At 36.6% G+C, this 72,089-nt stretch overlaps 2 protein-coding genes across 7 annotated transcripts; both read right to left on the bottom strand.

Moving 5' to 3' along the window:
* Nucleotides 1-30,893: 30,893 nt before the first annotated feature.
* On the bottom strand, nt 30,894-51,346 carry LOC114321831 (RINT1-like protein MAG2). 6 transcript variants are annotated; one of them, XR_003650435.2, is made up of 5 exons: nt 50,804-51,288; nt 50,604-50,696; nt 33,999-34,102; nt 31,688-33,934; nt 30,894-31,207 (listed from the first exon to the last, which is right to left on the bottom strand). XR_003650435.2 is itself a non-coding variant. In XM_028269062.2 (4 exons), the coding sequence occupies exons 1-4, from the start codon at nt 51,087-51,089 to the stop codon at nt 32,021-32,023; spliced, it is 2,388 nt and encodes a 795-aa protein (XP_028124863.2). In that variant the 5' UTR covers nt 51,090-51,346; the 3' UTR covers nt 31,532-32,020. The 6 variants fall into 6 exon arrangements, 2 of the variants coding, with proteins under 2 accessions (XP_028124863.2, XP_028124862.2); XR_003650432.2 differs by having other exon boundaries at nt 30,894-31,185; XR_014356737.1 differs by having other exon boundaries at nt 31,688-33,925.
* LOC114321832 (uncharacterized) lies at nt 38,245-41,864 on the bottom strand. Its single transcript, XM_082909174.1, has 4 exons — nt 39,788-41,864; nt 39,415-39,692; nt 38,901-39,303; nt 38,245-38,808 (listed from the first exon to the last, which is right to left on the bottom strand). Exons 1-3 carry the CDS (start codon nt 40,984-40,986, stop codon nt 39,212-39,214), a joined length of 1,569 nt encoding a protein of 522 aa, XP_082765300.1. The 5' UTR covers nt 40,987-41,864; the 3' UTR covers nt 38,245-38,808; nt 38,901-39,211.
* Nucleotides 51,347-72,089: the final 20,743 nt, after the last annotated feature.

Here is a 72,089-nt window from a genome sequence, read left to right as displayed (position 1 = left end):
ACATGCAACCTAGCATACACAATGCTCTGTACTAAAATGGCATACACAATGCGCGTGATGTAACATGGCATACACAATGCTCTAAGATGCAACCTAGCATACGCAATGCTATAGATTGAAATGGCATACACAATGCACGATGAACTTACACCAACATGAGTGGACCTCAGCCACACTCACATCAGTGGCCATATGATGGAAAAGAGACAACCGAAATGCATGCACACGTGCACGTATACCGAGAACCGAACCTAAGACATAAAATGCCACTCTACCAAAGCATGGCAAGGGATGAAAGATGGCATACAAACATGTAATTTCCAGCACTGAAACATGATGCTAGATGATCCCGAAACATGGAAATAAGGCACCCGATGCATGAAATAAGCCCCGAAATGCAAAGCTAGGCACATGTATCGAATTGTAACTATGCAAAGCAAGCATTATTTGGCCATGAAGTATAAAGACAGAGCCAAGGCAGTCCCAAAACATGTACACTTCTAGTTTAGAGCATGGCCAAAAAGTGCTAACATGATGGACTAAAATAGCATGCAAATTCGGCTAGCAAGCATGGTTTACATGGCATGTATATGAAACGTATGAGAACTCATCAAACCAGCCAAAAACAGTGAATAAAATATGTCAAAATATGCCCAAATAACCACTGAAATGCAACCAATGCATGCAAAAATGATGAGTTCCTTTAGAGGGCCATACAAGGGGTTATTAAGCGCATACAACAAGAACACTTAGCATGGAAAAACCAACTTTGGAAATGGATTATGAAAGCCCTAAAACCCATCAAATAGGCCCTGAAATTAGTCTGGGAGACATGCAAATAAAGGCCCCTTTGAAAGGCCTTGAATGGGGTTGCTCTATACATGTATCATAGACATAAAATATGGCAAAATGGGCTCTTGACAAAGCTTAGGTAGACCTTAAAACCCTCAGAATAAGGCCTGAAACATGACTTAAATGCATGAAGAATAGGGCCCCTTTGGAAGGCAACAATGCTAGTAAAGAGAATGAGGGGTGAGAGGGTCACCCCTCTATGATTTTGGAGCTCAAAGACACATCAAGGCCACTAAAAATCCTCTGGATTTCAGTCGCTAAAAGGCCAAATCAATGTCAATGCAAGTGCTCACATGCATAGCTCAAAACATGAGGAAATAAGACAAGAAAGGGGGTAGATGACCCCAAACAGAAAAAGTATCTTAAACAAACATGTTTATAAACTCAAAACGAAACTTTTTCTAGTTTATGACAAATCTCGAAAATTCTCACAAGTAAGGCCAAGATATGATGCAAAATAAGCCTACAAAGAGGGATAAAGCATGAAAGGGTGTCGGAGGCCTCAAAAAGAGAAGTGTCCTTAATCAATATTCAAGAGGAGCTCAAAATATGACACTTTCTAGTTTATGACAAAGTCCATAAATACTTGCAAGTAAGGCTAATCAATGGAGCAAAAAAATACAAATTTAAGGGAAATAGGCACTTACCCTTGAAGAGCAGTAAAGCTGGAGCTTGTGGACCAAGTTGGTGAACCTTCAACCCTTGAAAATCAGTCCCAAAGTTCTAGAATGGATGATGGAGGTGTGGTGCTAGGGGTTGTAGTGCAAAAAGGCCAAGAAAACTAGGGTTTTGGAGCTTGGAATAGTGACTATGGAGGATGGAGGATATATGCCTTCACCAAAATTGCTCAACCCTCAGATATGAAGCCAAAGGAGAGGCTTCAAAATATCCCAAAGGGACCCCAAGTATCCTTCATACATGTGTATGGAGGATGCACCAAATGGACTCCGGCTGGCATAGTTGGATTACACTCAGAGAGAGCAAAAGCAAGAAGTAGGCTAGCCAGTTCAAGTAGCCGGCCGGCCACTCCCCCTAGTCGGCCGACCAGGGGTCAAACAGGTCAAGAAAAATTTCTGGCCGGCCACCCCAAAAAGGTGGCCTCCCAGATGAGTGCAACACAGCTGTGTAGTAAAAAACCAGAAAAAGTGACTCAAGAGAGAGAAAAGCTAGCTTTTAAGCAAGGTTCAAAAGGGTCAAGATGAATTTCTGGCCGGCCTACCCATATTGGTGGCCTCCCAGATGAGCACAACACAATGATGGTATGAAAAGCCAGAAAATGTGGCTCAAAAATGGGAAAAACCAGCTTTCGGTCAGAAAAATCGGCTTTTGGAGAGAGAAAATGAGAAAACTGGTTTTTCAGGAGAAAACGTGGCCTTCCACCATCCTACCACCTTCTTAACAATGAAAATAGGGTCTCTACCAAAAAATAGACCAAAACGGATGCAAAACGAAGGTTCAGGGGCCAAAACGCGCGGTTAGGAGCCCCGAAAACAGGCTGTTAGGCACCGGAAGTGGCGTATGACCACGAAGGTGGTCTCTCGGGCCAAAACCCGGAGCCATCGGAGGTAGTTAAGCGGTTCCGAACCGAGACACACGGCCGACGGCTTCGAAAACCGAAAACCGGGCTCCAAATGGAAAAAATGGCCTACGACCACGAAACGTAGCCTACGGCCACTGAGATATGATCTACGAGACCTCTCCCTCTCTTCGGGAAGAGAAAACAGAGAAAACAGGACCTGGTTCGCAAACCGAGGCAAAGCACAAAAGAGTCCCGAAGTCCGGAGGCAAGGCTCGCAGCCGAGACTTTGAAATCTCAGAATGAGCACAATATGCAACATCACCGAGGGCTCAACTGGTGACGTCTGAGTCTTAAGGTCGGTCAAAAATGGGGTGTCTACAATATGCAGCATCTTCAAATCTTCCTTATTTGTTTTTTTTCTTTTTTTTTTTTTTTTTTTTTGCTTTTTTCTATCTTCTTCTTCGTTTCTTCTTCTTTGTCGATGCTGGTCTTTTTCTTCGCTGCTCTTCCTTTCCTTTTTCTTCGCTGCTCTTCTTCGAATCTTCCTTGTATGTGTTCGATTCTTCAAATCTTCCTCGTATGTAGTTCGAATCACCATTTTTTCTTCTCCCGACTTCTTTTTTCCTCCTCTACTATCATCTCTGTAGTTGAACTGTCTGTTTCTGAATATTTTAGATATATATATATATATATATTTGCATGAATTATTGTGTTGTCCTAATCAAAGCAAGAGACTGAAAACCAGAACTTGAGTTTAAAATATTTAAAAAATAAAATATTTAAAATAAAAGTAATAAAATTTTCTTAAACATTTTTAAATATTAAAAAAAATTTAAAATTCATAACCAAACAAATTTTCTTTTTTCAAAACTCAAGTCACAACTCTACACTCAAATCATGATTTTAATACTAAACTAAACGGAGTCTTATTTTCTTCTGTTTCTTCATTTTTATTACTTTCTTTTTCTTCTTCATTTTTCTTGGTTTTTCTTTGCTGTTGTTGTTGTTCTTCTTTGGTTTTTTTTCCCTGAACTTTGTTGAAAAAATTTCTTTTAATTTTCACAGTTTGCAGCACGCAACTAGCATAGTAGCATCACAACACAATGTCAACCTCTGGTTCAGGAAAAGGGAGGTAGAGGAAAAATGTTGCTGGAGAAAAATTTTCTTTTATTATGTTTTTGACTTCTTTTTTTGAGGAAAAAAAATGCTTGAATACTACCTTGAATTACTAAAGTTCTTTTTTTTGGGGGGGGGGTCATCCTATATACATTTTGATAGTAATTATTGCGTTTTTTTTTTTTTATCATTTTGGTAGGATCTTACAATCCTCGATCCCATCCTACGATCCGATCCGACAGCCTCCCAAAACAATCTCGTGTAGGATCCCGATCTTAACAACCTCAGTTTGGATCATCCATTTAGGTAGGGATTTGGAAAGAAAAGGGAAAAAAGAAAAACGTAAGGGCAATGTGAATGAAATATAAGTTTAATTTTTTCTCCATTTTCCTTTCCTTTCCTTTTCCAAATACATATCCAAGTCCATGATCCACAGCGTAAACCAAGATCACACAATAATGGAGTGGTACCATTACCGCATTCTAAAACAAAATAAAGGTGTTTGCCAATCGCTACATATATTGTAGCAATAAAGGCTACGTTTGAAGGGGAACTGGGAAGAATGGAGAGGCAAAATGAAAATTTTATTCCAATTTTGCTTCATTCTATTGGGTACATCTAGGACACAAAATGTTATTCCAAGTTACATTTCCAAGATAGAATGAGATTAACACAAGAAGTGGGAAATCGGGAATCTTATTCCCACATCCTCCGTGGGAATATAACATTCCTAGAGCACTCAAGTTATTAAAAAAAAAAAAAAAAGGTGGAACCCTCATATCTAAAGGAAGATTTGGCTAGAGGTCCACAAGAATAGATTATACTAGTACAAGGTCAAATTCCTAACTTCAGTCCACTAATATTTTGGACAATTCTTTTAAAAAATAAAATTTATCAAACAAGATTCATGATGAATAAAAAAAAAAAAGTGAAATTTCACTGTCTTCACATTGTGAAATTTTATTATCTTCAGTGAAAATTCAGGTTCAAAACAATAATATTTTACTGTTTTCAAAATAGTGAAATTTTCAATTAATGGTTAAAAGTTGCAAAATTAAAGGCCAATTAAAAAAATTAGGTACCTTTTTTGAAATTTATAGGTAAAAATTTCAAGAAAGAGAAACTTAAAAATGGTGAAGCTTGATCCAAATGGAGGCTGGCTTGCAGGTGGTGCCCATTTTATCAACAGCCCCCAGGGCAAAGACCTTTCATTGGAAACTCTAAACAAGGTCTTTGACATTTATAGAAGGAACGGCTATTTCAAAAAAAAAAATGAAAAATCCTAATAGAGACCGCCTTTGATCTAAGTGGGATGAGGGCTCCAAAATGATATAATTGAAAATTTCTCTATTTTAAAACAGGATTCTTTCTTTGCTTCAAAACAAAAAAAAATCTTTTTGTTAAAAAAAATTTATGTTGAAATATATATATGAAATAGTAGTAGTGTTTGATTTGTGTGGTGCTACTGGATCTATTAGTTACAAGTAGATTACTAATATAGCTGTAGCATTATAGTTTTTACAGAAAGGAGAACTACATTAATAATAGACAAATGTAGATATATATACATACTTGGGTTGTTGGGGGGGGGGGGGGAAAGGAAAGCAGACATCAGGTTCCAATAAAAAGCCTAAAGGCCAGACCCAAGGGCCACAACTTCCTCTAAAAAGCTTCAACAGAATAAAAGGTATAGAGTAAGAGATCTATATGGGAACTATAACAAAGCAAAAAGTGTTCCATGGAGAGAAGATCCAAGAACCTGCTACAAACACAGCAAGAGAATAAGCCCCGTGCAAATATTTTCGTTGAACTTTTGATATTCTCAAGAATGAAAGAAATGAGCTACAAAAAAAAATAAATAAAATCGAAGTAAACTAGAGCTACTATAGTGCGTAGGGGTGTTCAATAAAACCGGTTGAACTAGTAAACTGATCCAATATAGGTGAAACAGCAGGTTTGATCCGATTTTTATTAGTTTCAGTTATCATTGCAGTTTCGAAAATGGTTGAACTGTTCAAATGGGTCCGGTTCTCAATTCCAAGGCTTTAGTTACAGTTTTGAACAATATTAGTTTATTATTTTTAATATTTTAGTATGTAAATATACGAATATAAAAGTTATTAGTAAAATCTATGTTACTAGAAAACGCTAATACCTTAGCGAATTATATATTGGTATACATGTTTCAAAACATGGTATACTTCCGTTCCAAAATGGTAAATTTAGTGATTCAAAACGATCCCAAAAGTGCTTCCAATATATTTCCTTAATTATTTCCTTAGGTAGAAAAAAGTCAAACATAATAAACTAAAATCTAAGGTGAGTTAAGGTGTTTTTTTTTTAATTATTATTGGCATTGGGGTATCCAGATCACAGCCCGACCAATCCTAAGGTGAGTTAAGTTTTGACAAGACAAAACATCAAAAATGCATTATAATGCCATAGAAATGTTTTGCTATATAAAATAAAAAATTTAAAAATATATTTTTTTGAATGTCTAATAGTTAAAAAAAAAAATTACTTTAGAAGTATTGTCAATTCTCATATGTAATATATACAATTATACTCCTATCCTATCGTACCACATTCCCGTTCCCATTCCACATTCTAGGTATCATAGATTTGAACACTAGTCTTGATTGTGAAATTGACAAACTCTAACCAACATAACTAATCTAATTGTTCTTAATTGTTTAATATTATAAAATATATATCATCTTTCTTGTAATATAAAAGTTTTAGATCCGTAAAGCCGAACCAAACCAAACCAAACCAAATCAGTTTCTATGGTTTGATTATGGTCCAATTATATAGGTTTAACAGTTCGGTTATAGTTTTAAATTTTCTAAAATCGTAAGGACTAGTTTAGTTTTTGGTTTACTCTAAAATCAAACCAATCCGATCCGCGAACAACCCTAACAATGCAAAGGCTTTATTCCTTGCTATTGTTGAGTGTGTTTGATGATGAGCCCAATCAAGAATGAGAGAGAATTTAGAGAGAGAGAGAGAGAGAGAGAGAGAATTAAGAGAGAAATATCTCAATCAATGAATGTCCTATATCTAAAAGTTGGTTACAAAGTGGTTATCTACTTCCAGATATAGGCTACAATTTTCCCTCCACTAACTATCACATGCTATCCTATATCATACTCTCTCACTCAAAACAACTTGTCATCAAGTGAAGACAACAAAACACAATTAACGCACTAGAAATAAAACCAAAACTAGAAGATACAATACAATCAAATCCCACAACAAAGAACTAATCTACAATGATGTTGGCACGAAAGTCATCCGGCAAATAAGGCACAAGGTGTTGCACATTAAAAGTGTTGGAGATGCCCAAATAAGGGGACAATTTGACTTGATAAGCATTGTCGTTGACTTTGTGCAACACTTCACAAGGACCCACCTTCCTATCACTTAACTTGGTGTAAGCACTATGAGGATACCTTTCTTTGCTTAACACAACCCACACAAGATCTCCCACTTCAAACAACATTTTCCGTTTATGTACATCGACGGTTGACTTGTATTTGGCATTGGACTTGTCAATTTGGGCCCTAACTTGAGCATGAACATTCTTCATGAATGTGGCCATGACTTCTTCTTTAACATCTCCCTTCCTTGAGATAGGCAAAGGAGCCAAGTCCATAACACTTGAAAGTTTCATTCCATAAACTGCTTCAAAGGGAGAAGTATTTATCGTGTGGTTGATCGATGAATTGTAAGCAAACTCGGCCAAAGGAATAATACCATCCCAACTGTTGGGATGATCTCCCGCAAGACACCTCAACAAGTTACCAAGACTTTGATTCACTACCTCCGTTTGGCCATCGGTTTGAGGATGAAATGTAGTGCAGAAGTTCAAGTTGGTGCCAATTTTCTTCCACAAAGTTCTTCAAAAGTGAGCAAGGAACTTAGTATCTGTATCGAACACAATAGAGGTAGGCACCCCATGCAACTTATAGACTTCCTTGAAGAAGGGGTTAGCAATATTTGTAGCATCCATAGTCTTATTGTGAAGTACACCATCTTAGGGAAACAGCCCACCACTACTATAATAGAATCACTACTCCTTTGTGTAAGAGGTAAACCCAACACAAAATCCATACTGATGCATTGCCAAGGAGCATCTAGCATCGGTAAAGGCATATATAATCCCACATTAGTTGCAGTCTCTTTGCTTTTTTGACAAATTTGACATCACTTCACATAGTTGCCTACATCCTTTGTGGTCATGCCCAGAAATAGTAAGCATGTTAAAGTAACCCAAGGGTCTTGTCTTTGCCAAAATGTCTCAATTTGTGATGCTCAACCAACAAATGTGTCATCAAAGAATAACTAGGCACACACAACTTAAGGTCATGGAAAAGGAAGACATCACTAATCATGTAGCTTGGATAAATAGCCCTATCCCCCCTCTACAAAGCATCAAAAACCTTGGAAAAATACGGATCACTTGCATAGAAGGTGTGAAACTCATCAAAACTCACACCTTTATTCATCTTAATCAAAAGAGTCATTCACCTACTTAAACCGTCAGATGGTGCTGGTGTTGCAGATGAGGTACATTAGTCCAATGTTAGAGAGACAATAAAAGATTGGGAGCTTTAAAAAGAGAGTTTTAGAGGAGTTTTAAATAGGTGAGGCCTACTTGTAATGTGTGTGTGTTTTTTTGTATTGCTACATGTGTAAAGCTCTCTGTAGAGTTTAAATATTAGAGTTCTCTATCATTATTGTTTCTGATAATAGTAGCATAGATAAGAAAATAAAAGAAAAAAATGAAGGGTAATATTGACTTTTTGCCAATATCACTAACAGAATTAAACTTTGCACTTCATCCCAAAATATAAGGAGATTATGTATGTATTTCTAAACCTAAAGGGGATAATGTGTTTTTCAATAAAATGACAAGGGGGTATAATTTTTTTTTTTTGTACATATATATTTTTAATTAAAAAAATAAGATTAAAATTGATAAACTTAGGGGTCGTTGGGGGTTTACTTAGTTAATGTATTTTATGAAAAGATGTATGAAAAAGTAGAAAGGTGATGTAATTAAAATAAATGTACTTATCAAATAAGTATACTTATTTAGATTATTCCCAAACAACCCTTAAGTTTTTAGGTTGGACTTTGAATAGATAAATACAATTTTATATATTTATCTTTATGTGAAATATATATAAAATTGTATAAAATTGCATTAAAACCCATATTTAACGAGATTAAAGATAAATACAATCCAATAATATAATCATAAGGAATGTAATTATATATTTCAATAAATAAATTTAAGGTTTTTTATCTTTCATGATTCAATATTCAATTCTAATTACCGAAATGCACTTCAAAATTTTGTATCATAATTTTTTATATATATTTTTTAATTTAATAAAAATTAAAATCAAAATCTATATTAAACCCATATGGGCCAGACATGGCCCGAAGTTCACAAGCCCATGGGTAAAGTTTGGGTTTTAGACATATCAATGGACAAGGTTGAGGCTGACTAGTTGATCCGTCAAAGCCCATGGACCTGGCCAACCTGGTCCATTGTCGAGGCTTAGGTTTTTTTTTTGGTAAATTACTTGAAAATCTTATTTAAAAGAGGATAAGTTTATTTAGTCCCACAACCTTTTGAATACTCTCAAAAGTCCTCTACCTATTTTGCTTTTTCATTCTTCCTGTGCATTCGTTCTTCTCTCCCTCTTTCTCTTCCTGATTTCCAATGACCGGCAACCATTCTTTGTTTATTTTCTCTCTCTTTCTAATATACAGTCACTGACAACTACCATTGCTTGGGATTCATCGGCAACTACCGATCATTTACTCCTAACTTCACCCTCACTGACGGCGAAAGAGACGAGTTTTCGACGAAGAAGATGAGCAGACCTACTCAGATCTGATGTCAATCTACTCAAATCTACACCAGATCTAAGCAAATCTACATGAGGTCCGACTAGATCTAAACTAAAAATAGTTACCGGAGTACAATATTCTCTCAATATCTGTTTTTTTCCTTTGACTTCTCAATTTTTCTACATTTTCTCTACTACACACTTCTATTTTCCTGTTTTAATGGAGAAAATTTTCAAGTTCTGAACAAATTATTTTTAAGTTTTAGTTACAGGCGATAAAAATTGTAAAATTTTACAGTTTTAGTTTTTTTGGTGTTGAAATAAATCATACTTTAAAACTGTAAAATTTTACAGTTTTAAACTTTGTTTTGGGATTAGATGGATTTTAAACTTTGTATATAGAACTTACTAATAAGTGGTCCATTTTTTTTTAAAAAAAAAAAGAGAAAAAAATTAAACTAAATTAAATTTCTCTTATTGAACTCGCAATCTCAAATCATAAAATGGTATTACATGACTATTATGCCAAAACCTTAGTTGCATTGCAAGAATTTACGGACTATCTTTTACATTAAAGATGAAACAATTAATTATTTTTGCAAGTGATAGTTTGTTTGGTATGTCTTCATATTCAATGTTACCATTTTCATGTTTGTTTATTATTAATATATCTAATGTTATAATAAAGTTCAACCAATTGTATTTATGACGAAAATAATGTATATATAACATATAATTAATGAGTAGTGCTATTCAAATCAAAAGCAATAATGATTTAGACTACTAAAAAATACACCACTAATAGCACTAATGCATTGGAAATGATAAAAAAAAAAGAACAAAAAAGAAACAAGGCATAGAAAGTGGGCGGGGCCTACTGCCACATCATTAGTGCTCATTCTAGTGCTCCATTTCTAGTGCTCTTAAGCATTTTTCAATCAAAAAATAAGATCTATTTTTGAAGCCTAATGATTAATCAATCACTCTCATATGTTATTTTTCTTTTGTATATATTCTTTAATTATCAATCAATCAACTTATATACACACATCATTGAATTTAAAAAGTGAACTTGTATACTATTTTTCATAATTAATACAAAAAAATTCTTGAAGTAAGAAAAAAAATCCTAAACCTAGGGTTGTTTTTGGTTCAAAGAGATTGGAAAAGGGAAAGAGAAAATAACGATGAAAAGTGAATAAAATATATTTATATTTCACCTAATTTCATACATTTTCCTTTTTCCTTTTTAAATATATTCTCAAATCTTTCAATCAAACACACGTCGATGGAAAAATTAAAAATAATGATCTATTAGTGAAGTGCAGGGATTATGACCAATAAGTTAGCTTTTGCCCGTTACATTTTGCATGTTTTTAGAAATAAAAGGAATGAAAAAGTTTGCAAAATCTGTCTTCATTAATGAATATTTCTTTTTGGTATAAAAGTAGTTATCAAAAGTTTGAAAAACAACTTGAAGAATGTATTAAAAAATAGGCATAAATGTCGGGATTCATTAAATCAATGCAATCGTGAATACAAGTACACGCAGTTTTGTTTTGTTTTGTTTTTTTTTTTTTGGGTGTGTGTGTAAAAGACACATTTGAGATGCATATATTGCTTATAACTTCAACTCACATTGAAAGATACCACGTTAAATCAATCGCAAAAGTTAGCTATTGAAATGATGGTGCTCTCATGCTTATCTATTATATATTTTTTTAATATTTAGGTGATGTGAGATTTCGCTTCACACAATATGCATGCATATTGCCACAATGCATATTGTGACGGTATAGACAACTTCAATGCATGGTCCATCGACTATTTTATTGAGTATTGGTAGTCTTGGAGTATTACTGTACACCATTTATCACTTGACACTTGTCAAATTATTCTCAAAAATCACAACAAAAAGTACTGAGTCCCACGGTTTGAATCAATAAATATCAAATTAGAATACCACGTGACATTACCCCAGAGTAAAAAATATTTTCTCCAATTTTATCACTGTCTTCTAGATGGGTAAAGCAAGTTATAAGAGGATGGGTTTGAGAGACTCTAAAGAGAGATGGTTGTTGTTTCTAAAGGCTTTACTTTGTTGTGAAAAAAGAAAAAAGAAAAAAGAAAGGTGTTTTTGAAAGCATTTGTAGCACAATTCAAGGGCTAGATAATGAGATGTGGTGTCAAAACTAATGAAGGTTAACATAATATTTGATTTTGTTAACCATTAATATATTAGTAATTGATTGAGGAAGTTTCTATTTGTACTACACCAAGAGAGTTCTACTTGATGCAATATGTGAAAGGAGCATTTATCCGGATTTGCATTTATCTCAACGTGCTAGAGTTTCTGACTAGTGTTTTTCATTTTTAGTACTGGTAATAATACCACTGTCTTGATTTCTATAATTTTTTATTTTGACTTACATAAATTCGTGGGTTTTTCTGCTACATTGAAAAATAGATGGTGTATGAATGAAAAGCATGTAGTCCACTTTGAAATTCTTGAATATGCAGATCACAAGAATGTGTTCTCGTGCCATGTCATAGCAGTACTGGCGAAAAAAAGAAAGTTGAATGATCATAATTATCTGCAAGTGGCCAAGAGGAAAAAAAAATCAAGTTTAATGGTATAGGAAGTTTTAGAATTTGCAAACTGGACAGTTGATTGAAATTAGTTGTAGATTCATCGCATACAATTCTTGAAATTAGTCGCCATCTTATTTTGAATCAGGAAGAGACCTAGAAACGTGCTCGATTAATAAAATATAAATAGAATAGAAAGGCTATTAAGTTCACAGAAGTCTCTATTGTGATGGGTCAATCAAGAAAATAATGGAGGTGTACTAGTCTCCATTGCATTATTGATGATTTTTTTATTGATAAAACTCGTGACTCCATTGTCAAGCAAGGGGTGTCATTCTCAGTGACCAACTTTCGTCTTTCAGAAAGCTTTGTCTCAGTGACCAACATACATCTTGTCCTCTTCAGAAATCTGTTTTAGCGATAGCCTTGTACACTGGATTACCCCTTTGAAAATTATGTATACAAAAGAGCAAACAAGGCTGCCTAAGAGATCTTTGGCATATCTACAATGGGTTCCACTAGAAATATCAGATCAAGATTTGATGGAGAGGAGGTTTCTTGGGCTGTATATTTGGTGGATGTTGAAAGATTCCTTTTGTTAGAATAATAATGGTGGTTATGATCAATTCCTTTACATGTTTCTGTGTTTTCTACTTTTACTTTTATTTTAATTTTTAATCATTTCTTTTAGATGTTTCTCTGTTATCAACTCTTACTCTTATTTTAATAGTTAAGTTTCCTTAGACGAGGAAATCCAAGAAAATGCTTTGGTCAGCTCTACATATTTCAGGTTCTTGTAGGACCCTAAAACAAAGAAAAAGAATGATACTCATATCTATCAGAGCACAAAGGACAAAATAATAATAATAATAATAATAAATATATCATATTGATTGTTAAATAATTAATAACATTACTCTTTAGGTGAAAGTCCCAACCAAACCAGAGAAAACATAAGGTGACATAGCAGTGGAGTAGAGGAAGAAACGACATATATTTGTTTGGTTTGGTGACTTCTAACCAGCACATTGAGAGAGAGAGAGAGAGAGAGAGAGAGAGAGAAGACTATTGTTGTAGGAGACTTCTAAGAATGTCAGAATCAACACCGGTGGTGTCCATATTCGCCAATATTTGAGAGAGTTTGTTGCTCAGATCATCCACCTCTCTGTGCAGCCTCTGGATGTAACTACATGTTTCTTTCAGAATCTTTGATGCCGGTACCTACACAAAATCACAAATATTATGAGTTTATGTTCTTATCTCGGGCTATTTATGATTGTATCCCATTTGATCACATTCTCTCTACAAAAAAAAAAAATCTTTGAACTTATGCAAAGTGTTTTCCACTAGACTATAGCCTCTGCTTTTCTCGAGATCATTTTGAATTTTCAAGTTATTTTTCTATCAATGCTTCCAACTTAATTCCTTAAACTCATTATTATTGTCAAATCATTTTGTTCTCTCTATCTCCATCACCGTCCATTCTCAATGACATCCTAAAGCATCAAGGTTGAGCTAAGATAATGTCGCTCTGAAAATTTCTTCTTTTTTTTTTTGGCTTTCCATGTGACATGTTACACATTTAGCACAAGTAAAAAAGAGAGTGAAAAAAGAGATCATATAGTATACCCTTGTTCGGCTTCTTGAACTAGAATTTGGTAGTAATGCTTGTAGTTTAGTGACAAGATCATTGATCTCATCTTCACTAATACTTCTTCTTGGGCAAGACATGAGTTTTGCGCCGTGTCTTTCTCTCTCTTGTTTCGCTCTTTTTTTGTGAAGGTGAGGGGGGGAGATTGAAGAGGGACGAAATGTCGGCTTAAAAAGAGGGCGAAGATGAGGTTTAGACACAAGTTAGTTAGAAAAGGACACAAAACACACAGTAATTAGTGACTAAATTAGGGGCCATACATGTCCCTTTACTGCACTACATGGTCACATAATCAAGTGGGCCTTTGCTAATTAAGCCTTTGACAAAAAGCACTTTCGGGTCATCAGTTTAGCTTGAACAACTTCAAGATACATTTCCCCTAATCAGCCACGTGTCAGGGTTTAGATTATGTTTTTTAATGTGTCTAATATCGATGTTTACTTACAACCAGAAAGATACCTTGTTTGGCCCCTGTTTTGTCCATTTTATTGCCTCCCTTGTTTGTTTAGGAAAATAATTTAAGTTCACAATTTCCGTCAGTATTTTAAGAAATTGATGTTTTTAGGCTGCAGTTTGTCTACCAAAGTGTTATTTGAAATATGGTTCATGCATGCATGTCTTGCCCTTATATATTGATTTTGGACTACTTCCATATTGAAAATCAAAAAATAAGTCATTGCTCACTAGTTGAACCTATTCATCTTCATAATTCCTATAGACGTAACTATCTCTACTTATTATTATTATTTTTGGGGATAAAAATTGTAGAAGGGGTACTAAACTAGGGGTGTAAAAATGGCCCGAGACCCATGAATGGTCCGAAATCCACCTGAGGCCTGAGATGGGTCTGCCCGGTTAGGCCCGGGCCCGAGCCCAACCTAGGACCTTGGGCCTGGGCCTTCTATTTGAAACTCGGCCAAGCCCGTTGACCCATTGGTCAGGCCCGGCCCAAAAATTTCGAGCCCTGTGGGCAACTCAGCCCACCTAACCTTCTCTCTACCAACGGTCAAATTTCAAAATAAAATAAAATAAAATAAAAAATAAAAGGTAAGTTGCAAAGGTTAAATAATTAAAAATAAATAAATAAATGCTTGATCTTGCAACAAAGGTAAAATAATTATAAAAAAAAAGGGTCATTTTCTTGCAAGGAGACAGAGCTGATCCCTTGTCATGCATCACTATTCACTCACATTATCATTGCAAGTTGCAATGAATGAGAAAAAAAAAACATTTATGCACCTCTGCTGCTGCCCCCTGCTAGTGTCGCCTACCCCCTCCCTTGTCATGCATCACTCTTCACTCACATCATCATTGCAAGTTGCAATGTATAAACAAAACAAAACAAAAAAAATTCCACATCTATTGCTGCCCAGTGCCGCCTATCTACCCCTACCCCCTTGTCAATGTCATGCATCACTCACATCAGGTTGCAATGAATGAAAATAATAATAATAATAATATGTCTGCACCTCTGCAGACTTTAAAAAAAAAATTAATAATAATAAAAATAATATAACGATTATATTACCGTTTAACATAACGATATTTTTTTTTATTTATAAATTTACTTCAATCTTTCAAACTTCTATAAATATCCCCCCTTTTCCAAAGTAAATCCACGAACAATTCTCTCTTAAACTCTTAATCTCTCTCAACTCTCAATTAATTTTGAAGTGTCATCTCTAAGTGACAATTGCAATTGTGTAACAAAAAAATTTTATCAGAAGAAGCTAATTTCTGTATCGCATTCGCTAGTCGATAATATTAATTAGTTTAATTAAATTTATTAGCTACTCATTTTCTCATTAATTATTTATAAACATATATTAATTATTATTTTACTTACATTACTATGGATTTTAATATTCCTAATGTTTATGTCGGTGTTGATACATATACTACACAACATGAATTCGTTGATTCTACTTCTAATATCCCTCTTCCAATAGTTGGATCATCATCTAGGAGCACAACTAGTAGTGTTTGGGAACATTTTAAAAAAATATCTATAAATAATCTTGATAGTACAATTACATTTAAAGAAAAATGTAAATATTGTGCACATTTACTTAGTGTTGCATCTGTTGGGGTACTAGTCATCTAAAAAGGCATGCTAACAAATATATACAAAGTCAACAATCTGATATTAGAAATCAAATGCAATTAGGGGCTTCATCAACTGGTAATTTGTAAAAAATTTCGTATAATCCTATACGTATACAAAATTCTGTAGTTCATTATAGTATTAAAAAAGAACAACCTTTTACTAATAGTGAATGTCCCGATTTTACCTAAACGATTCACGAAAGTTTTACACCGCAATATCAAAAAATTTCAAGAAATACTACTAGAAATAGGATTTTAAAGAAATTTGAGGATGTTAAAAATGAATTGTTTGACATCTTTAAAAAATTGAATAGAAGAGTTTGTTTAACATCTGATCTGTGGTCAAATAATGGTTTAGAATATCAATGTATCTACACATTTTATTGATAATGATTGAAAATTAAATAAAAAATTTATTTCATTTAAATTAGTTGAATTTCCATACATTGGTCATTCACTTGGTGTAAAAATAAGAAATATATTATATGAGTGGGTTTTACAAAATAAAATATTTACAATTAGTTTAGATAATGTAACATATTATAATCAAACTGTAGTACATTTGAAATCAACTTTACAATTACTTGTTGATGGTGATTTATTTTATGTTTGTTGTTGTGCTCATATTTTAAACTTAATTGTTAAAGAAACTATGCATGTATACAAGACTTCTATACTTGTAATAAAAAATGCAATTGTTACTATTATATCTTCTGCTAATCGAATTTCGGAATATAGAAAAATTTGTCAACGAGAAAGTATATCATTTAAAAAATTAATTTTAAATATAGATAGTAGGTGAAATTCAACGTATAATATGTTAAAAAGAGCTTGTAAACAAAGAAGATAGATTTATTTTTTGCAACAACATCAATAGGAGGAGTACTGACTCCTACAGAACTTAATTGGCGCCAAATAGCATTGTATAAAGATTTTTTAAAAGTTTTTGATACTTCAACAAAATTATGTTCATATATATATATATATATTCCTACTTCACCATTTCCTTTACATATGCTAGCAGAAATAATTAAGGTTTTCGTAAAATATATGGGTAATGAATATTATCTAACCATTATTATTTCAATGAAAACAAAAATTTGATAAATATTTTAATCATATGCCTTATCTTTTAGGTTTAGTCATAATAATTGATCTTATGTGTAAAGAAATTGGTTTACGAGAATTTTTAAAATATATTTTCGTTAATTAAATACAATGTTTACCTCTATTATGCAAACATGTAACAGATTATTTGAAGAATACAGGGTAGTTGCATCTGTGAATACACCTACACACACTACACTGGCAATCTCATCTCGAGACAGAAGATTAAGTGTTTTTTCAACAATAAAAAGTAGAAGAATATCTCAACATACAAGCGTAAGTAGTTCTGAATTACAACGTTATTTTGAAAGCCCATCAATGGATGATTTCGATGATTTTGACATTTTGGAATGGTGGAAACGAAATGAAACTATGTGGCATGTGGTTTCACAAATAGCCCATGATATACTAACCATTCATATTTCTACAGTTGCTTCAGAAATAGCTTTTAGTGCAAGCGGACGGGTGTTGAGCGATTACTGCAGTAGGCTTTCACCCTAAATGATTAAGGCAGTGATGATATCCAGAGATCATATGCATGTGCTTACAAGAAGACAAAATAATAGTGAAAATGAGCGAATTCAAAATGATTTGGATGACATATCCTCGAGCAACGCAATTGAAATGTCTGTCTCCTCTAGTGATTGATCAACAATTTGTTTTTTACTATTTCATTTCATTTTTTTTTTTTTTTTTTTTTGAGGTGGAGTATAATGCAAATGATTGGTAAGCTAGTACGTGCCAACCTAGCTAGGATGTACTTGACCTATAGTGATGCAATTGATCTACTATCATCAATAATCTACACCTATTTTATTAAATGATATAAATTTTTGTAATATTTTATTTGATTTTGAAATAAAAATTATTCATTCAATAAATGTTATATAATTAATTTAATATTGTAATATTGAAAGTTTCATTTTCATATATATATATATATATATATATATGTATAATTATTCATTTCAAAAGAAAAAAAATTACATAATTGTATACTTTTTAAATTATAAGTTCATAATTAAAAAAATATAAGTTATACATAATTAAATTTAAATACCACCATAAAACATAACTAAACAAAAATCTCATTAATCTTAACTAAATTACTCTAGTATAATTTTTCTTTTATTTTTTATCCCTAATAAATAATCTATATAGATAAATGTATTTATCATTCATTGTTCTAAAAAAGAAAGGCCCATCTAGGCTCGGCCCACGGCCCGAGCCCAAGCCCTATTCTGAGTGGGCTGGGCTTGGACTTGTGCCCCATTTTTCAGCCCATGGGCCGACATGTTAAAAAATGAGAGCCAACGAGGCCTGCTTGAACTAGCTCGAGCTCAGGCCCGAATAAGCCGGGCAGGCCATTATTACATCCCTATACTAAACCGTGATAATTTTCTTTGGGCGCAATCATAAGCGTCCCTATTTGCTAAGAAGCCAATAAAAGAGATGTAGAGGAACTCACAAACCCGAGAGATTAGCAAGCACTCTCTCAAAATTGACTAAGACATAGTTTGACTAGTCCAACCCTACTTCCCAACTTGATAGAGAACTAAAGAAGTCTAGCTACATTTTTTTTTAGGGATGCTTGCGATTTGGTTTGCGGTTTGGACCTGTCCGTATATATATGATTTGGAAAAAGGTGAACCCGTAACCGCCCATAGTGTGGGTTGTAATTTATGAGGATAGGGTTCGTGGATGTACGGACGGTTTGCAGAGTAGACTTTTTTCTTTAAAAATTTATTTTTGGGCTTTTTTTTCCGTTTTGTTAATATTTATTTTAAAACCTTTCTCTCTCATTTTCTAAAATGCTCGACATTAATAATTAATGAGTTAAAATTTACAAAATTAAAAACACAACAAAATCAATTACTAACACAAGCAAATCATTCAAAATTCTAAATTTTTAAATAAAATCATAAACTAAAAACCAGCACATCTTTCAAAATCTTAAACTTACCTAAAAGTAATTCTTTATTAACTTTTACATTTATCCAAAATGCAATAATAAAATAATAATAAATTGTTGTCAAACATCCTCCAATTCAAACCCATTAAATTAGGATTTTGATGTTAAGAGATTAGGGTTTAGTTTGTTGGGCAAAAATATCTAAGATAAGATGAATGAAATCAACGGTTCGGATTTGAAAAAAAAAAATCTAAGTACGGGCGGATTTTTGTGGATGCGGGTAAAACCTACAACCTGTCCGCAACCTGCAATAATGCCATATTCCAAACCGTATCCACCCGTATTGTGTCTGCGAAATTGTCCATTTGTATGCGGATCGGTTCAGATTGGACGAATTGAACAGTTCAAATAACCCTATGCCCAACTCTAATATTTTTACGTCTTGCACTAATGTGTTTCTTGTTAAATTTTGTTTATTACACAATTGGCAAGCTGAACAAGAATTCACAAACACGAGAGATCAACAAGCACTCACTCAAAATTGGTCGTGACCAGATTGACCCTACTTCTCAACCTGATAGAGAACAAAAGAAGTCCAGCTATGTTTTTACATTGTGCACCAATGTGTTTCTTGTTAAATTTTGTTTATTACCTAATTCTCTTAACAAAATTGCTAAAACGAATGTTAGGGGAAAAAAAAAAAAAACTGGGTTTGATCCTTACAATATAATAAAATCTAATTTTTTAATTTTATCAATTTAAAATTTTGTTTTAATCTAAACTACTAGTGTATTTCCGTCAAGTAAAATGAACTAAAAAATATATTCTAGACATTAAACTCAATAAGAAAAAGAATTTTAGATATTTTATATATATATATATATACAACGAGAAAAAGTATTTTAGTCATTTTATATATATTTACATTGAGTTTATTGATTAAAATATTTTCTTTATGTTAGTTTTACTCAACTCAAATAGACTCGTGGTTTATATTTAAAAACAAATCAAAAAATTAGGGTATAAATTAATAAAATTAAAAAATTATTTTATTATAAGAATCAAAGTTTAAGATTTTTTTTTTTTTTGGTAATTTTTAAAAAAATTATGAGTGATTAAAAGATTTGAGGGTTCAATTATGGATGACTCTATTTACACACCTCAATTACTCTTAGTTCACACCATTATTCATAATTTTTTTATTACAATTTTATCCTTCAATTAAATATCCAAATTGCCCTCATCTCTATTCCATCTCCTTCATCCACAAACCCTAACCTAACTTATTGACAATCACTACAGGTTGCTGCCACCGCCGTCGCCACCGCAGCCCCTTGCCTCCGGTCGCTATCACCATCAACCCTCGCCATCGCAACTACCACCAACCTCTCTCCCTAGGCCTGTTGCGCCTTCCCCAGCTCCATGGTCCACCCCTCCGCCGTTGTACGCCCTTATCTCACCATCGTAAACAACCCCACTCCCCCATTTTCCATCGTGAACAACTCTATCACCTACCTCTGCCATCGCGATCCATCTCCCTTACCTCTCTATCGCGACTCAGCCCTCTTGCATCTTGGTTCCTCCACCGCAGGGAGAGAGAGAGAGCCCTAGGGTTTCCAGATCTAGACAATGAAAAAGAAGATAAAGATAGCAGATGGGCCAGATAGGGGTGACAGAGGGGCAGGGGTGGAGGTCAATGGCTAATGGCTAGCGATGGGTAAGGGTTTGGATTTGGGTTAGGGTTAGAGTTAATTGGAGAAGAACAGGGTAATTTAGTATTATTTAAAAATTAGTGGTGTGTATTGAGATAAAATTAAAAATTTTAATTTGTGTATGGTGTGAACTGAGCAAGCGGTGTGTATTGAAAGGATTTGTGGTGTGTAAATAGAGGTACCCTTCAATTATTCATCTATCCAATTCAATCCTCTCCAAGTTTGAAAAGGACAATAACTCAGATCATAATAATTGCAAAAGGGAGGCATCTAGAGTACTTTGGCTGTCGTTACCCCTTTTTATTTTTCTTTTTTGTTTTTATAAAAAATTTACATTGTTGCATATTGCTTTTGTTTTATTTATTTATTGTTAATATTGGTTTTGATTGATTTTTTGAACATTAAACTTTTTTTTTTGTGTGTGTTTTTTTTTTTTTTACTTTCTAGATGCAGCTAACATAAATAGACAAAAATAAAAAGGGGAAAAAAAATATTTTAAAAATTGATTAAATAGACAAGAATACGAAAATGTAATAAATTTATATATATATATATATATATATTGTATTTGATGAACTTTTTTTTTAAAAAAAATCATAAATATTACACTTTATAAGTATATGTAGGTTAGGTTCATATAAAAAAAAAAATCTTCAAATATTTAAAAACAAAAAAACACAGAAAATAAAAAAACTCAATTTTCTAAAAACTAGGGATAACCAAACTAGGTGATTAAGACTCACAATTTAAATCCTACAATTATACCTATAATGAAATAACATGTTACGTGTCAATTTTTAATTTATCACGAATTTAATCACTTAATACCTAACTCCTTTGTCACATCATTGTGGGTAAATTGTGAGACTTAAATTGTAAATTTCTAGCTGCATTTTTTTCCCCTTAAACTTTAGAAAACAAACTAATGGAAAGTCCAAAAACACATCATTTCTCCGCCCCTCATTTTTTTTTCTTTTTTCTTTTTTTTTTTTTTTTGACGAAAGTCAGTTATTTGTTGTTAAATTAACACCTATGAAAGCTAGCCTCCCTTCCATTGCAAAGCACCAAGTACTTGCCTTCTAATTCAACTCCCTTAGAGAGAGTTGAACACATAACCTATTCACTGAGACTAAACTCTTAGAAGAGTCATGGTGGTCACAGGCCCTCCCTTCCTTGGCACCACCATCTCCTCCCCTTCTTTCTTCTTCTTCTCTTGCAAACCTTGCCACCCTTTCCATGAAACCCTAGATTTGAGAAAGGGGATGGGTCGCACATAGCAGAGAGGGGTTAGTGGAGGTGCATTTAGAAAACCTTCCAATTTTGGTCGTATTCCATTTTTGGCTTGCAAACATAGTTGAAGTGATAGTTCAACTTATAATGGATCAAAGATTGTGCAAAAAAATGCAATAATTACAGAGTAGAGATAATGCCTACCCTTTTAAAGCCTTGGATAGTACTGAGTACTAAAAAATGAAAAACCATATCATTGCTAAAATGACTAGTGATGGAGTTCTTGGGTATTATTATCATACCAAAAAATTAAGGAGGTTTTGGCTCTTAAAACAAATTATTAGAACAACATACAAACTTGTAGAATGGGTTAGTTATGAAACCACAAAAAACAAATTGAAATTGTAATTAAGAACTACTTCATAAACTTTTGTCCTTCAAGATAGTACTTGAACTTATACGCACATTAGCATTAATGCTACAAACACATAAAATTTTCACAAAAAAAAATTACAGCAATGCTAGGTATCATGAAAAGTCTTTCATGAAAATAGTCATGAAAGATTTGTGACCTTTGGATTACACTTACAATAAAGCACCACACACTAATCAAGGTAATCTAAAGGTCACAAATTTTTCATGATCATTTTCATGATAAAATTTTCATGATCTCTAACATTTCTCAAAAAATTATTATAGTCCGTATCACAAATCATGACCTGCCTTCACGTTCTCAAGTAGTGCATTATTGTTTTCTTCTCCTTTTCTTGGACTGGGCCTCTCAGTCTTATTGAGCTTTCGTCTCTCATATGTGATAGGCTTATCTTATTCTACTAGCACGCCGCATATAAAGTGTTGGAAAAAGTATTCAGTCATGTCAATATTGCATTCTGTATACTTTTTCTGAAGAAAATTTATCTGTTTGTATGATAGGACGAGGCGTACACTAGATGATGAACGACTAAACTAGACAGAGATGGTTATGAATGGGCCACTTGCGGTTGGGATGCTCTAAGCACTGCTAATTTATTGACTCTTTGGCATTATTTACCAACCTCTAAAGTTTGGTACCTAAATTTTCGGTGTCCATAGTATATATAACGCAGTACGTATATGCCATGCGGTAAGCTAGGATTGGTACAAGAGCATCGACACGTCATGGTACTGTCTTGCGATGTGGACAGCCCTACAAAAATCTAAAAGGACGGTCTCTGTCTTTGGCCTCCAAGGAGGTCCACCATCTGCAAATGAAAATCATGGATTTTAAACATTTGAGGACGCTTTCCTCCTCTGCTACTCTTCAGAGAGCAATAAAAAAACAATTTTGTATAAGTTTGACATAAAATAATTATAAAAAAAATTAGATCAGTGATAAGCTTTTTCATGATTTTGTAATTATTTTTGAAAGATATCACTGAATTATAATTTTCCTATAAATAAATAAAAAATGCCATATTGATGTTAGGAGGAGGTACAAATTATACTTGCAGCTTGGTTTAAGTAAACAAAAGATATAAATACATATATTTCTTTAGATATGATTAATATATAATAATGTTGTTTGATTTGCAAATTGCATAGTGGATGCATAAGTTGATATTATTTTGAATTACTTATAAATATGTACACAACATTTTATGGAGTTGCATGCATGAAATTGTATGTGAAATTGTAAATGAGGGAGGGAGAGAGAGAGAGAGAGAGGGTCTGAATGAAGCTAAGTTCAAAAAAAGAAAACTTGTAGGATGACCTTTGTGAGCTTGTGCCAAGAGTATCAAAGTTAATCTTTTCATCGTCTTCCAAAACAACAAACATATTTTGATGTACGGAAGCTTCTAAATGCACCTCAAAAAGTTCTTTGGACCTCCAGCATTTATACCCCAAAGTAAAATTATCAACAAAAAAAAAAATTCTAAATCCATTCTACCGACAACAATCTTCCTTGCACCGTCGCCCCTCTTCCACCCACCCCACCAACCCTCTAGACCACCACTCCGTCACCATAGATGGATCTAGGAGGTCGCACCCTCAAAATTTTTAAAAACTACGTATATTATACTATTAATTAGTAAGATAATTTCAAATTAAAATACTTCACACCTAAAATTTCAATAGTTTGCACCTTCAGAATTATAAATTTCTGCACTCCTAATTTATTTACATTACAAAATTTTGAAAATAATTTTTAAATCAAGTTTTATCAATATTGATCTATTCTATTTATTATTTGTATTATTTATTATATTTATTATATTTTTATATTATTTATAATTAATTATATTCTTCTATTTGTTCTTATTCTTGATTTCTATTCATGTAATTTGTGTTTATTTTGTGTTCTTTCTATAAATCCACACTTTAATATGCTTAAATACTTTATTTTGCAGTCATTCTTATTTGTTCATTCTCTAGAAATAAAATATTGTCTGGAAAGAAAAATATTATCTACGTTCAACATGATACTTGAAAATGACTTCATAAAATTTAATATCGCTTATTGAAACGAATTATCATTTTATTCATAAAAACATACATTTTCAATTATGATTTTTTAAAAAATTAAACTGTGTAACAGGATGAAGTATAATTTTATAACAAGTTACTTGACCACATTATTTTTATTTTTATTTTTTTGATAAATAAGTTACTTGACCACATTATTGAGAGAGATATTACTTAAGATTTTTTATGTCAACTTTGTCATAAATGTATTATATGTAATACAAAAAGTGATGATTTTATCATTTTCAAATCGTTATTTTACATAGATATTTTTATATATAATATAAAAAGGTTGGCGATTTTAACATTTTCAAATAGTTTACTTTAATAGATAGAGAGGAGACATAATAATCAGGAGCGAAGGGAAGGAAGGACGAGGGGGGTCACATGCCCCCCCTCTCAGTTTTGAGAATTTTTTTTTTTTTTTTTTATCTTGCTGTCATATATAAAATGTATATTTTTTTTTGTTAACATGTTTTTTGGTTAAGGATTTATTGTATTGTTCACAGCAAGTAGTTATTTGATACATTGAGAGCACTATTTGGTATTATTTATGTAATAGTTTAAACCAATAGTATAGCGAAAAGTCTTATAGATTGGATATAATGAACTCATTATTTTCAAGCAATTGACAGACTGCTTAGCGTGATTTGTGATTTTTCATACTTTGAGCATCACGTAAGCAATGTTATATGGTATTCTAAGACTGTTTAATAATTTTCATTCGAAACACATCATTTATAAGCAATATCATCTCTTTAATATTTTTCTATCAAATAAAAATTAAATAGATTTTATAATAATTTGTGCTATAAACGATGTGTTTTTATTTTCTAAAATTAAGAATTTTGATTCATAATTTTGTATTAAAATTACAAACTTATATCACTTTCCCGCACCGAACTATTCTACACTATTATAGAATTTAAATTTGTTCCTATTAATAATAAATATGTAATTTTTTATGCTTAAATTTACCTCATAAAATTATTATTATCTTAATATTCATCAAGATTTTTTTTAAATAAAAAATTATAATTAATAGTGCCCCCTCTAACTCAATTTCCTGGCTCCGCCACTGATAATAATAGTTACTATTCTTGTTAAGTTAATACAGAAAAAAAATATGTCCAATTATATTGACAAAGAATGTATAATAATAATAATAATAATAATAATCACTTTTTTTGTGCTGATATAAATTAAAATTTGAAATTTTGCACACAAAAAATTCGATGAAGTTAAATGTGTTTTTGCCCTCCAAAGTTTGAATCTTGGATCTATCCGTGTCTGTCACCATCCCACACACTGCCACGACCACCCTATTCCCCCTCCGTTTTGGTTGTGAACAAAGAGAGAATGGTTAGAGTTCTGTTTGGCAAAAAAGAGTAGGATATTTGCCATTGGTTCAACGAAAAAAAACCAAACACAAGTCACTAGTTCTACATTGATTGTCTAAACGATAAGAATGGGAAAAAGGTAGTGGTGGTAGTAGTCAGAAGTGGAGAAGTTGGTGGCTATGATAGATGTATTTAGGGTGGTTGGTAACGGACGAGTGTTGTGGGGAAGGAAAGGGTAGCAAGAAAAGAGAGGAGAGAAAATGGGAGATAGGAGACTTGCCTATGAAATATGGATATTTCGAAAAACATATTGTATCCGTATTGAGTACTTACCAGCGTATGATATCTCGTATAGTATTTCTGCATACGTACCGGATACATGAATACGTACTCAAATTTTTTCTTTTTAATTTTTGACGTCCTCAGACGTACCTAGTATATACTCAAACCGTATTCTATCTCAGTTAAAACAATATTTTCTTTTACTACAGAAATAAAACTCATTTCACTAGATTTCTTTTTTATTTTTAGTTTTATACCTAGCATGATTTTAGAATTAAACTATAGTTCGTAAGTTATTTAATATATTGACATTTAATTTTGATTTATATCTTTACTTTTGACATTAAATGTTAATTATAGGTTGGATCTTAACAAATTAAACCATTTAATTAATTTTTTCATTACTCTAAATTAAAAATAAATATTTTTTTACAAGCGTACCAAGCCGTACCCATACCCTACTTTTTTTGGATTTTATTATATCGACAGATTGTATTGTACCAATATTAGTACCAGTACTCGTATCTGTACCCGTATTTCATAAAAACTTGCAAAGGGATAAAGGATTGGAGGGAAGGAAGCAGAGAATAGAGAAGAAAGGGCGACAAGTGGTGGTGTGATGGTGGCAATAAGCAATGTGTGGGGAGTGAAGAAAGTAGAAGAAGTGATATGTGGATTGGGTATGGGATTAGAGTTTGAAATATTAGAAATTAGATAATTTTCTTATTAGGTGGGGTTGGGTGTTCAAATTTTTTTTACGAATTTCAAATTTTGTTGATAGAAATTTAAAGAAAGTAGGGCACCAAAGATATTATATGGGAGCATTTAGAACCTCCATTGATGGATGCACCATGTCATAATGTCATAAGTTTACATAAGTTTTGTAATGACCCTCATCCTCGTCTTAGTCATGTTCATGTTCATGTGCATCTGCATGATTTTGTTTTGTTAAGCTTGCATTTGTAGATTTTGACTTGTTTTGCCTAAAGTAAAGGTCCCTGTCTGATTTTGTGCTTATGTGATTTGCTTGAGTATTGCTTGTATACTTTGTTCCTTGCTCGGTGTGTGTAGCCTAGGTCACACCTTGAACCTCTTACACCTAGGACCATCTTGGAACCACTTCGGTTGACCTCCACTTTCACCCTGGCATATTGGCCGAGATGTCATCATCTAGGCCGAGGTGTGTATCATCTAGGCCGAGATGTTACCATCTAGGCATCCTTGATCCTTGCACCTAGTGATCTTGTTCCTAGACTGGTATGACTTAAACCGAGGTGTGGCACATCTAGACCGAGGTATGGCACAGCTACACCAAGTGTTATCCTTCCTAGCCGAGATCATTGAGACCTTACTTGCCGAAACCTATGTCTTGATTTGAGATCCTTGCCTTGTCAGAGTGACCTTGTCACCTTACTTGTCATACACACTTTGTCATATCCCTGTCTTTTCACTCAAACACCTTTTTGAGGAAATCCAATCCGGTAGTGCCACATGTCCCAGTAGAGGGTTAAGTCAGCCGGCAGTAGAGAAAACATATCATTCGTTATATTTTTGTCCTAGAAGAGAGAGAAACTTTAGGAAGAGAGGAAGGAGTTCTTGAGAGAGAAGTAGATTTCCAAGCTTGATCCTTAGAGTTTAAACCGTTTGATCCATGTTTTGAGGTTAGAGTCTTGATCTACTCTTGTTATTCTTTATATTGATCTGATCACATTGCATGATCTAGCATGATTCACGAGCCATGCATTGATTTGAAGTTTGGTTTTAGAAAGAGAAAATGATGTTCTTGTGTTCTTTAAGAAAAACCCACGTTTTGATCCGAAAGTTTGTATCAAGATCCATGTTTTTGTGTTTGTTTTCATGGAATCTTCAAGTATGGGTACCCAGGTCCATGCTTTTGAACTCATATCATGAAATCTCAGATTTTGAATAAAGAAGTTATGATTTTAGCATTCATGTTCTTCATGTTCATATTCTTCATGTTCTTCAAAAGGAAACCCAGATTTTCCAGACTTCATTTCCCTGAATGTGGTCACCGGGACCACACCTCGGCCAAGAGGTGTGGCACCTCGGCCAAGACCTGGTTGGTACCCGGCATGTTTTCCCGAGATGAAAAACAGTGTTTTAACTCCCAACACATGTTTTGCTTTGTCAATACCTAGTTTTGAAATAAATGCCGGGATCATTTACGCTCATGTAGAGCTTGTTTTAAGGATGCATTGCACAACCATCTTTGAGCATTACTCCTTGTCTTCTTGAAATACATTCAGTGGACCTTGCCATGTATTTGTAGGTCTTCGATTCTTGCCTTAAGCCCTACACCCGAAGAGCTATGCGAATGGTATTTTTAATAAAGCTATGTTATAATGTTTTGATAAAAGCTTTGCTTTGTTTCGTTTTGGAAAAGTATTTGTTCAAGTATAAATGATTATCCCTAGTTTTTGTATCAAGTATTATGTTTGTTTTGATGACATTTTTGAAAAGTCCTTAGTGCTAGGGGACTATAATGTAACTAGTACCTTAGTTTGAGATATCTCCCTTGCCATTGACAGTTTTGTACGGGTGGGTTTGTCTAATCGATTCTGGGTCGATTATTCCCTTATTTTGTCAGGAATGTCATCCCTTGTATTATATTGATGCTAGTAAGCATCCCTTAAAGTTTTGAAAGACTTGATAGATAAACTTGGTTCATCCCTTGATTTTGTACAAGCTATGATATGTATTGTTTTGATAAAGATCTCGGATAACATTCATTCAAATCTTTATTACTAATATTATTCATTGAGTATCCAAGCTCACCCTCTCCTTATATATATGTAAGTGACGAGTAAGAAAGCGGTGACGCCTAGATGTATTTTGCAAGTTGTGTTCAGATTCATAATTTGCTAGCATCTTGAAGATTATGCTTCTTTACTTTGTATTTCATATCTTTTGTATATGTCGGCTTGAGAAGCCTTTTGATCAAGATGTAACATGCACTTTGTTTTATTTGTATTCAAGTTGTAAAACCATGTTAAAATGTATGCCATTTCATTTGATCTATCCACCGCTCTTATGGACTAATCAGATTTATATTTATTCCTTCCGCACATGTAAGCCCCATATGTATACTCTAATTGTGTGAATTTGATAAGTTGGCCTTTGGTAATCTCGGATTACTGGCCATCATGACACCATTCTACTAGGGGCGGAATGGGGTCAGGACAAGTTTTTTTTCACCATAGTAAGGGTTAATTACATTTTCCATTCTTATATTGTGATCTACATATTACTTTAATTCCTATAATTTCAAATTGAACAATTTAATCCTTTTACTTTAAGTCTAATTTCAATTTATTCCTTCTATCTAAATTTCGCTAATTTTTTATACGCGTCACCTTAACAAATTGATAAGTCTCTCAAAATTATTAGTTTTAATCTCAAATTTAAACAAAAAAACTAAATTGAAACTAGACTTAAAATATAATAACCAAATTGTTCGATTTAAAATTATAAGAAATAAAGTAAGATTTAAATCAAACTATATAGGTGAAAAGTGCTATTAACCCCCTTATTAATTTTTGCTCCTATGTAGTTGGGGCAGCATTTATGTTCCCGTGTTAATTAGTGAATTTTATAAACAAATTTATTTCAACACTTTGTGATCAATAATGCTACACTTACAATATTTTTATATCATATTATACTTATTAACTTATCTGTTAACACAACATTAGGGTAATGGTCTTACTACTCAAATATTTATTCAATACAATGCTGATAACTAGATTGATACATTGAATGATAAGATACGATGGTAAAAATAAATAATTATTTTAGCATTACTCTTTTGTGACTAATAAGCCAACAACATCATAGAGAAATAAATGATTTATCTTTTGTGACTACTCAAATAAATGATTTATCATAGAGGAAAGATTGGAGACACTGGCTGGAGAGGATCCATACTCGATGACGTTGTAGTACGGATATGATGGCAGTAGTTGGTGTCAGTGTCGATGTGGGTCACACTTGGTGTTTGCATCGAAGGAATTGAAAGAGATGAGATAAAGAAGGGGAGAATTACTATGTGGTGTTTTAGAAAGTTGGTAAAAAGTTGAACTGTTTTGGGTAAAAAAGCTGACTTTTTTGGTTAAAAAAGCTAAAAAGCCAAAAAACTAGCTTTTTATTGTTCCCAAAAGACCCCATGTGACAAGGAATAGCTTAATTATAGAAAGCCAAGCCTTACATAGTACTGAAGGGTAGATATGTCAACAGATGTAGTCCATTAAAAGTGATTAGTGTACTGTGTTAGAATTGTAAGTAGGGATGTAAGGAAAATTTTAAAAAACAAAATGATCAAATGATTTAACTGAACCGAAACGATTATATTTGGTTTGTATTTTTAACAAGAAACAATTTGTGCGATTTTTCAATTTGATTTTTTTCAATTTTCGGTCCGGTATTAAATAAAGCAGCTTATGCACCAAACTAAATTCAAACCGACCGTTTCAACATATATTATATTTATAATATATATAATCTAATAATATAATGATATTAATAAATATAATAATTTATTAACCTCAATTAATTAACCTTATCATCTCTATAATCTAAGTTAGTAAACTCTTATTATATAATCTTAACTAACTCAATATTCTTAAAGCCTTGGTATTTATTATTATTATTATTTTGTTTGTATTTTTATTAATCTAAGAATTTGAAAGTATTTATTGAATGGATGGATTAGATATGTTTGAAGTGGTGGACAAATAACTAATTCAATATTTTTACATAGATTAGTGACTATATTAAAAAGTGACTCAAGTTTGAAAAGTCCTAAACCAATTAAACCGCACCGAATCGAACCATTTTAATCAATTCGGTATGGTGTGGTTTGATAGGAAAAACAATCTATATCGATATTTAAAATAATAAAACCAACATTATCTAGTCGGTGAAAATTTTTACCTAAATATCGATCGTACCAAACTAATTACATCCGTAATTATAAGGTAAGAGTATATTTTTATTAGGATTGTGTTTCTCTTATGTTCACATCTCACTATGGGAAAACTTGAGAGGTCCATAGAACCCACCACGGCCCCATTTTGATGATTTGAACCGCCTCATTTCATTAAACCTTGAGAGAATTCAATATAATTTATCCAGTGTAAATATCCAAATAGATATGATCACTTTACAAATGTTCTCTGATATTAATTTCAAGCTCAAAATGCAAAGAAAGTGATGAATCAAACCGAAGTTCACGTCGGCATATACCATATATTGCTCAAAGAAGACCCAAAATGAACGGGAAAAAAATAAAGTTAGCATCATTTTATCCTCACCTTGTCCCATCTTCTGGCTTATGCCTCCCTTCCCGATCCAATGCTAGAAAGAACCATGTGGTGATGTTTTTGCCTGTACTTGTTCAAGTACACTACTATTAAGAGGATGTTTGGAATGATCAAAATAAATATATTTTTTGATTTTTTATAAGATATGCAAAAATATAGAGAATTGATGTAACCAAAAAAAGATTAAAAATAAATAAAACAAAACACTTTTGTAAGAGATGTCAAATAGTGCCCTAATTGTTCAGTGTTAATGTCCAGCTATATTCTGTAATTTCTATGTGCACATAAATATACAAAAACTTGAGGAAGAGAGTGGCAGACATGGTAGCAGGTACTAGAAACCCAAAATAGATGAACAATTTTTCAAATTGGTCATTGAAATGAAATCATGAACAAAATCAGCAAAATAATTTATGTAAAGATCAGATCATTTATTTAAATGCAGCAGTGACCAGATAGAATTTCAAGAAAAGCAAAATCCAATCTAAATGCTGTGCAAAACCAAACAGATCCACTAGTGATGCCTACAATGTGATGGAAAAAAGTTTTCCTCCAACCATGTTTACCTCAGATAGGATATAGCCCTAATTGGTTCCCAATTGCGGTGTGTCATCATGGCTCTCCAAATCGACTCGGAAGGAAAATCTAACTTCAAACTGTTCTGTTCTCAGAATCTATATTCTCAAAATTTATTTGTTAATGTGGTTGGAGCGATCAATTAATTCTTCCAAATGAAACCTAGAGGCAGCGTAAAAAATTGAGTCAGTCGTTTTGGGACTCCAGAGCAATGCACAGCACCCCTCCAGCTGCAACATATCTGAACTAAACTCACTAATTTCTAATAAGCTTGTTTTCCCTTTGCAGAGAGTAATGTAAATGAAGTGCTATCCTTGAATTTCTCACTTTATGTATACCCTATTCTTTACGATCTTTTCTTCCTCGTTGACAGTCAAATGCCGTATCCCATTTTCCTTCAACCATCTCTCCCCACCTTCCAAACTATCTTTAAGTTGATTTTCCCTCATTTTCAACAACTTCAAGCCCTCACTCACTTTGGGGAAGAACCCTTCAGGCCTCAAACACCAAGCCTCAAATACTCCAAACAAAACAGCCAAATCACTACCAAGTCTCTCAACACCCCCATCATGAAACTTCCCATTGCTCATAAGAATACCATTAAAAAGCAAACGATCCACGCTGGTTGCCAACCTTCTCCAAACCCCAACGAAGTCCACCCCATTCAAACCCTCTTCTAAAACCGACATTTTTCCTTGCAGATAATCAAGCGCTGCAATGAACTGTTTAGATACTGCCCAGCCTTCTTCACCCTTTTCTTGCCATTGCTTCTTGTTCTTAATATAATCTCGACAGCGAGCATCAAATCCTCTCAAAACAACAGTAGATAACTTCTCAACCCATTCTGTTCTGAACTCTCCCAGCTTCTCAATTTCCGCATCAAAAATACCAGTCCCAGGTTCATTTGCCTCTCCTATTAAACCACCCTCACTGACTGGTATGGCCAATTGATCGCTATGGTTCAATCCCATCTCCAGAAAGAAGACATCTTCACACCATTCCTTCAAAACGGACTCAAAATAGCGACCAGCATTAATGGATTTTGTAACTTTGATTAGAGCATCATCATCAGTCAGGGCTGTCAGGCCCTCGGCTTCTTGGCATCTGAGAAATAAACAATCCAAAAATTTGCGTACAAGAGGTACACCAGCCAATCGGATAAACCTTGACCTTAAATAAATGGTTGGCACTGATCGAGAACGATCAACCACAGATGATAAGCGCCGAAGAAAAGCGCTGGAAATTGCAGGAGATTTATAATCTTCTGAACCAGAGACAACTCCTCCCTCAATTTTGGTTGACCAATTTCTCTCATTCTCCATCTCAGGCTTTAACTTATCAAACATGTCAGTAATCTCTATCTCTGCCCACAAATCAAGCCAATCAGGTCGATCACAAAATACAGATAGAGAAGAAATTTTCTTTCCATCTTCTTGGAAGGAAGGCAAGATTCCCATCTGTGCTACCAGAGATTGTACTCTTTTATCAAAGCTAATCATCAAGTCAACAAGATGAAGCCAGGCTATTCTACCCTGGGAGCGACCACTGGTGACACTCTCTTCTTCAAGCTGACCAACATATATGGGAAATATTTCCTTTGCTAAGTATGTTGATAGGGAGGACACCATTGCTGAAATCCATTCTTCTCTGCAACTGTAACCTGATAGCATCGCTTCATCAACTAGGGGTTGCAACAACTCATCCATGGAGTCTACATAATCCCGAGTAATCTTATATACAAGAGCAAACATGAATTCTGGCTTATCAACCCACTTTGAGAAATGGCGTTGGGATGCAATTGCTAAAGGGTTCACCAGCTCCTCAATAGACCAAAGTGGCTGGTGCAGGGCAACTTCCCTATTATGCCCCGCTAGTTGCCGAGATTTTCTTCGTCTCTGCAATTCCTGCAGGCAGCATAATGCAATAAATTTTTCACAGTACTGATGCTTGAGGTCCCCTTGCATTGTAAAAAGAGGATTTTGCACTTCAGCTGGTTTCCTTGCATCTGAATCTGAGGAATTCGACATGGACAAAGGTGGTGGCCATCCAAGTGAAGTAAGAAGGGCCCTGTGATCTGCAATTGCCTGGGGCCTTAAAATGGCTAATGCTCGATCTACTCTGTGATCAACAGCTGAAACTAGATGTGCCCACTGAGAACGTGTTTTTGTAACTGAAGCTAGAACATCTTCAGTTAGTTTGAGTGATTTAATAGCAAGCAAACGCACATCCTGCAGAGACTACGAAATTAGAAAGTAAAAAAAGAGACCATTGTTTATTCCAATCAGTCTAATGGGCACTCACTTCTGAATTCTGTGTGGAAGAATGCTTCCTTAGGTTTCTGTTTATTGTGGAAGATACTGCATCTTCAATATCACCAACCAAAGTATCAAGCTTTAATGCTGTCTCTGAAAGATCCAAGAAGCGTATTGAAAGAAGTAAAAATCCGATTAGAATTAAAACAAATAAAATTAGGCATAGGAATAAGGTTACCACAAGGTATTTGATAGAAAACTTGATATATAAATTGTTAGGCCCATTTCCTAATAGCTTAAGCTTTTGGGAAAATTGGTGGTTTAATTAGAGCTCAAGCTGAAAAAGGTCTTCAGTTCTAGTCTCTCCATTGGCATTTGGTATTCGGTTCCCATTTGGTTTCTTTTTCTATGCTTGGTTTTTTGCTTTTTTTGTTTGGTTCTCTGTTTCTCTCCACATATGAGATATGGTTGTGTAAGATAATTTGATATACATTGTTAGGCCCAATTCCTAACAGCTTAAGCTTTTGGAAAAATTGGTGACTTACCAAAATCATGAAGGGAAAACAAAGATATTAGAAGTGAAGTGGTTACACATGCAAGAAAATGGGATGAATAATTTCCAAGAAAAGTCCATGCTATGAAAGCCAGATACTTTCTCCACAGTAAAGAAAAATTCATTTCTGGTTTAGGGCTAAGGACCAAGTCTTTTGACAATGTAAGTTTGCTGAAATCTAAAAAGCATAAATACAGATATGGAACATGGATACAATATGATACGAACACAGTAACACTGTAACTAAAGAACAAGTCACTGAAGCAGTAACACAACCATAAATAAATACATACGGAACTATACGAAATTAGTCATCTTTTTACATAATATATACATTTTTATTTATAATATCAAAACGATGGCAAATGATTAATTTTTAACAGTGACATGTAAAATAATAAGCAGAAATAGGAAGTCCAGAAGTTTTACTTTTAAAAGTTTAAGGTATTTTTATACAACTAGAAATTGTAACAGTTTACTGTTTCAAATACTGCAAAACCTAAAGGAATGATTAATATGCATAAATCCCTACTCTTGTTTATTTTAATTTTGATCTCCATTTTATTTACTTCAAATACTGCAAAACCTTAAGCTTTATTTTAAGTTTGCTTGAATGCTACGTTGAATTGCTATATTTCTTTTTTTTATACATTTTGATAGTATCACTTATACAAAAATTATTGCGTTTTTTTAATCATTTTGCTAGGATCTTACGATCCTCGATCCCATCCTACAATCTGATCCGACAGACCCCCAAAACGATCCCGTGTAGGATCCCAATCTTAACAATCTTGATTTGGATCATCCATTTAGGTAGGGGATTTGGAAAGGAAAGGGAAAAAGAGAAAAGGTGAGGACAATGTGAATGAAATATAAGTTCAATTTTTTCTCCATTTCCCTTTCCTTTTCCAAATACCTATCCAAGTCCATGATCCCAACACAGCGTAAACCAAGATCACACAATAATGGAGTGGTACCACTACCACATTCTAAAACAAAATAAAGGTGTTTGCCAATCGCCACATATATTGTAGCAATATAGGCTACGTTTGAAGGGGAACTGGGAAGAATGGAGAGGCGAAATGAAAATTTTATTCCAATTTTGCTTCATTCTATTGGGTACATCTAGGACAAAAAATGTGATTCCAAGTTACATTTCCAAGATAGAATGAGATTAACACAAGAAGTGGGAAATCGGGAATCTTATTCCCACATCCTACATGGGAATATCACATTCCTAGAGCAATCAAGTTATAAAAAATAAAAATAAATAAAAAAATAAGAAAACATGGAACCCACATATCTAAAGGAAGATTTGGCTAGAGGTCCACAAGAATAGATTATACTAGTACAAGGTCAAATTCCTAACTTCAGTCCACTAATATTTTGGACAATTCTTTTAAAAAATAAAATTTATCAAACAAGATTCATGATGAATAAAAAAAAATTAAAACTAGTAAAATTTCACTGTCTTCACATAGTGAAATTTTATTATCTTTGGTGAAAATTCAGGGTTCAAAACAGTAATATTTTACTGTTTTCAAAATAGTGAAATATATATATATATATATATATGAAATAGTAGTAGTGTTTGATTTGTGTGGTGCTACTGGATCTATTAGTTACAAGTAGATTACTAATAGCTGTAGCATTATAGTTTTTACAGAAAGGAGAACTTCATTAATAATAGACAAATGTAGATATATATACACTGGGGGGGGGGGAGGGGAACAGACATCAGGTTCCAATAAAAAGCCTAAAGGCCAGACCCAAGGGCCACAACTTCCTCTAAAAAGCTTCAACAGAATAAAAGGTATAGAGTCAGAGGTCTATAGGGGAATTATATTTACAAAGCAAAAAGTGTTCCATGAGGAGAAGATCCAAGAACCTGCTACAAACATAGCAAGAGAATAAGCCCCATGCAAATATTTTCATTGAACCTTTGATATTCACAAGAATGAAAGAAATGAGCTACCAAAAAAAAAAAAATCGAAGTAAACTAGAGCTACTATAGTGCGTAGGGGTGTTCAACAAAACCGGTTGAACTGGTAAACTGATCCAATATAGTTGAAACAGCAGGTTTGATCCGATTTTTATTGGTTTCGGTTATCGTTGCAGTTTCAAAAATGGTTGAACTGTTCAAATGGGTTCGATTCTTGATTCTAAGGCTTTAGTTACAGTTTTGAACCAAACCGTGATATATTAGTTTATTATTTTTAATATTTTTGTATGTAAATATAAGAATATAGAAGTTATTAGTAAGATTTGAACCTGTGTTACTAGAAAACGCTAATACCCTAGCGAATTATATATTGGTATGCACGTTCCAAAACATGGTACACTTCCGTTCCAAAATGGTAAATTTAGTGATTCGAAACGATCCCAAAAGTGCTTCCGATATATTTCCTTAGGTAGAAAAAAGTCAAACATAATAAACTAAAATCTAAGATGAGTTAAGGTCTTTTTTTAATTATTATTGGCATTGGGGTATCCAGATCAAAGCCCGACTAATCCTAAGATGAGTTAAGTTTTGACAAGACGAAACATCAAAAATGCATTATAATGCCATAGAAATGCTTTGCTATATAAAATAAAAAATTTTAAAAATACATTTTATTGGATGTCTAATAATTAAAAGAAAATTACTTTAGAAGTACTGTGAATTCTCATATGTAATATATACAATTATACTCCTATCCTATCATACCACATTCCCGTTCCCATTCCACATTCCAAGTATCATAGATTTGAACACTAGTCTTGATTGTGAAATTGACAAACTCTAACCAACTTAACTAATCCAATTGTTGTTAATTGTTTAATATTAAAATATATATCATATTTCTTGTAATATAAAATTTTTAGAACCGTAAAGCTGAACCAAACCAAATCAATTTCTATGGTTTGATTATGGTCCAATTATATAGGTTTAACGGTTCAGTTACGGTTTAAATTTTTTTAAAATCGTAAGGACTAGTTTAGTTTCTGGTTTACTCTAAAATCAGACCAATCCGATCCACGAACAACCCTAACAATGCAAAGGTTTTATTCCCTGCTATCGTTGAGTGTGTTTGATAATGAGCCCAATCAAGAATGAGGGAGAATTTAGAGAGAGAGAGAGAGAGAGAGAGAGAATTAAGAGAGAGAAATATCTCAATCAATGAATGTTCTATATCTAAAAGTTGGTGACAATTTTCCCTCCACTAACTATCACATGCTATCCTATATCATACTCTCCCACTCAAAACAACTTGTCATCAAGTGAAGACAACAAAACACAATTAACGCACTAGAAATAAAACCAAAACTAGAAGATACAATACAATCAAATCCCACAACGAAGAACTAATCTACAATGATGTTGGCACGAAAATCATCCGGCAAATATGGCACAAGGTGTTGCACACTAAAAGTGTTGGAGATGCCCAAATGAGAGGGCAATTTGACTTGATAAACATTGTCGTTGACTTTGTGCAACACTTCACAAGGACTCACCTTCCTATCACTTGGCTTGGTGTAAGCACCATGAGGATACCTTTCTTTGCTTAACACAACCCACACCAAGGTTGTTAAGATCGGGATCCTACATAGGATCGTTTTGGGGGTCTGGAGGATCGGATCGTAGAATCGGATTGGGGATCGTAAGATCCTACTAAAACGATGAAAAAATGAAATAATTCTTATATGTCTAACTAATACTATCAAAATACATATAAAATGACCCAAAAAAACTTGAGAATGTAGCTCAAATGGTAGAACTCTTATACTTATGCGCAAATCGAGGTTCAAATCCTCGCATTCTCACTTGTGTGCCTTGCTCACTAACAATAATCAATTCAAATATACATTTTGCACATTTTTTTAAACAAAGAAAATATAATAAAAGAATGTGGCAATTCAATTCAAGTTGTCATTCAAACATTTTCCTCAAATCTTAACAAAAGAACATACTAAAAGAAAATAGCAATTCAACTTCAAGTCTTCAAGTTAACACTTGCACAACATTGATATCCTTAAGAAAACAAACTAAAATAAGAGAAGGATAAATAAATAAGAGACTAAAATAAGTCATCATCTTCATCGCCGAAATCATCATTGCCACAATCAACGACATTGTTGATCTCATTGTCTCCCTCATCTTCATCAACACCCACAGTGTCACCCAACTCCTCAATGTCATCATCACCAATAGTAGCATCATCAAAGTCATGATCAAAATCCCTTGGAGCATTCATGTTGTCATCCATATCATCATCATCACTTACTTCATGAATTTCATCGACATTTTCTCCAATATGGTCACGGCCTAAGTTAGAGTAAAAAAAAAAAAAATCCAAATTAAATCCAAATTGCAACTTCTAATTAAAACTAAAAGATGTATCATGTACCTCGACTTACATGCTTGTTCCAAATCCCTTGCAAGAGCATCTACCTCCTCATCTTCTGAATAACATCCATGTCGAGCATTCCTATCAAGCACACTCAACCAATTTCCTTCTCTTGGAATAGTCGGCTTCTCTCTCTCTGTTATCCACTCATCATCTGATGGAACATCATCCAAACATAATGGATTCATGATTGCTTGTCTATTCTTGTGCCTTTGTCTCAGTTTCAAATTGTACATGACAAAGACCAAGTCATTCATTCTCTTTTGGTATAAACGATTCCTCCTCTTTGAGTGTACCATCTCAAAAGCACTCCAATTGCGCTCACACCCCGATGAACTGCATGTTACTTAATACCCTAATTGCAAACCTCTTCAACTCAGGACATTCATCACCAAAAGAGTCCCACCAATCCCCTACATCGAAATTTTAATTAAGTAGTTCAAAATTTAAAGTTCTTCAAAACAAATAATCATAACATAAGATTGATACAACTTACAAATCAACTTAGGGTAAAAATAAATAACCTTGAGATTTCTTTTTTCTAGTCAAGATTGCATTTTGTATACCAAAGAGTCCTCTTGCATTCTTGAATGCATCAATTTGCAAATCTATCTTCACCCTCTCATTAATGTCAGGGACCATTTTTTCAAGACATTTGTACAACCCAATTTTAATGTCTACATCAGCTTGAAAATTGGGACTATAATGAAACTGAAGGTTCAAGAAGTATGCTGCAGCATGCAATGGGTGATGGAGTTGGGTTTCCCATCTTCTATCAATGATGGCCCATATAGGATCATAGCTGACACAATTTAATAAATATTATTAATGAATAAATAAAAAGTTTTGGGCAATAGTATTAAAGAGTAAATAGCCAACACTAAATAAAAAGTTTACCATGTTAGGACATTATTGAAATTCTTTTGAATTTCCTCTTTCGCACGATCCATTGCTTCATAAATGAATCCCATTGTCGGATGCTCATCCGAATCCACCAACCTAAGTACCTTAATGAGAGGTACTGCAGCCTTCAAGCAGGTAGAAACGCCCTTCCAAAAATGTCGATTGTCCAAAACAATATTTTCAATTTTTTTCCCCTTTTCAGACTTCGCAAATTTACTATTCCTCCACTTCTTTGATGTAAATAGAGAGAACAATGCACCTTTTTGCTCATGAAAACGTCTCAATGTCAAGTAAAAGGTAGCAAACCGAGTTACCGCAGGCCTTATAAGTTCAATGTCTTTTGTAAACTCCTTCATCCAATGAATAAGATTGGTTCTTGAATAAATGTATGCCACAATCTTTTTTCCTTTACCAATTGTAACACGATGAACTTGTATTTCCTTCTGAAAATCTTCTAACATCAAATCTATGCAATAGGCGGCACAAGGAGTCCAAAACAAGCCCTTTCTCTTATCCATTAACATTTGTCCCGCCAATTTATAATTAGAAGCATTGTCAGTTACAACTTGCACAACATTTTCTTCTCCAACCTTCTCAACAACCTCATCTAACATCTCAAAAACCTTTTCACCCGTTTTTGAAATGTCGGATGTATCTAGTGGTGACAAAAAAATAGTTCCATTAGGGCTATTCACAAGAAAATTACACATGGATCTTCTCTTTCTATCTGACCATCCATCCAACATAATTGTACATCCAGTCTTCTTCCATTGTTCCTTAAACTCATCAAGCAATTGTAGTGTCTCATGCACTTCTTTTTTTAAAAATGTCACCCTAATTTCATGGTAAGATGGTGGCACAAGTCCTTTTCCATAATCCCCAATCTTCTTAACCATGAGTGGAAATATAGGGTTGTTGACACAATTAAAAGGAATTGCAGTAGTGTAAAAAAAACGAGCTATAGTTTGACAAACATCATCTCTCTCTTCTTTCTTAAACATTTGATTGAGAGTTTTTTGATTTTGACGTCCAGATTTCTTCATCACAAATTTATCCATGGCACCCACCCGTTTTTGTTTGTTTTGATGATGACATGATAATAGTTCCACCTCCTCTTCAGAATCATCACCAACATCAAACATCTTTCTCTTTATATTTTGAGACTCTAATGTTTGAGTTCTTAAAAGACTCATGAACTTTTCTCTAACATCTTCTGAGACTTGAGGACATGGCTAAACATTTTGATGAGTACAAGCTAAATGATGCTTTAATCTAAATATACCTCCCAATCAAGTAACGTTACAATACTTGCATTGTACCTTTTTGGTTGCAGCATCTATTTCAATTCCATGTTCCCAACCAGGATGCGTTTGGTTACCCGCAACATTTTTCCACTTCCTCCCTCTTCCAGAACCAGAGGCAGTCATTGTTAACTCAATTCACAAACCTACAATCATTTATTGAATATCACTGAATCAATTGATTACAGTTTACAATTTCATAGAAGAAGGGGAAAAGGGGGAAAAACAAAAGGGGAATGAAAAACAGAAAAATGGAAGAAGAGGGAAAAAAAGCAGTAGCAGAAAAGGGGAAAAAAATGGAAGACAAGAAGAAGAAGAAGAAGAAGAGCAGAAAAATAACGCAACAAAAAAAAAACAGCACAGTTGAAGAAAGAAGAACACGACGAACAGAGAAGAAGAAAAAGAAAAAGAAGTCGAACAGAGGAGAAGAGAAGGAGTCGAAGCACAGAGAAGAAGAGAAGAATGAGTCGAACAGAGAAGAAGAAGAAGCATACCTGGATGGAGGCTGGATGGATTCTTCTCATTGCTGCTTTCGTCGTCTGCTGTCAGCTCTTATGACCAACTTTCCCCAATCTTTTGCCCTAATCTTATGTCGTGGGTCTTTAGAAAAGAGAGAACGCATCAAACCTGTATTAAAAATATGAGAAAAAAAGGCCAAAAGTAGGATCGTATAGGATCGCGATCCAAATACGATCCTACGATCCCATATACGATCCCACCGATCCTGTTACGATCCTGAACAAAATGCGATTCATCATACGATCCAGATCGATTCTCCAAAAATGGATCGTACGATCCTACGATCCGGATCGCGATCTTAACAACCTTGACCCACACAAGATCTCCCACATCAAACAACACTTTCCGTTTATGCACATCGACGGCCGACTTGTATTTGGCATTGGACATGTCAATTTGGGCCCTAACTTGAGCATGAACATTCTTCATGAATGTGGCCATGACCTCCGCTTTAGCATTTCCCTTCCTTGAGATAGGCAACGGAGCCAAGTCCACAACACTTTAAGTTTTCATTCCATAAACTACTTTAAAGGGAGAAGTATTTATCGTGCGGTTGATCAATAAATTGTAAGCAAACTCGGCCAAAGGAATAATACCATCCCAACTGTTGGGATGATCTCCCACAAGACACCTCAACAAGTTACCAAGACTTCGATTCACTACCTCCGTTTGGCCATCGGTTTGAGGATGAAATGTAGTGCTAAAGTTCAAGTCAGTGTCAATTTTCTTCCACAAAGTTCTCCAAAAGTGAGCAAGGAACTTAGTATCTCTATCAAACACAATAGAGGTAGGCACCCGATGCAACTTATAGACTTCCTTGAAGAAGAGGTTAGCAATATTTGTAGCATCCATAGTCTTCTTGCGAAGTATGAAATGTGCCATCTTAGAGAAACAGTTCACCACCACCGTAATAGAATCACTCCTTTGTGTAAGAGGTAAACCCAACACAAAATCCATGCTAATGCATTGCCAAGGAGCATCTAGCACTGGTAAAGGCATATATAATCCCATATTAGTTGCAATCTCTTTGCTTCTTTGACAAATTTGACACCGCTTCACATAGCTGCCCACATCCTTGGTGGTCATGCCCAGCTAATAATAAGCATCTTAAAGTAACCCAAGGGTCTTGTCTTTGCCAAAATGTCTCAATTTGTGATGCTCGACCAACAAATGTGTCATCAAGGAACAACTAGACACATACAACTTAAGGCAATAGAAAATGAAGCCATCCCTAATCATGTAGCTTGGATAAGTAGCCCTATCCCCCCCCCCCCTTCCCTTATCTACAAGGCATCAAAAATCTTGAAAAAATAAGGATCGCTTGCATAGAAGGTGTGAAACTTATCAAAACCCACAACTTTATTCATCATCTCAACCAAAAGAGTCATTCGCCTACTCAAACTGTCAGCCACTTTATTAAGAACCCCCGATTTATGTCACAAAGAAAATATAAATTGTTGCAAGTAAGCGACCCATTTGGCATGTTTCTTGTTGAGATGGGATTGGCTATTGATGTGCTTGAGGGGCCTCATGGTCGGTGTTTAAGCACAAACTCCTTATAAGCAAGGTAGTCGCTCCAATGCTTGATGGCTTGGATAATGGCTTAAAATTCTAAGTCATAAGTAGAATACTTGAGCTTGGCTCCATTCAACTTTTCACTAAAGAAGGCAATTGGCCACCCTTCTCCGCTAAGGATGCCCCCAAAAGTGGTTGCAACATTTGTGTCATCACTCTCATAAAAGTGCTTTGAGCGTTGGTAAGTCCAAATGGCATCACAAGCCACTCAAATAGTCCATGAGGTGTTTTAAAAGCCGTTTTTCACTCATCACCCGGTTTAATGCAGATTTGATGATAACCGCTTCTACAATCAATCTTAGAAAACACCTTTGACCTAGCAAGGCAATCCAACGTATCATCCAATCTTGGAATTGAAAAGAGATACTTGATGGTAATTTTATTGATGGCGCAACTATCCACACACATGCGCCATGACCCATCCTTCTTGGGTGTCAAAAGAGCTGGAACACCACAGAGACTAAGGCTAGGCTGGATATACCCTTTAACAAAAAGCTCGCCTGCTTGCCGTTGCAACTTCTCTTTCTCCTTTTGTGACATGCGATAGGCCGGTTTATTTGGAAGGGTCGACCCAGGTGCCAAATCAATACAATGTTGGATATCAAGCATGAGAGGCAAATCGAGAGATAGCTCTTGGGGAAAGACATCAGCATACTCTTCCAAAAGAGTAGTCACATCAACCTTTTCCTTAGTAGCATCTGTGTGCACAACCGGAACCAAAGCCAATATAACCCCAAAATCCCAAGTTTCTTCCAAAAATTCCTTGGAGGCAAGCAAGGTGGCAGAACTAGAAAATGGTTTAGAAGTAACTTTCTCCTTTATTGGAAGCAAGGTAAAATGGCTTTCATCCTTGAAAACGGTGCAAGTGTTCCTTTTGCCATCATGCAAAGATTGCCGGTCATAATGCCAAGGACGCCCAAGTAGAATGTGACAAGCATCCATAGGCACTACATCACACCATGCCTCATCAAAGTACTTCTTCCAGATAGAAAAAGCAATCAAACACCATTTGGTCACCTTGATCTCATTGCTTTTCTTGAACCAAGATAGGGAATAAGGATGTTGATGGTCCTCCACCAGAAAATTGAGTTTAGCCACTACCTCTTGAGAAACCACGTTCTCACAACTTCCACTATCAATGATCATGTTACAAACACGTCCACCAATATTACAAGTGGTAAAGAAGATATTGGTACGCAACCAATCTTCTTGGCTTTCTAGCTTTGGTGATAGAAGCGCCTTCTTCAACATAAGAGCAAGACCCTCTTCTTCATCACTATCTCCACCAATTTCAATATTGTCTGAAGTGTCATAAATTGGACCACTCTCATAGTCACCATGTTCCCCAACTTCTTCGATAAGAAGTGCCTTGTTCCGATTAGCACCCATATTCTTTCGGCAATCGGAAGATCTATCGCCCAGTTCTCCACACTTGAAGCACTTGAAAGTTCCACCTTGACGTGGATTTCGGTTTCTAGAAGCATCATTAGAACAAGGAGCTTGAGAGGAAGAAGCACCCTTATCTATAAATTTGGAAGAGGACTACCTTTGGCAAAGCTAGGAGGAGGACTCAGCCTAGAACCACCTCAAAACCCTCCTTGGAAGTATTGTCCCATTTGAGAGACACGATGGCTTTGTTACCTTTCCATGGGTAAGGCTCGATTATAGGAAACATTACACAATGTATGCAAGGCAAGAACATCTTGGATCGAAGGCTTCAAGGCACTCACATAACGAGCCACCCGTTGCTCTTCACTCTCATTTAAATCAACTCGAGCAATGAGTTGATAAGACTCTGTGTACTCACCCATACTTCCAACTTGCTTGAGAACATGAAGTGCTACACTTTGAAGGTAGTTAAACAGTAAGAAATGACCCTTCAACTTTTTCTTCATCTTCTCCCAATCACAATCTCTCTTTGCCACATCGCCGACAATTAAGTTGAAGTTGTTCCCACCAAGCAAAAGCTCTTCCTTTTTAACCGAATGGCAACAAGCTTGACATTCTTCTCATTAAAAACCTCACCATAATCAAAGATTTTCTCAACAGTGTTGAGTCAATCAATGAATTCGTTGGGATTAAGGCTTCCGTAAAAGTCGGGAAACTCAATCTTGATATTGTTCTCCCATTTGTGTTCCATGCTACCCGCACCTGTTCGATGCCTTTGTAGAGCCCAAAAGATATTATCAAAAGAATGATCACCTTTGGTATCATCAGAACCATCACTACCTTTGGTAGGAGGCAGGAGACGTTGCACCGTCTCGATTAGAATGGCAATTTACCGTCTCATCTCGGCTATTTCACCTCTCAAATATGGAACCCCATTACCCTCGGTATCATCACCCCAATCCAGGGCATAACCCCTACCACGACCACCCCTATGACCTCGCCTCCGATTAGCCATAACAACACCACAAAATGTTCTCAAAACAGTCCAGATCAAAGTTTTTAAAAGCGAATGCATACATCTAGGCGTTTTACCCCTCATGAGGCGAGGCGTAAGTCTCAGGGCGTTGAGGCGTAAGCATTTCAAATTTCAAATTTTAATATTTAGTGAATAAATTAAATATTTTAAAACAGTAAAAAAATAAAAACAAAATTAAATATAAAGGTGTAAATACTTTTCGCTTTAATGCGTTGAACATTTTACTGCATAGAAGGAAGTTTTCCTTCACTGAAAGTGAAATTGATATTCTTAACTTCAATGATTGAGCTTCTCACTTGATCATTAACTGTGTTTTTTCTTGATTGATCATTTACTTAATTTTTCCTGTAGAATATAGTTGCAAAAAAGGGTTTTTTTTTTGTTTTTTTCTGTTTAAACAATCAAATAAGTTAACAAAAGTCAAGGCAGCCTGTGCATGTGTATACTCCTCATATGCTTATGCGCAAAAAGCATACAAAGCGCACCTAAAGCGCATGTCTCAAGCTATGATGCGCAAGCCTTTGGGGAGTAATGCCTAAAAATCAAAGCCTTGATACATTTTACCTTAGCCTCAAGGCGAGGCGAGGCGAGGCGAGGCGAGGCGAGGCGAGCATCAAGGCGAGCCTCAAGAAAGCCTTTTAAAACTTTGGTCCAGATATACAGATTTCAGATAGCACAATTCCAAACCCAATTCACAGATTAGGACAATTCAGTGTAACTACCAACTCACAGCAGTATAAAGTATCAAATATTCAAGAATCAACAAGAAGACGATAATACCAAGAATTGATTCAAAATAGTGCCAAGTATTGAGAACCCAGTCTGTATAATGGAATTTGAACAACCCAAGAAGTGAAATAGGTGATCGAATTACCTCAATCAGATGCAGAACCAAAAACAGCCCCCTTGTAAAGAACCTCTGCTTCAGTCTTGCGAAGATGACCAGAAATCTCCTTCGACCAGACACAGTTGTGAAGATTCACGATGATTGAACAAGTCACGAAGTCAAACCAGGTGCGATGCTTGATTTGTGAAATCAAATCGCAAGTTCAAATAGCAATGGTCTTCGCAGACTTTAGTGTCGAACAGGAGTGTCAAAAATCAAAGGTCTTCTCTCGCAAATTCAGGTCATGATGTCGATTCTAGCCCAAACCACGAATTGGACTGTGTATGTCGAATTCGAACTCGATTTCTCCACTAGGGTTCCTGCAGATTCATTATCTGTGGATTGTAATATCAAAACACTCCTTCAAATTGCGAAATCAGTGGCTCCAATCAGGTACGTAGATCTCCTCATGTAGAGTTAGATGATGAACCAACCAGAATTGATATCAAAACCCTTACTCTTATACCAAATTGATGATGAGCCCAATCAAGAAAGAGAGAATTTAGAGAGAGAAATATCTCAATCAATGAATGTTCCATATCTAAAAGTTAGTTACAAAGTGGTTATCCTCTTCTAGATATAGGCTACAATTTTCCCTCCACTAACTATCATATGCTATGCACATGCTATCCTACATCAATGTTCTCTATATTTCTCCACCTCCTCTGCCTCTTAACACTTTTTGTCGTCATCATCATGATGGTTCTATCTAAACTCCTCTCTCATTTCAACTAGATTTGAGTGTTGATGCCTATGAAGTACGAACACCTGTCTGAAGGCCACATACTAGTGTCTCTGTGTCAGACAGGTGTCGGACACAGACACGCTAGAAGGAATTGAACACACTAAGGACACACTGGAGACACGCCGAGGACATGCTAAGACACGTTAGGGACCTATTTTTTATTATTTTTTCACAAGAATAACATATCAAGGTTGATGAATTTGATGAGAATAAATATTTGATATAGAATAAATATATAATATTAAAAAATATGACATATAATAATTATATGCTTTGCACATGTTCCCTACACACCATGTCCTACAATTTTTTAAAATTTGTGTGTTCGCGTATCCGTGTCGAGTCCATCTTGCATCATGTGCTCATGTCCATGCTCTTAGGTTGATGTAGGGGATGTTGAATTCAACGTGTTTGTCAATCAAGTTGCAAGAGGTTGGGTTGGGAACAACGTTGGGGATTGGGGGATTTGTTTAATTGTCTAGAAAAATCAATCTAGCTTAAAATGTGCACCTCAAGCACCAAACAAACTGAGTTAAGGGGCTTGAACCATTAAAAAAAGTTCAAGTGTACTACTACTATCACATAAGGGAACTTTTGCCAAATTTTCTATATTTAAAAGAGCAAATTTCATTTTTCCCATGTGGTTTCAAGCACTTCACCTCCTAGACATTTAAAAATAGGCAAAATGCCCTCACGTGGTTTTGGACTACGATGTAATGCTAACTTTGTTAATAGCAGATGAAAAAATGACCACAATGCCCTGTCTGCCTTCTTTTTTGTGTTCTCTTTCTCTTTTTTGTTATATTGTTATACAGATAATTTTGAACTTAATATATGTAGAGTGTGCCTATATATTCACATACAATAAACACAGATATATATAATACGCCATACATATGGCTCATAGTTTATACATATATATAGGCTCACTACCTATTACGGAATTCACAAATATCCTTGATGTGTTCAAATGTTGCAACCACCAACAAAAATTCTTAATCTTAGGAATCAAGTGTTTTGGTGTGAGATATGAACAAAAGATGCCTGCCATTTGTTTATTTGATCTTATGTGAAAGCAAATTGTGTTTGTATATAAAGTTTGTGTAAAACCATTTTATATAAATACGATGGATCTGATTGGGCAAGAAAGGAGAGAGGGGGTGACAAGGAAAGTGGAAGGAGGTGGCTGGGGAGGTGAGAGGGGGTAGGGGGAGGCATTGTGTACAGAAGAGAAGATGAAAGGTTAAGGTTAGGGTTTTGACATTAATAAGAGAAAATTGATAAAGACAAGGTAATATTGTCTTTTTGCTTCAGAATTTGACTTAAATTTTTTTATGCCCTCTTTCCAAATAGGCATGTGTGGCACAATCATCAATTTAGACAGAGTTCTTTAACAGTGGGAGGTGAGGTGCAAAAGAGGCCAAAATCACATGAAGCAGTTTTGGTGATTTTTAAATATCATGGAGGTAAAGTACTAATGGGCCACACCACGAAGGTAAGATTTTGCCCTATTTAAGATTCTACCATTTTCTCACATGAAATTCTCAATTAATCCCAACACTTGAATTACAAACATGGCCGAAGTTCTTTGGCATGTTCAATGAAGTCACAAAATGGAGACAAATCCTATGCTAAATCTAGGGAAGAAAACAAGAACATATTGTTTCAAGTATCATCTAATTATGGAGTGACGCTCTTCCAGAATGTGGTGATGTCCACTAAAATATTGTGTGTGTGCGCGCACGCGAGAGAGAGAGAGAGAGAGAGAGAGAGGGAAAAACAAACACCTGAGGGAGCACCAAAGGTGGAATATGTTGTAATATGGTTTCAAACAATATTTGCAGAGAATACTTTTGTCTATAGATCCTTCTAAGTTCTATAATATATATATATATATGCTCTATTGAATTAATAAAAATAAAGAAGAAAAAAAGCAAATTATGAAATTAGAAGGATCATCATTCTAAAGACAAAAAAAAAAAAAAAACTAACTAATTGGGCCTAACAAGACTGCCCATTGACTTTGGCAAGTTATCATTTTCTCAAAATCAACATATACAAATACTCTCTGTTTCCTTAGGCAAGACAACAGGGGATTAGAGCACCTGGCTTCAATGTTGAGAAACCAACCAAGGTACCACCAGACCTAAAAAGATGGTGGTTTAAAGAAACATAAATATGAGATTCAATTTATTCTTTGGTTTGTTGTTGTTTTGTTTGGTTGGGCAGGCCTCAATGACATAAGCACTCAGCAAGATCAAGTAGAAGCATCCAACATATGACTTACTTAATGTTTTAAATGAGATATTGTTTGAATATCATAATATCATATTAACTATAATTCAAGTTTATTTGAATACAAAAGTATGAATATCTTATTTTCTATTAAATAGCACAAAATGAAAAAAAAAAAAAAAAAAAAAAAAAAGAGAGAGACAGAGAGAAGAAGAAGAAGGCATCATATGTTTTGCTAAATATCTTCCAATGTTCTAAAAGAATAGTCATGTAATAAAGATATTGATGCAGATCAGATTGTCACCACGTACTTTGCAATTGGATCATTGGGTGGAAAACGATAAACATGTATTCCATCCAATGTTATTGGATTTGGACTCAAAGGCCCATGTTTGATATGCCCAATGGACAAAATTCACCACTTCACCATGGCCTATGGCAATTGTCCAGCAAATTCCTTCATTTGGGACTCTGAATTCACAATTTTGCTGTTTTAGAGAACTTTTGTTTTGGTAATAACTTTTCCTTGGAATTTTGGTTTTTAATGCTATCTATTTTGGCATGTTTCTATAACTTTATAATATAAAATTTAATCTTAACTCAAATTTGTTATTTTTAGTAAATTTTTTATTTCCTTTTGTTATTTTCTTATTTAACAGCTATTTCCTTTTGGGATTAAGACATCTTCTATTATAAATACGACTTGTTAAGCTATCCAACAGTAAGACTATGGCAAATCAGTTTTGGGAGTTGAGTAAAGTTTCATAGATGTTATTCTCTTTTTTTCCAATATCTTTGGTATCATTCAGAATCAACAAAGTCATTGATGCCCCCTCTTGTTTCAAGAATTCTTGCATGAGAATCAATGGGCTCCACAAACAACACCATGAGTAAATATCGGTCAACATCCCTAAACATAACCCTTACCTTAATATTGCCACCTTGGGCCAAAATTCTAGTTCCACTACTGCCGCTACAAACCAAACAAATTAAAAGATAACCACCTAAATAGATCATGACCCATTACAATGTTCACACACAATTCAAATGATTATATGTCAGTTTCAACAATTACATAAAAAAGCATGGAATTTATCGTCAATAGCAAAATTACCAAAACTTACCGGCATACATTCGAACCGTCTCAACCCTCGCGACTTCCTTCGCAAGCGACGGTAGCTCCTCCGCCAATATCTGCTCCGATCTCCCCAATCCATCTAACAATGAAAAAAATTAAAAATAAAAATCTCAAATTGAAAAAAACTCAACAACAAACACAAAACAGATAGATAGATACATATGAATAATGAATGAGATAGAGAACCGGAAATGCGAGTAGAAGAACGGAGATGGGTTAATTTGGAATTGATGTTGGCGTAGAGAGCATCGATTCGATCAGAATACGAAGCGTAAGAGAGGAGGGTGGATTCGAGACGATGGTTGAGATCTGTGAGGCTTTGGTCCAAATCGAAGCAGCGAGTGTGGAGCTCCGATACGAGAGTGGAAGCTCGGTGGAGTTGATCTGTGGAGAGGAGTTTGTGGTGGAGGAAGGAGAGGACTGAGGGAGAGAGAGAAGTGATTGGGGGCAAAGTCTGGACCTTGGTGTCCATGTCTCTCTCTCTGTGTCAATCAGTCCATTGAATTGGACAGTGACAAAGAGAGAGTCAACGAGTGGAATTGATTAGGGTTTGGGGAATTTTCTCGAAGATGCTTTGCTTTCATGGAGAGAGAGAGAGAGAGAGAGAGAGAGAGAGAGATTATGATTTCTCTGCGGAGGAGAGGGAGGGTTCGATCATCTTCTTCTCAAGTTTCGTTACGGTCCAAGTCTGGATTATATATACTGCCAGGTCAGCATGAAAACAAGAGGGACCCAACGCCCTTGTACAAGATCCGGTCTATTCGGGGAGTTCGGATCCTCTCCCCCTCCTAGGGTGTGCGCAGTATAATTTGAACGTTTTGAGAATAAAATTATAAATTGAATGAGAAATTAACGGATTAGTAGATTGATAAATTGTTATTTGAATGGTTTTTGACAGATTAAAAAATATTTTAACTAATTATCATATATTTATATAATATATAAAACTAATTTCCATAATATTTTTTATATATATAACACAAAGTAATTTTATATAATATGTTTCATATATATAATCACTAATTTGTAATAAATTTCATATCTTAAATCTCTTTCACACTCATTTTTGTATTGATATTTCATTGAAAATTAGAAAATATGTATGTATTAACTATAGTGGAGCGAGGCGGTTCGATTAGCGAATTATAAATTTTAAAGTTTAAACCGCGATTAGTGGTTAGAGCGGTGCGGATTGATGCGGATTGGTGCGGTTTTAGCGGATTATGCGGCATTTTGCACAGTCTTACGTGTTACCCTACGGTTGTTCCTGCGGTGCCCTAAAACAACGTCGTTTTGGGACGAAATTTCAAAAAAAAAAAAAAATATGGCCTCGTTTGGGAAGTGGCTATTTTAGTAGGCTATTTGGCTTTTTGGCTATTTTAGTAGGCTATTTTAGTTTTTGTGTTTGGGAAGATGAGATGAATTTTTAGTTGAGTTGTTGTATTGAAAAGTGTGTTGAAATGATGTTTGAATTTAAAATGACAAATTTGTCCCTAAATTATATTTTTTTAATTGGATATAAAGGGGCAAAATGGTAATTTAGCCCATGATGTTACAATTTTCGGCTGTGGCAGTGTAGGCTATGTTACAATTTTCGGCTGTGGCAGTGTAGGCACAGCCTACACTGCCCGGCTGCAGCCTATAAATTTTTTTTTTTTTTTTTTTTTTTTGGAAAATTATGAACAGTATTTACTTTTGGGCTAATTTTGCAATTTAGGCTATAATAGCCTTAAATCATCATTCCCAAACAGTGCCTATATATATATATAATATGCAGAACCAGAGGAAGAGAAAGAGGCGAAGAACAAAGAAGAATCTGATATATATGTATATACATACATACATACATATTAACACTTTGAACATCCATATTTGCCTGTTTCTCTCTCTCTCTCTCTCTCTCTCTCTCTCCGCCGTCCGATTCTCCGACGTCTCCTCCTCCGATTCTCCACTGCCCGATCTCCTCCCACAACCCCCTACTTGATTCTTTCTCTCTCTCTTTCTCTTTCTTCTATTTGATGTTTGTTTGTATTTGTCAAATTTGAATTTGGAATTTGAAGGTTAGTAAAGTAAAAAAATTACAAGTTTGTTTTTATGCATTTTGAGCAGAGAGAGATTTGGATTCAATGTGAAAAATGAACAACTTAAAGGTGTAAAAAAGGGGGCACTTAAAGTGTTTGTTAATTTGCAGCAAAGAAAAAGTTTTAATGGTTTGAAAAAAGGAACTAAGAATTGAAGAAGAAGAATAAATAGTCAAAAAAATTTCCTCTTCTCCTTGATTTTAGATCTCAAATCTTTCATAGAGATTTTGAAACTTTGTTTTTCTTCATAAACCTTGCCATTGGTGGCAAGACCGACGAACCCATCTTTTTCTTCCCCTCTTTCTTTTCCTCTGGTTCTGTTTGTTTGTTTGTTTTATTTTTTTTTTGAAATTTTGCCCCAAAATGACGTCATTTTGAGGCGCCATAAGAACCACCACAGGGTAACACGGCAAAGGATCCGGACTCCTATATCGGGTTATTCCTAGGGAGAAATTATTCAATCGCCTCATTCGGAGAAATTTGGGGAGAAATTAGGACTCCGTTTGGTGGAGTTTTCAAAATATAATTTTATACTTACTTTTGAGTGTGGTGTTTGTTTAGTATTTTCAAAAATTAATTTTACACTCACTTTTAAAAACTCTTTGCAAGGCAGGAAAATTTGAATTAACCGGTCGTCCCCTGGACGTCCAGCCGATTGACCAGAGCAGTGCTTTTTTTTTTTTTTGGCAGTTGGCACGTGGTATTTTTTATATTTTAAATAAAAAAATTTTGAAATTTTTTAAAATTTTTTATGAGTTTTGAATAGAATTTTGAGTTGTGTGTTTGGTTATAAGTTGTAAACTTTTGTATCAAATATCACATGACACATCAAAAATTCCCCACTCAATTCAAAACTCATTCCAAAACTCATTCACCAAATAAATTTTTCACACTCAAATCATAATTCTAAAACTTATAAACTCAAAATACAACTCCATTCTCAAATCATATGTAGAAAACTCTACCAAACGCAACCTGGGTATTTTAATTGTTTTTCTTAATTATTTTAGATCTCGTTTAAGGATAATATATTTTAGTTAAAAAATTAAAAAATTATTATAAGTTGCCACATTATTTTTTTAACTTTTTTACATGTATTTTTATAAAAAGTCAAAAAATTATTAAAATTGAATGTTCCCCAAAGTTGTTTTTCAAAAGATAATTAATTTTTTATAGTTGATTTGATAGTTATAAAAGAAAAAAATGAAATGATTATGGATTAGATGTGACATTTTGTCTTATTGACTATTTTAACCTATTTTGTTTTTATTAGCTATTTTAGTCCAAATAGTTCTTCCCAAACAAGGCCAATGTTGCTGGAGCATTCCTCATTTCTATTTATAGGTTACATCATCAGTTGTAACACAAAAGTAGTGAGTCTCATAGTGTAGACCAATAATTACTTTTTATCTATTTTTTTAAAAAAAATATTAAATAAATTAAGCATGGTTTGGAAAGCGGACATTCGGTTCATAAATTCAAATTTCAATTTTATTTAGCCAAAGGTTCAAATGCTCAAATACTCTGTCCAAAAAGCAACCTCAAATAAATTGACAAAAATACCTTTCCTTAAATATATCATATGCACGGTACCATTTACACTCATCTCTCTCTCTCTCTCTCTCTCTCTCTCTCTCTCTCTCTCTCCCTCCCTCCTCTACATCCCACACAGGCCTTGTCGTCTCCGTCGCCATCGCCACTATGGAGTATAGCGCCTGGAAGTCTGCTGCCAAAACACTAACCCCAAACGAGTTCTGTACCACAACCCTATCATTTCTCTCATTTATCTTTCTTTCTTTTCTCTGTCTCGTCGTAGCACATCCGCTGCGACAGCACAACCGACACAGCCACTACCGTCGTTACCGCGATCTTCCTCCGCATTTTTTCGATCAAATTTGAGATCAGATCTCCTTCATTTCCCTCCATCTCGACTCATCCTCGTCCTCCACTAGTGGATCGCCACCCTGTCTCCATATCTCTCCGCACCGCCCTAATGGTGATCCTGCCACCACCAAGCTTAGGTTTTTCTCTTTGTATATATATATATATGTATATGCTTTCTCTCTCTAAAATCCCTTCTCAATTAGAGTGTTTTTTTTTTAAAAAAAGGTTATACTTCTATGGATCTTGATCTGTATGGATTCACTAGTACTACACAATTTTGGTTCTGATTGGAAACCTAAAGAGGGTGTTTCTCTCTCTCTCTCTCTCTCTATATATATATATATATAGAGAGAGAGAGAGAGAGAGATCTCTATATATATATATATAGAGAGAAAGAGAGTCTATAGAGCCTCTGATGATTGAAATTGCTTTGAACAAGGTCATGATTTGGTTTTTTACAGATCCAGTCTCATAGCAAAACTTCTGGTCTTTCCAATCTGGTATCATAACTTTGTTTGGTGTTCAATCACACTGTGTGTACAAGTATAAGGCTATGATTTGTTCAAAAAATTGATCTATTTGTTTTTGATTTTTTAATTTTTTTTTAATTATTATTATTATGTAAGTTTAGATCATTTTTTGTTGTTGTTGTTATTGATGATGATGAAGAAATTTGAATAAACAGGGAGAGGGGGTGAGGCAGACTGTAGCGATCCCGGTTTTGACCCGTCTCTTTGTGGTGTTCCGGGCTCGGGTTGGTATGATTTTGAACGGTGCTACGTTTCTTAGTTCCTTGTATTCCCCTTATTTTGGTTATCGGGTTATAGCGATGTGTTTGGAACAGCTAATGTCTCATGTTTGTATCGGGTTGTAGGGTTTCTTTCATGTTTTGCCACTTCGCTGACTATGTCGAGGATCGAGCTGCCCGGTCAGCTCGCGGGGTCTAGGGGACAGCACCCCTTGGCGGGTCCGAGGGCAGCGTCCTGGCAAGGTCGAGGGGCAGCGCCTCCGAAGCAAAAATGCAAAATGCATTCGAAGTTGCTTGTTCGCTCGAGCGGTCGTTTATACACTTCGAGCTGAGAATGTTTGGTTCCAGAAGTTTGACCTGTCTGCAAAAGTACTAGGAAAGTGTATTCGATGCTCGAGCGGGGATTTCCACGCTTGAGCGGAACATGTTTTATCAATTCGTGAATCTGATAATTCAGATCACTTTTGTATATCTCTCTCTCTAAAAACATTTCATCTCCCTTCTCTCTACATTTCTCTACACAAACTAGATCAAAAACCTTGATTTCTCAAGATCCATTTGAGTTTTGTCATTACTTCTTCATCAAAGTGGGTTATTATCTCGAGGACTTCGTTGTGTGTGGTGAAGATCGAGTTTAGGAATCGTTGATTTTGGGGTTTCATCTCTATTCTTCTTCAAACTTAAGGTAAGGATTTTCTTTGAGTTATATATATTCTTGTAAGATCTAGATGATTTTCGAAATCATCCTTTGATAGCTTTTGAAAATTGATTATTGATTCAAGAAGTTGAGCGATTTTTGAAAGTGGGTTTGTCTCTTGTTCTTTTAAAATGATCTTATGGGTCTTGATCTTCGTTGATTGAAAAAAAGATGATTTTGAAAAGTTTTCTTTCAAAAGATTTGGGTTGTATAGTTTTGGTGAGAAAACTTAGAAATTGGGGATTTTTAAAAGAGAATGAAAATTCATGAATGATATTATTATATTTATTTTGTGTGTCAAAATAAATGGATGTTTGGAAATTTTCTTATTTATATTTTATATAAATGATGAATTTCATGGAATATGAGAATTGTTGTTCATTTTGAAAATTATTGTTCAAAACGTTGAAATAATCTTGAAATAACTAATTGTTGAGGATACTTGAGAAGAGGAAATTGTGTTATTCCTTGGATGATGAATTGAAATAAAAGTATTTATATTCATCTTGTGAAATTGGCATATCAATTCATTTGATTACATTAAACTTTGAAAGTTGATTTGAAAACTTACATTGAGAAAAGAATGTTGAGAAACAAGTTTTCATGGAATGGTTTTGGGATAAATATGTTGGTAAGTCTTAATAGGTGGTGTAGATGATATTGAATAAGTTGGCCTGAGAGTTCGAGGTAAAAGACCGAAAACCCGCACGGATAGGTGTTGTAACGATCTGGGATTTTTCCCTCCGCTCGAGCAGGGGAGTTGACGCTCGAGTGGACTTGAGAGGGTTCCATCATTTTTGCAGACGGTCTAAAATTTTGAGAGTTTTGAATTTTCGCTCAAGCGTGGAAGTGGTCGCTTGAGCGAACGGCTTTGTTGGTCTGTGGGCACTCGAGCGTAAGAAGCGACGCTCGAGTGTGGAAAGTGAGATTGCCCTTGACATTTTTATTAGTGTATTTGGAACCTCCTTATTTTATTTTGGGGTATTGATTAGGTGGTAACATGATAGTAAAGTAAGATTGGACAGAAAATTTTAATTCGGATAATCATTCTACGATCAACCATCACTCTTTAGCCATTTTCTTTTTCTACACTTTGAATTTGGGTGTGAGGCTAGAACCATTTGAAATCTTGTTTCTAGGGCTTCAATTTGGACATAAGAATAGCCTAAAACGGAGTCCAGATGAGAGAGTTATACCTGTTTGAAGTTTTGGAATCTGTGTTGGAATCAGGTATGTTCGAGCGGGAAAAGAGACGCTCGAGCGGACCTGTAGACGTCCCCGAACGTCCTGGGGGGGAATCCCTCGTTTTGTTCATTGGGCTCACTACAGTTCAGGACTCAATATCACGGTCCTGTATCTAATCTCGCAGAGTGCAATGCAAGACCGATGAAATCATCAAAAAGTCCAAATCCGGCAAATCGTTTTTGAAAACAGATTTTTTTAAAGTAGTGCCAAACATGGACTGCTTTGCCAGATACAGAGTCGCCACCTAAATATTTTATTTTGGGAAATTTAGGAAACCCTGACTCGTTGCCTAAGGCCACGTGCCCGTCATCACCAAAGTTGCCTCGGCTCGGGAACTTGGGTACGATTGGGGAAGGTCATTTCGTGAGCACCCTCGCTCGCCCGATCAAAGATCGGCCTCTACTAACCATGATATCTAGTTTTGAAAACATTATACGTTCTTATTCTGGTTATTAGCCTAGATTTACTATGTGATGCGCACAGCATATAAGTATAGACTGGATCGCCTGAATTGGAACAACACATCTCATGTTTGTTTATTTTGAAAATGGTTTGCTACTCGCAAGTAGGCTTGAAATGCAGATTTTGCCACCCTCCGGTGGGCTTAGAAAAGATAGTTTTGCCACTATCTAGTGGGCTTAAAACTCATAGTCAATGCATTATTCCAATTCAAATAACCCAACCTTCATCCACAGGCATTCGGGCAGTTATATCATATAAGCATATAGCCTTATGGTAAGGCATGCTATCATGGCAGTCACTCACACACGTGCAAGAATGCTAAAGCATAACCACTTACCGGGTACTCCAAGCCAAAACAGAAGCTAATTAGAAATCCATGCATGATCCTAACTATACAGAAATGCCTAATGCAACACATGCAAAATGCAGCTAAGATAGGCTCGGCTATTCTAAAGATGGCATGTGAAATGCTACAACTAACAAGTATTCAACTCGGAATTGAAATACAAATGCAGTTAGTATGATGAGCCGAGCCCGGTGTATGCAAGATAGATAAATGAATGTAAACATGCTATCATACTGTATGCTAATTGAAACATGCCCTAATCTAACCATCATAAGCTGGTAAATAAAAGGGAGAAAGACGTGGGGTTGGAAGACATACATCACACGCACGCACACTTATTATAACATTGCCCTCGCTCGGAGGGTCCGAATAAATAATACAGTCCGAATAATAATTACAGCTAATTATTACACAATCACTAACTAATTAACAAATTAGCTAAGTAGGCTATAAACTGGCATGCAAATGGACTGCCCCGACTCTGTTTTGGATGACAATGAATGCATGCATGCTCGATGCGCTTTGTCGGTAAATTCCATCGCGATGCCTTGTCCCACCATTGTTTGCAGCTGATTTCAGAAACTTACACAAAGCTTTAGGAGGCTGAAACTCCACCTGGGGAAGACTGCCGACCAACCCTTGGCTTGGGAAACACCTGCTGACCACCCCTCATGGTGAAAACCAAAAAAGGTGGTCGACCTACTAGAAAACCTGGTCGGCCGACCACTTTCTGCCCCTGGACTCTGGTTTTTCTGCAACAAAGGCAAGAAAGAGAGAAAGCAATGTATTTTCAACATATGTGTGCATGACCACTCCTCCCCGTCATTGCACATGCTCTAGGGAATGTGGCTCTCGGTTCTCGAGCCACCAATCACGCATCTCGATGCATGATGGCCGAGAGATCGAATTGCACGTTTTAATACGACATAAATGCGGGTATGAACATATGAAGCCGACAATTCTATCATAAATAATCAACAACATCGGGGATCGAGAATCGAGGCACGTTTCGTCACTTGGAGTACGAAACGCCCCTCGTTTCCCATGCTGGGACTAAACCCTATTCCAAGCACCATGCAAATGGAATGGCATGCACAATGCGACTAACATGCAACCTAGCATACGCAATGCTCTGTACTAAAATGGCATACACAATGCGCGTGATGTAACATGGCATACACAATACTCTAAGATGCAACCTAGCATACGCAATGCTATGGATTGAAATGGCATACACAATGCACGATGGACTTACACCAATATGAGTGGACCTCAGCCACACTCACATCAGTGGCCATATGATGGAAAAGAGACAACCGAAATGCGTGCACACGGGCACGTATATCGAGGACCGAACCTAAGACATAAAATGCCACTCTACCAAAGCATGGCAAGGGATGAAAGATGGCATACAACCATGTAATTTCCAGTACTGAAACATGATGCTAGATGATCCTGAAACATGGAAATAAGGCACCGATGCATGAAATATGCCCCGAAATTCAAAGCTAGGCACATGTATTGAACCACAAGTATACAAAGCAAGCATTATTTGATCATGAAGTCAAAAGACAGAGCCAAGGCAGTCCCAAAACATGCATATTTCTAGTTTAGAGCATGGCCAAAAGATGCTAACATGATGGACTAAAATAGCATGCAACATTGGCTAGCAAGCATGGTTTACATGGCATGTATATGAAGCGTATGAGAACTCATCAAACCAGCCAAAAACAGTGAATAAAACATGCCAAAATATGCCCAAATAATCACTGAAATGCAGCCAATGCATGCAAAAATAAGAGGCTTCTTTGGAGGGCCATGCAAGGGGTTGTTAAGCACATACAAGATAGACACTTAGCATGGAAAAACCAACTCTGGAAATCAAATATGACAGCACTAAAACTCACTAAATTGGCTCTGAGATGGGTCTCGGAAACATGCAAAGAAAGGCCCTTTTGAAAGGCCTTGGATGTGATTGCTCTACACATGCATTGTAGACATAAAATATGGCCAAAAGGGCCTTGGACAGTGCTAAGGCAGACCTTAAAACTCACAGAATGAGGCCTGAAACAAGACTTCAATGCATGCAAAATAGGGTCCCTTTGGAAGGCCTAAAAGACCACCATACAAGACAAAGAGAGAGGGGGTCACCCCCTTCTAATTTTGGCTCTCAAAAATATATCTAAGCCACTGAAAATCTATTGGATTTCAGTGGCTAAGAGGCCAAACCATGGCCAATGCAAGTGCTCTAATGCATAGCCTTAATCATGAAGAGATGAAGCATGCATAGGGGGAAGATGACCCCAAACAGAAATAGGACCCTAACCAAACTTGAAGAGGATGTCAAAACAAGACTTTTTTCAGTTTATAGAAAATCTCGAAAATGCTCACAAGTAAGGCTAAAATAGGATGCAAAAATAGCCCTAAAAGAGAGATTGAACAAACAAGGAAGTAAATGACTTCAAACAGTAAAGTGACCTTAAACAAAGTTGAAGAGGGGCTCAAAATAAGTCACCTTACAGTTTATAGAAAATCTCAAAAGTGCTCACAAGTAGGACTAAGATATGATGCAAAATAGGCCTACAAAGAGGGGTAAAGCATGCAAGTGTGTAGGAGGCCTCAAACAGAAAAGTGTCCTTATACAATCTTCAACAAGAGCTCAAAATATGATACTTTTCAGTTTATGACAAAGTCCAGAAATGCTTGCAAGTATGGCAAAAATAAGGAGCAAAATGAAGACCAAAAGAGGGAAAGAGTATGTTACCCTTGTAGCCAAGAACTCCAGCAGCAAAAGGGGTCCAAACTCTGAGCTACAACCAGATTTTGGAGGTCAAAATGATTCTCAAAGAACCTTAGCCCAATGGTAGTTGAGTTTGATCAAGGTGCTTAGGCAAAGGAGAGGTATATCTCCAAGTATAGCTCTTGCTATGCGCACCAAGGCAAGAGAAGGAGAGAGAGGATGAGATTTGGCTCTAGAATTTCTAGAGAGAGAGGGGTTTTTTTTAGAGTGAGAAGCTCCAAAAGCTTGTTTAGCCAAGATCCCCTTGAAAATGAGAGATATAACTCATATATATAAAAAATGAGAGTTGGCTAAAAAATATCTCATTTAAGGACAACTGGAGGTTGTGGAAGACAGCTAAAAGGAGAATATCTATCAATTTTGGGCTTTCTGGGCATAAGTGGTTGGCCGACCACCTTTTATGGTCGGCCTGCTACTTTTTCTGGTTTTTCAGGACAAAAAATGGGTTTGCCGGAAAGAAAGGTAGTCGGCCAGTGATTGGGAAGTCCAAAGGTGGTCGGCCAGGTGTCCAAATTGAAACCCCGAAAGTTATCTTTCCAATGGCGCAAACCTTGCATTAAAATTCCTCCTGTGCAAAAAGTTATGCCTGTTTTGGTGAAGCCGCGCAGATTCGGTCCAACTGGAGTGATGCCCTACTTCAACCAACCATATCTCCTTTGTCCAGACTTGGGTTTAGGAGATTCTTGAGTGCAAAATGAAGCCCCGGAAGTAAGATTTCCAATGGTGGTGGCTTCATAGCTAAAATCCAAGTATGCAAATGAATAGGCTTGATTCAGCGAGGGCTGCTCGACTCTCTCCTACCCGGATTCATGCCGAACTTCTCCCAAACTAGTTTCTTTCCTCTTCTCTTCTTTTCTTCAACTCCAAACCCCTAAGTAAGGTGTTTTTGAAAGTTTTTTCAAAGATTTCATCTCTCTTTCATTCATTTCCACTTTGTCCTTGCTCAGTTTATCGAAAAGCGCAACATTTAACGAAATGCGAGCGTCGGAACATCGTAGGAACTTTATTTTCAAAACGTTTTGAAAGAGCGGGTTTCAAGTCAAAGATCTTTTGATCAAGATTGTTTTAGTCCAAAAAAGGGGTATGAAGTTGAGATTTGACTCTCTCCTTGCCGAAGAAGCTGAACCTTTGCCCTGCACACCTTTCTCCATCAAGTGAACCATCAGTCGCGTCCAAGTCTTAAGGGCGGTCAAAAATGGGGTGTCTACAGTTGCCCCTCTTTGATAGAACTCGGAAGTCAAGAAGTGACGGGAGTGAATGTCAAAGCCCATAGACAACCCATTTTTGACAAGGCTGAAGACTTGGACAAACAAACAAAGTACTGACAAATAAATGGTTACGCCCTCAGGCTGCCTACGTATCCCTTTGCAAGGAATCAAACCAGCGTAGTTCAGGGGCAGGATGCAAAATGATATGCAGAAAGATTTTGATAATTGGACTTATACACTACGTGAAGCCGATTTGAAAATTGGACTTATACGCTACGCGAAGCCGGTTTGAAAATTGGACTTATACGCTAAGCGAAGCCGGTTTGAAAATTCAGGATTTATGCGATGCACTGTAATGACTAAAATGCAATGTGATAGCTAGGAAAAGGGAGGTACCTTACAGGGGCAATTGGCAATGACTTACCTCGGCAATGTCCTATCTCATGCTGATGTGGGAATCTTCCTCTTCTTCTCAGTTGAACTACAGGTACTACTTTTCTCTCTGACTATGGTCGCAGCTTTCCCTATTCTCCAACAGGGTGACAGACTAGGTTGATTCGGTATCCAGAATTGAGGCGCATATACATGCTATCTCAATCTATGGGGCTGCCATACAGATTTCAAGCTGAGGATATACCCTTGGGTATTTAAACCAGACTTTAGTCTCGAAAATCCCGAACCTTTGCGTTCTAGGCAAGAGCCATTCGAACTCTAGTTTCCACCGTCTCAGTTGGTCTCCTAGGAACTCACCGCAAACACAGGCAGGTGGCTATACCAGACCACTAGAAGTCGTTCGGGCACGACAAACACTAAAGGAATTGCACCTTTAGAGGATTTAAGGTCTCCTAGACCAAGAAGTTCACAAGACAGTGCGAATGATGCAAAAATACAATGTGCACAAGACAGTGCGATGCAGAGTGAATGCACAAAACAGTGCTAAGAAGATGCACAAAATAGTGCGATGCTAAAGGTGTACAAAACAATACGAGCATGGTGAATGCACAAAACAGTGCAATACAGATAAGGTACGCAAGATAGCGCGATGCAATGCACTAACAAGTGCAGGTAAGGTGCACAAGATAGCGCGATGCGATATGCAAAGCATAAGACAGTGCGATTGAGGTGCGTAAAATAGCGCGAATGTAAGCTGCACAAAACAGTGCGATGCGCAAAATAACGTGAATGTAAACTGCACAAAATAGTGCGATACGCAAAATAGCGTGAATGTAAACTGCATAAAACAATGCGATTGAGGTGCACAAAATAGCGCGAATGTAAACTGCACAAAACAGTGCGATGTGCAAAATAGCGCGAATGATTTGAAATGCACTAAACAATGCGATACGCTAAATAGCGCGAGTGATTTGAAATGCACTAAACAGTGCAATATGCTAAACAGCGTGAGTGATTTGAAATGCATAAAACAGTGCGATTGAGGTGTGCAAAATAGCGCGAATGTAAACTGCACAAAACAGTGCGATGCGCAAAATAGCGCGAATGATTTGAAATGCACTAAACAATGCGATACGCTAAACAGCGCGAGTGATTTGAAATGCATTAAATAGTACGATACGCTAAACAGCGCGAGTGATTTGAAATGCACAAAACAGTGCGATTGAGGTGCGCAAAATAATGCGAATGTAAACTGCACAAAACAGTGCGATACGCTAAACAGCGCGATTGATTTGAAATACACTAAACAATGCGATACGCTAAACAGTGCGAGTGATTTGAAATGCACAAAACAGTGCGATACGCTAAACAGCGCGAGTGATTTGAAACATACAAAATAGTGTGAGTGAGATACAACCATAAGATGCACAAGACAGTGCTAGTGAGATACAAAGTGTAAGTGCACAAGATAGTGTGATAAAATGCATCTTCTATGCAAGTACGAGGGCATTTTCTATGCAACAGGGAAAACATATTCTATGTATGAGACAAGCAAAGCATATTCTATGCGAAATCGAAAGCAAGCATATTCTATGCATGAATCATAACGATGCGTGGCACGCATGCAACAACAGTGTATATGAAAGTTCACATTCTATGCAATAGAGGAGCATCAAATATGTACTCTGGTGCCTCTGATTTGCCTCTTAGAGGACTTCGCAACACACTCAGCTCAAAAAGGGCACACCTTGTTCATATTGGCGAGAGATAATATCTGCATGTGAAACCCTCGAGTGCTGCTTGGACTGCCATTCTGACTTGAAGCAGGCTTACACTTAGGGTCGAGATACATTCATACTCCAGAGAAACGGCGAGGCCTGAGAAAATGCACCTGGGGTGCAGTCTCGGAATTTGCTAAAGTTAAAACATGCTAAGATGCTCCAAATTTTTCCTCTTTTCTTTTGCTTTGCAGTTCGGAACCTAAATAGCTTCAAATAGGTCCTTGCTTTACTATTCACACATGACCTGGGTTGAACTCTGCGGTTTTATGAAAGAACCAATCCTGTTTTGCACAAATGTGGAGAACAACACGGCACTCTGAGCACAAAACGATTTTTGAAATTGAAATGAGAAAAAGGTTCTCAACCGGGTATTGAGGCTACAACTGACCACAGCCAAAACGACTCAACAATGGAAAACAAAGGTAGAACAACCTAAACACAACTTAACAAAGGAAAAACAAGGTAAAATGACCTAAACATCTGTTGACACTCAAACGACTCAAAACAAGAATCGAGACAAACACAAACGCACAGACACAACACTCAGCTGTGTTACAAAGGCAAGAGACCTCTCGGTGCACGAGGAGCTAGTTTCTCCGGGTATTGTTTCCCACCCTTTCTTATTTGTGATTCTCACATCACTCGGCCCTCAGGCTCGACTTTTCTCACAAAATCCTTTTCCTCACTTTTTCTTTCAGCGCACATCTCTCTATTCTTTAATCTCTCATTTTTTTTTTCATCCCTCCCTTGGGTGGTTGATGGATAAACAAGAAGTTGCGGGCTCTTGCCTCTAGCATTCTGCTAGATTCTCTTTCTTTTGCGCACAGCTAGTGAATTCCTCCCACAGAGGAATTGCGCTACAACTGGGTGTGTAGCAAATCTGCAGCTGACATCGGTTGACAATGCTCTGCTGGGGAATTTGGGCGTGATCAGATTTGTCCAGATGAGGGAGTGAAATATCTTGCCTCATTCTAGTTCGTGCTTCGCACTTGGCTTGATACCTTGTTGCTTGGAGGATGTGAGAGCTTTCTGCCCTTTTGCGGTCAGCTTCCGCTGTGCCCTTTCTGACGAATACAGTGCCCTTTCTGGCAAGTAGAGTGCCCTTTCTGGCAAGTATCTTGACAATGGGGGAAAACGCAGAACACATGACTCAACTGTGCCCCTAGTTCATCATTTTGACCATTTTTTGTTTTTGGCTTCTGCTAAAACAATTTTAACCAAAATGAGGGTTAGATTAACATGCTTGTTCGATTTTTGATTTGAAATCATGCAAGTCAGGTTATGAGCACTGAAAATTTTCCTTTTTTGGATCCAAGAAAAAGGTCCAGTTTTAGAAAAAGATGAAATAATTTTCGAGAAAATTAGTCAAACTCAGTAAAAATTTTCAAAAACTGTTTTTGCAAATGGTCACTGCTTAATAAGCACGGAACCTACTCTTGAGATGCACAACCTCAGATCCATAACAATGGCAAACTGCTCCTCATCTGAAGGACACTGCATGACAACGGAAAGTTGCCCCTTGTTTGAATAGCACCGCAGCACATTATATGGCAACAGAAAGTTGCCACTTGTTTAAACGGCACCGCAGCGCATTGTAGTCAGTCCTTAGAGCGACGAACATAACCAGACTCTCGGATACAGAAGATGATCAGAACCATCACATGGACATAGTCGAATTTGAAGTGTTTTGCGGCTGGACTTCAGAATGAAGTTGCCTACGTATCCCAAAGATGGGAATCAAGCCTTACGTAGTTCGGGCTTAAGGTATACTCGGGTATTAACCTCTCCTTTTGCGCTCTAACTTTTACCAAGGCCGCCTTTCCAGACCTTGCGAGCTCTGTTTTTCTTTTCTTTCCAATTTTTTTATTCCTTTTCTTTTCTTTTTTTTTTCAATTCAATTTTTGCTTCATTTTTTGCATTTTCTTTATTTTTTTTGTTCTTTTCTTTCTTTTCTTGCTCTAATTTTTGCCTGGGTCGCCCTTCTGGGTTTTCGGCCCAGCGAGCCTCTCAAGGGTAAAAGTGTAGCCTTTGTCCATATGGAATGGTTTGAGATCTCGAAGCCATCTGAATCCAAGAGAATGGCTGTTGTTCGCTGATGATGTAGGAGTCCATCCAATGGGGGCTGAATTTGCCCCTAGTGTTGTGGATAGGAACTTGGTTGTCCTTCACCAATACTTTCTTCTTTTCTCCCTTCTGGGATTTGGCATTCTCGCTGATCTTCATCTTTGACTCTTCGAGCACATTTGAAATTCTTTTGCCCCTAGTTCGAGGGGTGCTCCTGATCTAGCTTCGCAAGCTTCTTGATCTGACTTTGTCACCACTACTTCACGGGCTGCTTTTGATCCGGCCACACAGGCCTTACATTGTAGTTGGCCGTTGAACATTCTGAATCCAAGTTCAAGTTTTGAAATCAAGAAGAGTGGAGTCTTGAGGCTGAGAGCGATCCTAGGCTGTACAATCTCAAGAGAGATTCCACACAGGTCTTCGCAGGACCGCACAAAACATTTTTTTGAAATCTTTTAAGAAAGCGACCAGTCGCTCGCGCTGAAGACAGTGTAGAACCAATCTGGATCAAGCCAGGATCCTTCCTAGTACTCACACTAACAAGCATGATTTCATTCGTTAAGGGCTTAGCATGCCTCTCTTTCTCTCAATTGATCAAATTTTTGCAAAACCCGAGGAATTCCTTCCTCTTCGTTTTCACCGCAGTGTTCAAAAAAAGTTTGGAAAAACTTAGGTCAATGCAATAATTTCAAAGCACAAGAGAGCAGGTGGAATGCACTGCCGTTTCATTTAAATCCCGACACAACTAGCACACAGCAGAAGCAAACATAAGAGTGAGAAAATCACTGCTATTTCAATCAGAATCTGTTGGCACAACTAGCTCCAAGGCAGAAACAGACTCAAAAGAAAACGAAAAGACAAACACAAAACAAGCAAGTGATGTCCGAGGTAACACCCTCAAAATCACCCGACTCCAACAAAACAGGACTGACTCGATACAACAAGACAGACCCAAAACAAAAGGACTGACTCTATACAAAACAACAAGACTAACTCAATACCCAAGTTAGAAAGCACAAAAACTGGTGTTTGCATATTACTCAGAACAATGCGTGCTATTCCCACGTCTGGAGTTAATCGAGCGCCGTCCGCAGGTGGTTCATCCCCTGATCACATACTCACATTATCCCCCAAGTTCACCGATCTAGTGCCGATAGACTTTGCAGAGCTTGGCGGGAGGACAACCCCGTTGTCAAACAGATCCTGTACTTCGTGGCGAAGACGAAAGCAGTTGTCGGTAGTATGGCCAGTTTGCTGATGGTACGCGCAGTACTGGGTAGCATCATGTGTAGCTGGAAGAGGGTTCGGGAGAGGCCGAGGCTCAAGGGGTTTGAGTTGGCCTTGTCCAACAAGGATTTGGAGAGCTTTGGACAAAGGCATATAGAGGGCATGGAAGACCCTCCGACCTCGGGGTTGGTACTTCAAGGTTTGTGGATTTTTGCTGGGCGCACCAGAAAAGAGATTGGCAGGTGCTGGCCTGGCTTGCTGATATCTTCCGAGTGGAGGATTAGAGCTAACAGGATCGTCTCTAGTATGACGGTCCTTCTCCCGGTTTTCCCTTTGATTCAGACTGCCCCCAACTTGAGTAGCGAAAGTGTCATCCACAGCCTTTACAACAACTGCAATCACTTGCTGTTTGTTCAGTCCTTTGGCTTTCAAAGCCTCAACAGCCCATATGAGGTGTTCATGGGGATTAATGTCTACCCCTACCTTGTTCTTACCACTGGCCTCCACTTTATCAAAAGATCGAGTCGCTATATCCGAGGGGAGCCCAGTTGTTGTCGACACACCAACACCCAGATCTGAGATGGCTTCAGGTTGGCCTTTTTCAGTTGTAGCTTGCTCCAAGATTAAGGAGCCTTTTGGATTGAAAATTCTAGCCTGTGACGTGGTCGATGATGGAGCCAAAATTCCAAAGGCTAAGTCTGCCACAGTTCTCTGAAGATCTTCAATCATTCTCATCAACTCAGAAGTGGTAGGCTCATAGGTTTGAGATGATTGGGGTTCAGATGCACCCATCATGCACAAGTCCATGCTTTCTGGGATAAACACCTCAGGCTTGGGTAGATGGGCCGGGGTGATGTATATGCTGGGATCGTAAGGGACGGCCAGTGTATGGATTAGATTGAGATGTGGATGAGGTACTTGGTCATTGGGGTCTAAAGGTGGAGCTATTGTCCGGTTGTCGATGAGATTTTGGACTTCGTGACGAAGGCGGTAGCAACGGTTGGTGCCATGACTGCGCTGCTGATGGTACACACAGTACTTGGAAGGGTTATGTCTGGCTGAGAGTGGGTTAGGCCGAGGTTGAGGATCGAGGGGTTTGAGATACCCTCTTTCCATCAAGACTTTTAGTGCGCTAGTCAGGCTCATATAGAGAGAGGTGAAAGTTCTGCCCTGAGCTCAGGCTGGGCCGGCGGTTTGTAGGCTCGGATTGGCAAAAGGGTTGGCTGTGGTGACTGTATTGATTTCTGCGGGTTTGGAAATAGCGCTACTACCAGCATTGGCACTCCTTGAAATCACCCTCCTTGTCGCTTCACTTGTTCTGGGAATGATCCCACTGTTGAACGCATTCTCAATCTGAACCCCCAGTTCATGCAAACTTTTGAAAGTGAATAGCGGAGTGACTAGCAACTTTTGCAACATATCATGCTCGAGGTTTCGCACCATCATCTGCACTTGATCCCTCTCAGAAGGGCGACGATCTGTCATTTGTGCTGCCTTTGCTCTCCACCTCGCAACGAATTCCACAAAAGGCTCTGTTGGGTTATGGCGGGTTACTTCAAGTTCTTGGATGGTCATTTCAACTTAGGTATTGTAGGAATACTGATCGATAAAGGCCTCAGCCAATTCTTCCCAATTTTGCTTCACTTTGTCCTCCAACTTAGCGTACCAAGTGGCTGCTACACCCGACAGGGTTCTTCTATACAGAGAGAGTTTCTGTGGCTTAGTCAGATCCATCGGCTTTAGGACATCCAAGAAAAGTCAGATATGTACCATTGGATCCCCAGACCCGTCGAAACGGTCAATATATGGCATTTTGAATCTGTCTGGGAGCCGTACGACAGACTCGGTGTACCCATCCTCAATGTCGGGAATAGAGTTAAGGCCCTGTGTCTTTTGGAACTGCTTCTCAAGGCTTGCAATTTTCACTGCGGTCAGATCGAGGTCATTAGCATCAAGGGGATAAAGTCTCTCATTAGGCTGCACCAGGGGTCTGAAAACTCGGGCTTGAGCTAACCCTTCTCGAGGATCTGGACCCGGCAAATCTTCAGCTGGTGGAAGTGGGTCAAAGTTCGGCTGGGGTCCCAAAGCTGGATGTGAAGCAGACGCCCCAGATGGGCGCTGCGTTTCAATACTAGTCTCAACCTGCATGGCAGTTCCCTGATTTAGTGCTGCTATCACGGCCACAAATTCTTCCGAACCCTGTGCCATCACGGTCTGCTGAGTCTAGACAAAGGTGATGTGACTGGCGACTGACGGGTCAGATGAACCGGTGAGCCCTGACTGGCTTTTCTTTGCCTTGCCTCAGCGAAAGAACACTGGTTGCCCTTGAATTGAATTTCTGACCTAACAAAGTCTATCAGCACTAGTCCAATGTACCCGGGGGATATCGAAGCCTTTTGAAGCTATAGTTCCAGGACTACCCTAGCAAAAGAGAAAACATGCAGCATCTCAGCCTGATTTCACCAAAATAGATATGAGCATAACAGGATGACTATGCCCTCTACTAAATTCTGCCCCAAAATTCGGCTTGTAAACTATTACCCTTTGGTAAACTGAATCCCAAAGTACTGAACTGGTGCCCGCAGGCCTGATGCCCAAACTACTAAACTAGTACCCGCATGCCTGATGTCCAAACTTGTAGACTGATACATGCATTCCTATAGAGACGCACTCTAAAAGCACATAGCAGACAAGTGAGAGCCAAAACACCCCTATGTTGGGGTAAGGTTTCCCTGTCCTATTTTGTCAGGAGCTAGGGTTTCACTACGCACGCAGCGGTTTCAAACAACCTAAATCGGGTAAGCAACCTGTCCTAGCTTGGAATGGTCACTATGGATTCCGAATATGCACTAGGTCGAATGGTTAAAAGGGTGCCCCAGTGAAACCGGGGTTTGTGTTCCCATACTGGCAGAGCCCATAACCGGTCAGCCTTATGGCCATGCCTTGACAAGACAAGCCTGAGGCAAACCGTTCAGGAATAGCAGATGGCAAACACGGTGTCCTAGGCGCACCAATGCACATGCAATGCAAAGAAACACATAAGTGTAGTCAAAAACAGATATCATGAGTTCGAGTCAAGTTCTCTAAGTCCCCAGCAGAGTCGCTAGAAACTGTAGACGTCCTCGAACGCCCCGGGAGGGAAGGCTCCCCGTTCTGTTCGTATTGGGGTTCACTACAGTTCAGGACTCTCTAATTGTCACGGTTCTTAATCTGAACCAAAGAGTCCAAATCTGAAAAATCGTTTTGAGAAAACAGATTTTGAAAGAAGTGCCAAACATGGATTGCTTTGCCAGATGCAGAGTCGCCACCTAAATGTTTTATTTTGGGGAAATTTGGGAAACCCTGACTCGTTGCCTAAGGCCACGTGTCCGTCATCACCAAAGTTGCCTCGGCTCGGGAACTTGGGTATGATTGGGGAAGGTCACTTCGTGAGCACCCCCGCTCGCCCGATCAAAGATCGGCCTCTACTAACCATGATATCTAGTTTTGAAAACTTTATGCGTTCTTATTCCGGTTATTAGCCTAGATTTACTATGTGATACGCACAGCATACAAGTATAGACTGGGTCGCCTGAATTGGAACAAAACATTTCATGTTTGTTTATTTGAAAATGGTTTGATGGTGCTACCCGCAAGTAGGCTAAGACGTGGATTTGCCACCCTCGGGTGGGCTTAGAAAAACATGATTTTGCCACTATCTAGTGCGCTTAAAACACACATTTGATGAATTGTTCCAATTCAAATAACCCAACCTTCACCCACAGGCATTCAGGCAGATATGTCACATAAGCAATTAGCCTTATGGTAAGCATACTATCATGGCAGTCACTCACACACATGCAAGGATGCTAAAGCATAAAAACTTATCGAGTACTCCAAGCCAAAACAGAAGCTAATTAGAAATCCATGCATGATCCTAATTATACAGAAATGCCTAATGCAATACATGCAAAAATGCAACTATAGCAGGCTCGGCTATTCTAGACTTGGCATATGAAATGCTACAGTTAACATGTATTCAACTTGGAATTGAAAATACAATACAGTTAGTATGATGCGCTGAGCCCGGTGCATGCAAAACAGATGAATGAATGCAAACATGCTATCATACTGTATGCTAATTGAAACATGCTTTCTGGGATAAACACCTCAGGCTTGGGTAGATGGACTGGGGTGATGTATATGCTGGGATCGTAAGGGACGGCCAGTGTATGGATTAGATTGAGATGTGGATAAGGTACTTGGTCATTGGGGTCTAAAGGTGGAGCTATTGTCCGGTTGTCGATGAGATTTTGGACCTCGTGACGAAGGCGGTAGCAACGGTCGGTGCCATGACTGCGCTGCTGATGGTACACACAGTACTTGGAAGGGTTATGTCTGGCTGAGAGTGGGTTAGGCCGAGGTTGAGGATTGAGGGGTTTGAGATACCCTCTTTCCATCAAGACTTTTAGTGCGCTAGTCAGGCTCATATAGAGAGAGGTGAAAGTTCTGCCCTGAGCTCAGGCTGGGCCGGCGGTTTGTAGGCTCGGATTGGCA

This window comes from Camellia sinensis, chromosome 15, assembly GCF_055761805.1.
Source record: "Camellia sinensis isolate YWXY chromosome 15, ASM5576180v1, whole genome shotgun sequence".
In the NCBI taxonomy this organism is placed as follows: domain Eukaryota; kingdom Viridiplantae; phylum Streptophyta; class Magnoliopsida; order Ericales; family Theaceae; genus Camellia; species Camellia sinensis.
Note: the sequence above shows the minus strand (reverse complement) of the source record. Positions and strands in the feature narration are given on the sequence as shown.

What these genes read in the sequence shown, in the direction of transcription:
- LOC114321832 (XM_082909174.1), bottom strand. Translation starts at nt 40,986, where the DNA reads ATGAGTCTTTTAAGAACTCAAACATTAGAGTCTCAAAATATAAAGAGA. An exon ending in TTCAATAATGTCCTAACATG is followed by an intron (nt 39,693 to 39,787) that starts GTAAACTTTTTA and finishes AAATTGTGTCAG; the next exon opens with CTATGATCCTATATGGGCCA. An exon ending in TAGAAAAAAGAAATCTCAAG is followed by an intron (nt 39,304 to 39,414) that starts GTTATTTATTTT and finishes ATTTCGATGTAG; the next exon opens with GGGATTGGTGGGACTCTTTT.
- LOC114321831 (XM_028269061.2), bottom strand. Translation starts at nt 51,089, where the DNA reads ATGGACACCAAGGTCCAGACTTTGCCCCCAATCACTTCTCTCTCTCCC. An exon ending in TTCTTCTACTCGCATTTCCG is followed by an intron (nt 50,697 to 50,803) that starts GTTCTCTATCTC and finishes TTTCATTGTTAG; the next exon opens with ATGGATTGGGGAGATCGGAG. An exon ending in GACGGTTCGAATGTATGCCG is followed by an intron (nt 34,103 to 50,603) that starts GTAAGTTTTGGT and finishes TGGATCTTTCAG; the next exon opens with AGACAGCATTAAAGCTTGAT.